We start from the raw sequence: 67500 nt of genomic DNA on the forward strand, positions 1-67500 counted from the left end.
TTCAGACCCTTCAATGTTATCCAGCCTTCTGTTTGCTAAGACAGATGCTAGCAGAGACCAAAGTTTCTCATCCCAATGGATTATCAGTCATATTAGATCCCTCAGAAAGGCCAGAATTGAGAGGTGAATGGTCACTATTTAGAAATAAATAGCAAATGAAAACAAAAATGAGGAAAGGCAGGCAGGCAGGCAGGAAGGAAATGGAGACAAAAGGCTGGGATGTAATGCTGTTGGTAAAGTGCTTGCATAGCATGTGTCTTAGTCAGGGTTTCTATTCCTGCACAAACATCATGACCAAGAAGCAAGTTGGGGAGGAAAGGGTTTAATCAGCTTACATTTCCACATTGCAGTTCATCACTAAAGGAAGTCAGGACTGGAGGTCAAGCAGGGCAGGAAGCAGGAGCTGATGCAGAGGCCATGGAGGGATGTTCCTTACTGGCTTGCTTCCCCTGGCTTGCTCAGCCTGCTCTCTTACAGAACCCAAGACTACCAGCCCAGAGATGGCACCACCCACAAGGGGAGCTCCCTCCTTGATCACTAATTGAGAAAATTTCCCACAGCTGGATCTCATGGAGGCACTTCCCCAACTGAAGTTCCTTTCTCTGTGATAACTACAGCCTGTGTCAAGTTGACACACAAAACCAGCCAGTACAGCACGCATGAGTCTGGGTGTTCCAGCCTCAGCACCAAATGCCCTGCACTCAAGGAGGTGGATATAGGAAGATCAAAGTCGTCCTCAAATTCAAAGCCATCCTAAGAAGGATGAGGCATTATCTCTTTTTTAAAAAATGTAAAAAGAAAATAGGAAATGATCTATATAGGGTGGTACTTGAAAGGTAGAGGCAGGAGTACCACGAGACCAACCAGAGCTACACATAATCTTGTCTCACAAACAAAATGAAATAACAACTGGCACCGATGGTAGACCTAGAAAAAGAAAAGAAATGGCAAAAGAATAAAATCACACTGTAAAACAATAAGAGAAGTAAGGATATAGGTTGATGTAGCCCTTGCCTAGCATAGCCAACAGTGAAAAACAAAGTTAAACATAGACTTATTGTATAGGCTAACAACTTTATCCCTAGGTAAACAGTCTCCTGAAAATGGAGTGGGGGCAGGGCAGCCTACTGTACTAAGCATATATAGTGACCTACTTCTTCATGGCCCTCCTGACTATCTGCCCACAGACTACCAGAGTGGTAGTCACTTCACACCACTGCAGCTTCTGTTTCAAACTGATCTTTCAGTGACCCCTGGCCAGTCATTGTGTTCTTGGAAGCCCTGGTCCCTCAGTCAGCATGAAGATGGAACACAGTGGTGCTTTTCATGATTTCTGCTCCAGCTGAAGGGGGCAGAAAAGGTCATTTGTGCACAAGGAAATAAGTTTGAAATTTCTCAGAATAATGCGCCCTTTAGTTTTTATGCCTGATTAGTAGTGCTTCAATAACTCTACCGAAAGGCCACTTCTGTCCCACATCTGTATTTCAAAGTTTTAAAGTTTTACATACACATACTCATGTTTCTTCCCTGTGTGGCCTGTGTCTGCCTTTGCACCACAATCAAGAACTGAATGTTTGATGCAGAGACAACCCAAAACTGTTAATTTTCTGATGTTTTACAGGAAAAGTAGTCTGCTGGCCCCAAGGTTAAATGACAGTCATGGTTGTGTTTTTGTCATGACAGACAATGTTTTTCACAATTCTTGGGGCCAGTGAGATGACTTGGCAGGCAAACACTTACTGCACAACCCTGGCCATGTGAGTTCCATTCCCAGAAGCCACTTAAAGGTAGAAGGAGAAAACTGACTGTGAAAAATTGTCTTCTGTCCCCCATATGCATGTTGTGGTATATGTGTGCCCGACCACACATCTCTCTCTCTCTCTCTCTCTCTCTCTCTCTCTCTCTCTGTCACACACACACACACACACACACACACACACACACACACACGAACCTAATGATGATGACAACGGTAAGTGAAAGAATTTTTAAAATCTTATTGGTTATTATTCCAAATTGATCTGTAGCCAAGTAAAAAGGTAGCTTGTATAAGATTTGCTTTATACTCAATAAAAAACATTGCCGTGTTTTATAAATAGATGCTGGGATTATAGTAAAAACTTAAGAATGAAAGTTATAACTTAAAAAAAAGGACTTGCAGTATTTTCTAGAGAAAAACCTCTGCAAATAAATAAGAAAACTAAGTTTTAAACAACCAGAGTCCCAAGAAGGGACCATCTGTGAGTAGCAGCACCCTTGAGTGTCCACACTGAAAATCTTCCCAAGAACTGATAGTTGGCTCAGCTGGCTGTGATGTCTTTGAAGCTAAAACCCACAGTTTTTGGTCTTTCCCCAAAGAAATGGCTGAAGGAGGTTTGACCAAAACATACTATATACATTTGCAAGCCTTCTGGCTTTTCAGATTTTAAATAAATAGAACTCATGCCCTATCTTTTGTGTTTTTCCCTTGTTATTCAGGTGATTGACATTTCAATGATCCTGGCTGAGGCCATCCGAAGAACCCACAATGGGGAATCTGTGTCCTATCTGTTCAGCCACGTCCCACTGTAGTCTGGATCGGAATATTGAAGGTGGAGCAAGCCTCCTCCAACTTCTTACTGTCTTTGTCTGCCTGCTGTCTTAGCATTAGGACTCTGCAATTCTAGGATGATCACTGGCAAAAGCATCTGATCTATGTACACTCTGAGAGTCCTCTGTCTCTCCTTCTAAAGCTCAAGACTACTACTTTCCGTTTCTGGGGGAGGGCAGAGGAAGGTGGTGGTTATTTGGTCGTTAAATGAACTGGTGTCAATGAGAAATAATCTTTTCCCTCATTCTTTTTTAGTACTTTGAGGCAACAACTTTTAAGCCTAAAATCCCACTGTGGAAATTTGTCATACATATATTTTGAGGTTGCCAAACGTGATTTCAAATGAAAACCTTCTGTGTAAATATATAATAATGCCTGTGGATACTTGGGGAAAGTTCTAAATAGCATTTACTTCAGAGAGAGCTTTGGAAAATTTATACTATCATGAATTTTGAAATTTTGTTGTTTTTTAAATGATAACTGGGTTTATTTTATTGTCCTTTATTGGGGCTGAATTTTATTGAGCCTAAAGTAGTCACTGACATACTGACTTTTCTTAGTAAGATATTAGACATATTAAAGACAATATAAGGCTGTATCATTTTTAAATTGCCACTTAGAAGATATGTTGAAACTATCAACTTACCTGAAACTCCCAAATTATGATCAGTGACCACTGTGATTTGAATACCATTTCAGGATGGAGTCAATGAGTTTGCGGCCACATTGATGTGAAACTTTGTCTATCCCAGGGGAATTTCTCTTTAGGATGCAACTCATGTTCTGCCACCTTATTCTCAGACTTTAGCCATAGCCTTTATTTTCCACTTTCCCCAATGGTTTCTTGTTGTAGATGTCCACCAAAAGAAAGACTCATTGAAATTCCCTCACATGTTTTAGGTTGATTATTATTTTATTTGTTTCACATACATAAAATCGGGAGGTTTTAAGAATGACACCAAATATATGTATTCAAACAGTGCTTAGTGAGCTTGAGTTAAATGTTCTTTGGCCCTATATCATCAGAGGTGGTGAATCTCTAATGAGTTGTCATCTCTAAAGCTGCTAAAATGTCAATAGGAGGGGATTGCAAAACAGTGGGTACAAAAGTAAATAGCTGTTCCATTAAAGTAAACTTCAAGGAAATGGTTCAAAAAGCATTGTGACGAAGAATCTCATTGTGGATGGCATTCTTGATAAAAATGATCTTTTAGTGAAGTGTGGAGGCCCATGCCCATAATCCTAGCACTTTTAAACTAAAGCAGGAAGAGTACCACAAGTTGAAGGCCAGCCTAGGCTACACCTTGAGTTCTAGCTCAGCTTTGGCTGCTGAGTTGCGACTGTATGTCATAAAACCAAAACAAACAACAAAAAAGGAAGTTCTCTATGGCATCATTAAAAGTGGACAACCTATCATTTTTTTCTCACAAAGAAGAGGATTTGTCTGTGTATCTAAAGCTTAGGAATGCTAAAAATATACTTTTCCCCCTTGCTAAGTACTGTAGATAAATTCTCAGCCCTAAATTCTGCAGATAGAAAATCCTATCCAACTGAGTAACACACTCAACCAGCACTCTTGAACATCAGAGGAGCAGAAGTCAAATTGATGTTACAAAATATAATTTATGTTATTCCAGAAACTGGCATTTTGACAATACCTTATTTGTAACTGTTCTAAAGAAAGTGGGCCCCATCACCGGGGATGCTCTGTGGTACAGTCTGTACAGTCGTGGCTAGACATGTGTCAAAACTTGTTTGATATGATGCAGTTGTTACAAATGTGTGATGTCTGTATTTCTTGGATTTTATGGCTGTGCTGAAGACATCCTTGTGCACACCCACATGGAGATAGCTGTGTGTGTGTGTGTGTGTGTGTGTGTGTGTGTATGTGTGTGTGTACATGTCCCAAAGCATTGGCATGACAAAAGCCAGTTGGTAATTATTTTATCTAGTATATTTAAAGCTTATTGTGTCTAGTGGATCTTAATCTTCACATTTAAAACCCTGCCAGAAAAATCTACCTGGCTGTCCTCTGAATTTGAGAACTGATGGTTTCTGTCCTTACTTGACGTGAGTTAGTATTTTAAAGTACCTCTGAATACATTTGTGAACTAATTGGACTGGACTGAGTCTTATACAGTGGAAATACGGTTTTAAATATTGATGGTTTCAGTTTGGCTGAGATGACGAAGGCTGCCTCATGAGCAGCCTTAATTCAGAACTTTCTTGTTCCTTGCTTCTTGTGGTAAAGAAACATAACAGAAATCACCAAATAGATCACCTCTGTCCAACTATATGAAAGGAGAGGATGTTAGGCATATCTAGCCAAAAAGGGGAGCCAAGAAAATGTGAATATACCAAAGTTGTTTAGCCTCCACCTAAATTGTATTAGTCAACTGGTAGATGTTCATATGCTAACTTTCCTTTGTTAGATACAATGTCAACTAAATTGAGGAATATATTCCTTGCAGTGCTTGCCCTGGTTTTAGAGACCAGAGACTGTTTACTAAGACATTTCAATAAAATCATGCTGACTACTTTGTTTCATAGTTCATATCATCATTTGGGAATTCTGTTTTTGATTAAATGATCTGATGAAGTGCCTGAGAATGTTCATTAACAAGCCAGTTTGCAAGAGGAAAGCTGGAAGTAATGAAAATGTCCTCTTTACCATTTTGAAGCCTTTCCTTTGTGAAGCACTTATTCTCTATCTTCTCTCACAAGGCATGATGGCTGCTCCACCGAACACATCCAAATTCATCATTCTAAAGATTATCTTTCAAATTAAAGAGCAGGAGTGGGGAGATTGTACCTGCCATCAAGCTGATCTGAGTTCAGTCCCTGGAATCCACATGGTGGAACGAGGGAGTTTTCCTCTGACCACCATATGGAAATGTGGCATGCAAAGGCCCACTCCTCACCACACAAAGATCCACACATCGCTACAGTATATATCTGTACATCAAAGTAGAGAAATTCACTATCCATCTATTGGAGCAGTCCAAACTTCAGTAGAGACTACATAGAAGTTGTCCATGTGCTTTGTCTTAAAGGATGCCCAAAAGGGTTCCTGTTCTTTTAGTACATGCCCCCTCACCCCCTATTCTGTGATGCTTTAAATTTTGCTTGCGGGAACAAAATAATTACATGTCTCTGTTGTGCAAATGTGTGTGTCTGCTCATCTGCATGTGTATGTTCATGTGTGTGAGTGTGGATGTGAATGCCAGACGTTGTGTTGGGATTGGGTTTCTTCCTCAATTCTCTGCGTTGTTTGTTTGTTTGTTTGTTTGTTCGTCAGCATCTCTCCCACTAGTTTGGCTCTATTAGCTGGCCAGTGAGTTCTAGAAATCTGTCTCCAGTGCTGGGATTGACAGGCCAACTACTGCCATGACGTTTTTTACATGGGTTCTGGGTTTTTTACATGGGTTCTGACACAAACTCAGGTCCTCATGCTTCTGTGTAGCATGTACCTTATAGACTGCACCAGCTCTCTAGCCCTAGGACAAGATGGATACACAATTATTTTCTGGATGTATGGGAAATGCTTGAGTGGAAGTGACACCTAAAGGCCTTAAAAAATAACCAGACAGCCAGGCATGGGTCAAAAGCCTTTACTCCCAGCACTCAACAGGCAAAGGCAGATGGAGCTCTATAAGTTCAAGATCAGATTGGTCTACATAGTGAGTGAGCTCCAGGACAGCCACGGTTACAAGCATGGGTTGCTGTCTCAAAAAGCAAGCAAACAAACAAAACCACTACGCAATATAAAGAACTGCCACCAGGAATATAAGGAAAGAACACCATAGGGTTACTTAAAAGGAGAAGTACTGCAAAGGATAGGAAGAAAAAACACACCAGCTTTACAGTGGTAACCAAGAATGTTGCTACATCTTGGACATATTTCATTCCTTATAGAAGTCCCCTCTAATCCACCCATGAACTCCAGGCATCAGGCCAAATGGGGTAGAGATAGTTGAAGGCTGAGTATTAGGAGCATTGAATCTAGTCAGGAGCTCAGTAAGGGCTTAGTGAAAGGTACCACTGCTAGAGGTGGTAATTTGCCATAGAATTGTCCGGAATGCAATAGCCATTTTCCAACAGAGACTGTGGTTCATGGTGTGTTTAAAGGAGGGTGGCCAATGTAGATGGGTGCTTGTAGTAGAAACATGACCGTATTCTTCATCTAAATTGTGTATTTAAGTCAACAGACTACTTAGAACTGATCAGCTTGTAGACTTTGTGGGGCTAGGGACATGACTCAGCACTTAAGACTGCTTGCTATGCAAGTATGAGGGCCCAAGGTCAAACTCCTAGCTTGTTTATAAGAATCCTGATGTGGCCACTCACATGCTAGTAACTCTAGCGCTCTGAGGATTCTTATTCTGGGACAATTGATTGCCATAGTTCCCTATAAGTTATGAACTCCCAGGACTATTGTTCAGATGTGGAAGTACATGTAGCTGATGCAGATGGAAGGTGGAGGTTATTCTAAAGTTGCTAGGTATATTTGGAGGAGGATATGTATGCATTGAACATGCAAGTGAAGGAACCAGCCTGTCGAGTGCAAAATTACAAGGTGTGTGTGTGTGTGTGTGTGTGTGTGTGTGTGTGTGTGCATGTGCCTAAAAGCATACTGGGAATTTGTACTAAACTGACTCCTATGATTGCATGGCTCAGCAGTAGGCAATGGTGGTGGTTTTAATGAGGATGGGTCCCATAGGCTTGCTCCCCAGTTGGGAAGGAAAAAGAGGTATGGCTTAATTAGAGGAAGTGTATCACTGGTAGTAAGCTTTGAGGTTTGAAAAGCTCCTGCCTTTCTCTCTCTCTCTCTCTCTCTCTCTCTCTCTCTCTCTCTCTCTCCCTCCCTCCCTCCCTCCCTCCCTCCCTCCCTCCCTTCCTCCCTCCCTCCTCTGTCTCCCTCCTCTGTCTCCCCCTCCTTTCCTCCCTCCCTCCCTCCTTCTCTCTCCCCTCCCTCTTCTTCCCTTCCGTCTCCCTCCCTTCTCCCCCCTCCCTCCCTCCTCTGCCTCCATGCTGATCATGGACTCACCCTCTGGAACTATAGGCCCCCATTAAATGCTTTCTTCTACAAGTTGCCTGGGTCATGATATCTTTTCACAGCAACAAAAAAGTAACTATGACAGCTTTCACAAATTCAAGGAGAAGAAATATTAAAAATGATCACTGTTATCAATGGCTAAAGAGTGATTTATATCCAAATGAATATTTGTTTTAGAACTTTTTCTTAGCATATTATACTTTCTCTTATTTAATCTTTTAAAAGTATGAACTGGGGTGGGGTTCAGCTGATAGGTGCTTCCCTAGCATGCAGAAAGTTTTGGGTACAAGCTCTGTAAATCCACAATCAGGTATGATGAAACAAGAGACATGCTTGTAATTGCAGGATATAGGAGGCTAATAAAGAGGATAAGAAGTTCAAGGCCATTTTTGGTTACATAGTAAATTTCAGGTAAGCCTGGGCTACATGAAACCCTCTCTCAAAAAATCTAATCACACAACATTTATAAATTGTGAAGCATTATTAAAAAGAAAACAAAAATGTTTTTATATAGCATGTTCCAGGACAGCCAGGTCTACATAAAAAGACCCTGTCCCCAAACAACAACAACAACAATAATAGTAAGTTTATAGGTATGTGTGAGTGCTTTCATGTATGTATTGCATCAACTTCCTGCCTAGTGGCCTTAGAGGACAGAAGAATGCATCGGATCTCCCTTGAACTGGATTTATGAACAGTTGTGAGCTGCCTGATGTGGGTGCTAGGAACTACACCTGGGTCTTCAGCAAAAGCAGCAATTGCTCTTAACCATTGACCAATTTATCTAGCGCCTGTATAGTGTTCTTTTGCTTTGTTTTTGTTTACTAAGCAAAGTTCTCAGTATTTTGTGGAGGCTGGGTGGGAGCTAGTAAACTTCCTGTCTCTGCCTCCGGAATACTGACATTGCATGGTGCACTGCAATGTCCAGCTGAGGCTTCGTGGTCATGGATGTTTATATTCCATCATCCTTCAAAGAATCAGAAACAACAGATTTTGACATACTGATTCCTTGGCAGGGATATTTTAGAAATCCCAAGGGGTGGGTTATTAGCTTCATGGCTTCTAATGGACTATGCTTCTCAGTATTCGTATCATTATGGACTCCCTTTCCATATTGAGTTTGGCCTTGGGTAACAAATAAAATACTATCAAGAATGAGGTAAGCAAATATTTAGTATATGCTGGTGGTACACCAGAGCTGGTTTCTCTTAAAATGCTTGCTATTAAGATCTAGCCACCATAACAAGAAGTCCCAGTTATACACATTGGGGGGAAAAAAAAAAAAGAGAGAAGTGGTCATGTAGCCAAAGCAGCTAGAATACAGGACTGGCCCCAACAGGCCCATCTCCTTATTTCCCAAACTCCTACACCGGAGCAATAGATAGAAGCAAAGCCATTTAATTGATAGCCTTTTGGGAGAGGGTCTCCTGAAAGACCACAACTCTGACAAACTGAAAAGCTCACAGCACAGATGTATCCAACACTGTGGCATTAGGAACAAACTGGTGCTGTGTTAAAATCCTAAGATTTGTGTTGGTTTTTACCCATCGGCAGATAAAATATAACCTTATGTAATATAAGTAGGAACATCAAGTATGAGAAAGAGATCCTTAAACTCATACAGCAGAACTTGACAATTTGCTACAGTCCTGGCTGATACCATAACTTGAGTGAAGACTTGAGGACCTGGAGAGAGCACTTGGCAGTTAAGAGCACACATGGTCTTGCAGAGGACCTTGGTTCAGGTTGTAGCACCAGTGCTGGGTACTTTACAACCACATGTGACTCCACTCGTAGGGGCTCCTATTGCTAGCTCCTGGCCTTATAAGCACTGCACTCACATGCACAAACCTGACATATACACATAATGAAAAAAGTTTAACAGGACAGGAGTCTGGCTTATCTATTTTTCTCTAAGGAATGGCTTCTTTCTGGGCAAATTAGGATTAACAATTGCTGCCTCCCTGCTCTTCTGTTTTTACATTTACATGGGTGATTGTACCTCTAATTCCATGGAGTTGTCAACAGGAAGAAGACATTGCTTGGAAGGCAAACTGAAGCATGACAGTGTTCAAAGGGTTGAGTCCAATAAACAAGATTTTATACCTCAGAAGCTCCGAGCCAGAGTGACTCAGGAACTCTACTGAAGGAACACAAAGAGAAGACAAAAGGTCTGTAGGATAACCACCAAAATACAGGAATGTAAGTGTTTGGTTAGACATTAGCAAACCCCTTGGCTCAATTGGAAATGTATTGACTGCTTCTGATTGAATGGGCTTACGTTTTCACTTTTAAGATGGTAGCCCGATGGATCAAGTCCACATTCATGGTCCTGTTAGGCAATTAATTGCCTAGTCACTGTATGTGGCCCTAAGCCCTGATTTTCTTTAATATGTGCATTTTCAAGAAATAGTTTCACCTATTGCTGTCATTTCATCCCAAAATAGTCTTTTCATTCTTTGAACCCAAGTCAGCTAGCTACTCTATGATTTGTATCAGGGGCCTTCTTTCTAAACATCTGTGCCTTCAGACTCATTTAGTGAACTCCCGTTTGTATTTAGGACCAGCCTTCAGCCCTAAATAAGATGTGTGTCACATTAATTTGCATGTCCTGCCACAGTTGTCTTCACAGCACTTTCATTTCTTAGTAAAATGAAACTTAACAGAATAAGCATCAGCGTGCTTCATATTGCAGTTTAAAGGAGGCATAGCAAACAAAAGACAAAATTAATTATGAAAGTGGAGCTTTTACAAAACAAAAATACACCATATGTGAAGAATAAGGTAGTTTGTGTTCCTCTTTCATATCCCATTTGCAAAGAGTATGCTCAAGGTATCTACAAATATCTCACATAGAAGATTATTGTGTTTTAAATGTCCTAAGGTATATCTAACTAATGAGGTTTATTCTCTGGAACTCTTATGAAAACAATGTGGCATGTGTGTTTGCCTGCATGTTGTTGACTAAGAGCCTCATATTGTGGCTCGGGATGGCGTGAAGCACACTATGTTGGTATTAGAGGAGAGAGTCACTATGCTCAGGTCTAATGTTTGTCATCAAACATCTTCTGGCTAATATCACCAGAGAGCAGAAGGAATAGGAGTCATTAGGAATGGTACCTTTTTCTCACAGGTTCTTGCAAACCAGGCAAGGTGTGTGTGTGTGTGTGTGTGTGTGTGTGTGTGTGTGTGTGTGTGTGTGTGTGTGTGTGACAGAGAGAAAGAGGTCTTCTATTCATTGTATTCACTTGAGTGATTCAATTATCAGGTTTATGTAGTTGGCCATCAGTAAAGAATTTCTTCAGCTTTAAGAAAGCATGTATCATGGTAGCTCTTTTCTCTCTAAATAATTTTTAATTGCACTATGTATTATTTCCTCCTTTCCTCCATTCAGCTCCTCTGATAAATCCTCTCTTGTTTTATCTCAGATGCATAGCTCCTTTATTTAAAATTGCTACATATATACCTAAATACATAGATACAACCTGCCCATAGTTCTTTATCTAGGATAGAGGCTCCACAAGTTTTTCCCTTTCATATTTATGTCATCATGGTTGTTTAGATCTTGACTCTCTCTCTCTCTCTCTCTCTCTCTCTCTCTCTCTCTCTCTCTCTCTCTCTCTCCTCTCCTCTCCTCTCCTCTCCTCTCCTCTCCTCTCCTCTCCTCTCCTCTTCTCTTCTCCCTCCCTGTCTCCTCCATCCCTTCCTTATCTTTCTTTTTTTATTTCCTTCCTATCCCCCCCCCCCCCCCCGCCACCCGACACACTTTTGAATTATCTTACAATGTAGGCCAGGCTAGACTTGTACTCACAATGCTCCTGCCTTGGCCTCCTCCATTCAGAGATGATAGTCATACATTACTATAACAGGCTTCAGTTATGTTTTTCTGAACCACATTGGTATTCATTTCTGGACCAAGTACAAAAAATGGGAGTCAGTCAAACCTAGGGCTTTGTCCCTAGACATAACTTTGTTCACTTACCACTCTAGGTATGGTTCAATTATGACTTTCCTCATTTTAAACAGCTCAGTCTGAGTCCATCAAGGTTTTAATTTCTAGATTAAAATATAACCCTTAAATAGCACAGACAGACAAAATGTAGGATATCCAATTAAATGGGAATTTCAGATAAGCAACAGATACTTTTTATATAGAAATATGTCTCAGTTTGCTTAATTTAGGAAATTCGGCACTAAATGTTTCCTATCTGGGGGCTGTTTTGTAACTGTGTTGTGTCTACATATACACGGAAAGAGACTTAGAAGAGAAAACATGAAGCCTTCTAAAGAGCAAGAAGCCTATGGTCACAAAAATAGTTCTCTCCCTTCTCCATCCAATGACTTCTCTTGAGTTAGCTCCACTGCAGAATGGAAATAATTGGCCAATGATATAGAACTCATCACTCAAACTAGGAGCACCGACTCATGCTACAGAAGGCTTTCCCCATGCCTAGAATTTTTGTGGTGTTGTGAACTCTGTCTTCCAGGCATGACATGTCTGCTGCTGTATTGAAATCAGAGCAGATGTGAGAGCCCACAGGACATTCTCACAAAATAGCCCACCCATTCTCATTCGCTCATCAGGGAGGGCGTTCATGGGCTACAGAAGGTCCTCCCCTTCTCAATGATCTAGAAATTATTAGCAATTGGAGAAAGAGGGACACTTTTTCAGTGGTGTAGCTATTCATAAGTTGCTTGTGCTCCAATAAGAAACCCTTCACCCATGTTCCTATAAACAACCCCAGTTACACTAGTTCATTCACCCGGGTAGCCTTGAGCTCGGTGGTTGCTTTGGTCTGTCATCAGTGCCCTGTATGGTGTGGCTATATTTTAATGCGTAGCTCCCCAGGAAAAGTTATGTGAGAATTGTACTAAGTGGTTTGTCATGGTCATGCCAACAATAAGAAACTATGCTCTAGTTCCTTTTCTGTTGCTGTGATTCAATGTTATGACCAATATCAGGTTGTGGGAGGAAAAGGTTTATTTGGCTTAAATTTCCAGGTCACAATCTATTATCGAAGGTGGACAGAGCAAGAACTCGAGCATCAATTTGAAGCAGAAACCATGAAAGAATGCTGCTCGCTGCTCTGAGGCTCATGCTTTGCTTTCTTATATAGTCCAGGAACACCCACCTAGGGAAGGGCGCTGCTTACAGGGTTCTGATGCACATCAACTAACACTGAAGGCAATCCCCCACAGACATACTCACAAGGCAATCTTATCTAAGAAATACTCAATTAAAACTCCCTTCTCGGATAACTCTAAGCCATGTCAAGTTGTCAAACTTAACTAGAACACTATCCATATGTCCATAATAAAGGAAAGATGAATTATACTGTAGAGTGTTCAGGCCAAGGGATATTCTGTGGCTGTGCTGAAAGGCTAAAGAATTTATAGTATAGATGCTCTCCAGATTGAAATATAAAAGGAATTTCAACTAAAAGCCAAGAATGAAACAAAGTTTATGCTATTTTATAAGGGAAATGGGAATGAAACTATGTCTGAGATGCTGGAGAACTAGCTCAGTGGGTAAGAGTGCTGGCTTTGCAAACATGAGGACCTGAGTTTGAATCTCCAGCACCTATGTAAAACTTTAGGCATGGCTGTGCATGCTTGTAACTGCTGAGACAGATGCAGGCAGGTTCCAAGAGCTTCCTAGCCAGCCAGATAAGCTGGAATGGCATGCTTCAAGTTCAGTGCCTTATCTCAAGACAATAAGGCAAAGAAACTGAAGCTAACAACAAATGCCCCACTCTGGCCTCTGTGAAATGTGAAAGGTGTCATTGCTTTGTATTTACCCAAGAGATCCATTCGATCCACCGTTCTGTCTCTCTGTCTCCCTTCTCTTTTCATTTTTAATCATTTAAGTACTTAATTGATTTATTCACTCTAAAATTGTTTTATGATTATTTTCTGCTAAAACAGACACAGTCCAATAGAATAAAATGGGGAACTCAGAAATAAAGTCACATAGCTATGATCACCTGATTGTGGACAAATATATAAAAAATATACTTGAGAGGTTAAAAAAAACACTTCTACACAGATGGTGCTGGGAAAGCTAGATATCAACTTGCAGCAGAAGGCAACTAGATCTCCATTTCGCACATTGTGCAAAGATCGACTCCAAATGGGCCAAAGACCTTATTAGTAAGAGATGAATTTAAGGCTGGTAGACTCATTTTAAGGCATCTTTGTAGTCAAGAGCTTTCTGGTCTGGAGAGTGTGCAGAGTTGTTCAAAGGACTGGTTGCTCTTTCAGAGGACCTGGGTTTGATTCCCAGCACCCACATGGCCCCTTACAATCATCTGTAATTCCAATTTTGATACTTTCTTCTGGCTTCCATGGCCATTAGGCAAGCAGGTACTATAAAGATATATAGGCAGCTTATATACATGCAAAAAGAACTAAACCATTTTTTAAACATTTATTTATTTATTACATGTGAGTACACTGTAGCTGTCCTCAGACACACCAGAAGAGAGCATCAGATCTCATTACGGATGATTGTGAGCCACCATGTGGGTGCTGGAATTTGAACTCAGGACCTTCAGAAGAGCAGCTGGTGCTCTTAACCGCTGAGCTATCACTCCAGCCCAAACTAAACCACTTTTAGAAGAAGTTTCTGAGTAGAGTTCCAGTTGGTTAAGAAATAGAGCCAACAATTGATAAACAGGAACTTGTGAAATAATAATAATAATAAAAAAGAATCAGCTCTGCACAGCAAAGGAAACAAAGACAATTCACAGAGCAGGCAGAAATCTTTGTTAGCTAAACACTTGACAACACTTGATTAACATCCAGAGGATACAAAGAACAAGAAGTCAAGCAACTTAGTCAATAAGTGGGATAATTGAATGAGCATACAGCTATCAAAAAATTAAATGCAAATAAGCAGTCAAAATATGAAAGGTGCTCAACTTTGTTAGCCACCAAGAAACAAAAATAAAAACTACATGGGATCCCAACTGACCCCTGCCAGGATGACAAGTCTCAAGAAAACATGCAGCAAAGAATATAGAGGATAACAGCAAAAGACAGCCATTATCAATGGCTGACAGAAATGCAGACTAGCATAGTCACTATGATAATCAATATGGAGATGCCCTCCTCCTCAAGAAAACAAAAAAAACAAAAATAACAAAACTAGAACTATCATATGTCCCACCTACACCATTTCTGGATATTTATCCAAAAGACTTCAAGTCCACATATTGCTGAGACACTTGAATATCAGCACTTATTGCTGTACTGTCCATAATAGCCAAGTTGTAGAATCAACCAAGATGTCTATCACCAGAGGAGTGGCTAAAGGAAATGTGGGTATATATGCACAGCGAGATTGTTTTTTTTTTTTTCAGTTATAAAAGAGAATTGAGTTGTGTCAATTGCAGGAAAAGGCATGCAAGTGGAGATGACCATATTAAGGGAATTATATCAGTCTCAAAAAGACAAATGTTGCATGTTTTCTTTCCTTTATGCATCCCAGACTTTATGGACACATAGAATCACATGTACAGCTGACTTGTATGTAGAAGTGAAACTATCTGAGCAACAAGAAGAGTAATGGGAGGGGAAGGAAGGAGAAAAGGGATTGTAATGGAGGGTGAGGATGAGTTATGTACCTTATACACTTGTACCAGAAGTGAAGAAAACAGATGCTTTACTGATTCTGAATGACACAGAAGGCTACACTTAATTAAAGTAGTTAATTCAACCAGGTAGTGGCCTCAATCAGATTACTGGCCACTTCAATCAATGAATCTGCCTGATATTCTTTCTCTCAAAATTCATACTTGTTTTGATATGCATGATCGCTTTCATTATCAATAAAGAGCAGTTTCTTAGGCACCTATTATGAACAAGATTTGTGGGACTGTAATGCCATTGGGTAACTAAGAAATGTGAATCAAAGATAAATAGCAATACAAAAGGGGGCAGAATATAAAAAAAAAAAATCATAGTCTCTCAGGACCTTGACAAGGAAGTCCTAAATGCATTGTTTCTGATTGCATAGCATTATCCTTCTCTTTGTGGGTAAGTAATTAGATTTATTTTTTAGTCATTTATGGACTCAATTTTCCTTCCTTCTCTGCTTCCTTCCTCCATCCCTTCCCATCCTCCTTCCTTTCCTCCCTCCTTCCTTCCACCATCCTTTTCTCTTTTGACAAAGCTGTTTGTTATGTAGCCCAAGTTGTCCTACAACTACCCTGCCACTTAAGTACCAAGATTACAGGCAAGTGGCGGCGCCAATGCCTGGGTGCTCCATCTTTTCAAGACACTGGATGTTGCTGTTTGTCATTGTCTATATACCTAGAAGGACTTTTCACACTTCAAAATTATAATTTCTCTATGGTTTCATTTTTTAAATGTTATTATGTTATGTGCATGAGTGTTTTGTCCATATACACGTATTCATACCACATGCATGCCCAGTGCCCACCCGAATAAGTCAGAGGAAAGTACTCGGATACTCTGGGAATGGAGTTCCAGATGATTATGAGCTGCCATGATGGTCCTGGAGATCACACCCAGTTCTTCTGAAACTGCAGCCAGTGCTTTGAGCTGCTATACCAACTCTCCAGCCCTCCCTTGATTTCTTTCAGCACTCCCAGTAGGCTGTGTCTTGTGTTTAAAGACATTTTGGATCCTAAGAAAATAATTGAGTGAAATAAAAATCTTTACTGTTTTCTAAACTCCGGGCCAGCTGACTGAGTAATCTCTTTTGCCATTGAAGTGACGTTAATACCTCAATGTGAGCTGTTAGTTAATTCTGACTTTTCTGTTTCCTGGCTAAGTTGGAATTCTGCTACTTTAACATTGCAGCATTATGGAAATGGCTTCATAGATCTAGGGGAGAAGCCTTCAACTTAGCACTTTTTTCATTCATAATTACCTGGCTGTTCACAAATGGGATTTTACCCTATCAGACTCAAAGGCAGAACACTTGGTAATGGGCCCTTTATTATTCAAAAGAAGATGACATTCATGGATAATGTTGCCTCATATTATTGAATAAAAATGCCTGACTCCCCCAAATGCTCCCATTTGAAGTCAATCTGGAAAGTTTCTCATGAAATCCTGTTGGTATTTGACTGAGATTGCACAGTAACAACAAATCAATTTAAACAAAACTTGCATTTCTTTCACAGAACTGTGGCCATTCTCTCCAGTACCAACATATTTCATGTCACTTATGTGTTTACAGCTTCCACAGCCCTGACAGGAAACTAATACCATGTTCGTTTTTAGAAACTGATGACTTCAGTACAGTGGATATATCATTGGGCTGGATTTAAGGAAATAAGAAGCATTTCAGAGAGGAGCATTCCCAATTTGAACTCCAAGCAGCAAAAGCAAGGAGCACTTGCTAGCATTTAGTGGGAGCAACACCGTAGAAGGGACAAGAATATCAGTAGCTAAGTGTTACAACCAATCCCAGACAAATAGAGGGAAGAAGCTATGGAGAGAGACTCTATGCTCCTATGTACAGCTTCTCTTTGCAGAAACCCAATCAGAAGGCATCACTAGCAAGGCGTTGATTGCATAGCCCAGGCTCCAAGCTCCCTTATCACTCACACCACCCAAATTCCTTGCATGCTTTTCCTATCATTTCATTTTCCCACACACACACTTTAGATTCTCCTGCTTCAATAGCCCCTCCCCTTCCAGAACTAGTTCAAATCAGTTGTTGTTTCTATGTGAGAAAGCTGTTAATTTTCATATAGATTCCCAGTTTTCCCTTGTTAGGGGCCATAGTCACCTAAAGAAAACTTTAATTCCCTTAAAATCTATTACTTTCCATCATTGCTCATGAAAAGCAGAAGCAGAGGGTACCATCTGGGTTGTTTCAGTGGTAAGTTTATTTCTGGGGCTACTGGCATGCTACAACAGATGAAGAAGAAAGTAGCTGCTTTACTAGAAATCAGGATTTGTATTAAACTCTCAGTCTCAAGATATTGGCTTCTGGTCCCTATAACTGAACAATGGCTCCTCCTCACTGCCTATGAGGATCTCTTCAGTTCTGAGGACTCCAATGCCCTCTTCTGACCTCCTCAGGTACCAGGCACACACAGGACGCACAAACATCATGCATTTATGCAAAGCAATAATACACATAAAGTAAAATAAATAAATCTAAAACAAATTTTAAAACATTTACACAATTACTTTCACTGTTTAATGACATGAATATAAACCAATTACAGATGCATGTTTTAACATTACAAGCCCTTAGCAAATGTGGTCTACCTGTAGTCAATATTTTCTCAGCTAACTTGAGGTACTAATTCAGGCCAGTATATTAACCCTGGGCAATTTTAGGTGCTCTCTAGATGCTAATCTCCTTTCTTGGTGAAATTGGTATATTAAATAAGTTTAAACAAAGCTACAGTAATTTAAGTTTGTCCACAAAAGGCTTCTACAATTACTACAGGAGGGAATACTTCTCTTAGGGACATTTTGAGAAGCAAATCTTTCTTTATATTGTTCCAGACTGCAAGTATTGCTGACTTTTGGAAACTAAAGTGAGGGACCCAACTGGTAGCTTTTCTGCCACTCAAAATCAGTGTCCCTTCAAACTGGACCCAAAACTATGCAAAATAAATTTTGACTTGTTTCAAAGATATTTATAAAGCCGTGTCTCACAACCTAAACCACACAGCCCTCTCGCAGCACACTCTCAAATCTGTGGAGACACCTGTGGTTATCACAAGTAGAAGAAGGCAGTACTGTTGATTTCTAGAGAGATAGGGCATGAATACCGACAAACATCCTACAATATAACAAAGAATAATGCAGTCAGAAATGTCAATAGTGAGCTGGCGAGAGGCTCAGAGGAGAAGAGCACTTGCAGCACACGTAGAAAGCTTGAATCCCCAGAACCCTAGTAATGTGGTGATTATGGCATAATGTCTCTAATCTCAGGACTGTGAAGGGTGGAAATAGAAGGATTTCTAGGATTAGCTGACCACAGTCTAACTAATCCTAGATCCAGTAAGAGACTCTGTCTCAAAACTGTAAAATAGAGACTGATAAGAGTGTGTACTTGAAGTCCTGTCCTAGCTTCTTCACACACATGCACCTTCGCACATGCCACATTCACACACACACACACACACACACACACACACACACACACACACACACTAGTGGTAAAGTTATAAATCCCTGCTTTTAAACAAAAAGAGAGGTTGGTTTATCAGGTTGCTTGAATTTAGAGATGTTGCCTCACAACTGGTGATAAAAATAAGAGGAACCTGGTGTTTCTGCAAACCTCATGTGGGGTGGCTTAAGTAGTCATGCTCCTTCCTGCCCGCCTCCTGCTACCCAGCCTCAATTTCGCATTTGGAAACCCCAAAGCATGAAGTTCAAAGGCTCTGCGAGTCTGAGTTTTCTGTTGCCTTCTCTCTGTCTCAGAGGACTCCACATATAGAATCACTCACTCTATGCCTTCAAGAAAGGTATTTTAAGCATTGGAACACATTGGGATAATTTCAGTAAGTAGATGTATGTGCTATTGCAAAGGAACGGGGATGGAAAGCGAAAGAATCCAAACCATATGCCAAAAAATGTTTTAGAATGTAAAGAAACTAATGTTGTAGTCTTAAATGTCAGTTCCTCTGAGACAGATTTTCAGTCAGATTGGAAACAGTTTCTGGATTCTTTCTTGTATCTAACTTTAATGAAATAAATACTATATGTATTCTCCACAGCACATTTATAAAGCAGTGTTGCCAGTGTGTTTTTGCTGACTTTTAAATGTTACCTTGGATGTCTCTGTTTCTCATTGCAGATGCCATTGGATCCCTTCTCAGGATGATCCTGATCTATCTCTGACTCTGTTCTCCTCCACCAGACCTCTTGATTCCACCTTGAAAGAAAACTGAAAATGGTAAGAACAGTTTATGGAGCATTATTTTGTCATTGGCAATCTTTGTGTTAATGACTGCAATCAATTGACAAGAAAAATATTTAGGAATTGTTCAGAGATGGAGATGTAGCTTGGCAGTACAACACTTGCCTGGAGTCCCTGGGTCCCATCGCCAGAGTGTTGTTTCCTAGGAGAAACTGCTTAGCGATGTTTCATAATCAAAATGAATCAATGTAGTATTTCATAATTTGAGATTAGTCATTGTCTGCTCTGTCCAACTTCCTACAAGCTCAATACATACTGTAGTGAGCAAAAGTAGATGTTTGAATTGAGAATTTCATTATTTTTTAAATTCTCCAGTTTGATCTTTAAGGCAATGCAGGTCCCTGACATGACTTAATGTGTTTCCTAGCAAATGTTCCTATCTGAGTGACTGTACAGAAAAGATGAATTCAGGAGACATGTAGAGCAGGGATTTGAGGGACTCCCCTTTCTACTGCTGTCAAAGATGCTCAGAGTTTACAATTAGATTAAATGGGGTTTCAGGATGAGCATTTCCAGGGTAGAGGCCTCAGGATGCATTTGAACTCAATTCCCAACACAAACAGAACAAATAGGATTCAAAACAAAGGGTGGGCAGCAGTCAGTGGATGGAAAAGTACTAAGAGGAAACTTCAGGCATGTGGTAGGGTGGGGTTCTAGCTAAAGTGGCCTGACAGAATTCTTGGAGGCTGGCCAGGATGCTGCAGCACTTCCTAGGGGAAGAAGGGAGTGAGAATGCTCAGATCCAGTGGAGGCTGGGGCATGGGAGATGTAGGGAGGTTGGAGGTGGGGTGGTCATAAACCAAGGGAGGGATTTTAATAAAATGACTTAGCAAGATCGCTTCTTAAGCTAGGCAAAACCAAGAAGGCACAAAGCCCCCATACCAAGGTTTAGGGTTCCCACAAGCCTGACTGAAATTCAGTCAAGCTGGGTCTGATCATGCTGAGCTGGGAGACAATGTACATTTCAGCTCAGTCTTCTAGAATTCATTTTTGTTGAGCATATGAGCATTATGTTTTCTTGGTCATCTTTCAGAGACACAGTGAAGCCCTATACATTGTTCAGAACCTTTGCACATGATCATTAGGCAGACCAAAACCAAATCAGAAAAGGCTTCTGCTGAAATGATTTTTTCACCTATGCCAGACTCAACAAAAGGGTATTCATTAGCAGCACACTATGATTTCCTGATCATCACGTTGGCCCCAAGCTCAATGTCTAAGGCCTAATGATGCATTACCCATGAGACCACACTACTACAAAGGAAGCAACTGCTTTGAGTTTCATTTCCTAGAAACTCAGATGTCTATTTTAATTTGTGCCCATGACCACATCTGTCTTTGCCCCTCTACGGGTGGCATGCTAGAAGGACAGTGAAAAAGAGAGTTTAATTCATTGGTCACTTTCGGTAAGTCAAGGCTTCTGTTGTGGCCTCAAAGCTGGTCTGAGGCACAGATAAAGAAACTGAGGCTTGAGAGTTTAAAGAGAAGACATGGTCCTTGTAACCCACACCTTGAACCCACATCTAAGATTTCTCTGTTCTTCCAAGACCAAGCTTGACATGCACTTTCACCCAATGATACTCAACATATGTGAGCTTCATTGTGATATCATTCTACAAACTAAGGGAAAATTGGTGTACTTTTACAGGAAGAATCACAAAAACAATTTTCAAAAAGAAGTACTACCAGCCCACACTAAGGGAAAATCTGTGCACTTGGACATGAAAACCCCTTGAAGCAATTTCAAAAGAAGTACAAATGATCCAAAAGGAAAGAGAAAACATCCAGTTTTGGCAATAGTCACATCATACAGTTTAATCTGGAAAGTCCATTTCTAGAAACTCTAGTTAGAGTTTCCTGTAGGTGGTGAGCTATTTACCAAAATAGTATAGGCAACAAGACAATGAAAACATGTCTCACCAGAGGAAAAGGTTTCACCACTGTGAGACACTTACTAAATGAAATTTTATAGAGCTGTCAAGTCATGTTTTGAAAAATTTTGATTTAAAAACAAAGCAAAGTTAGGGGGCAGTACAGACAGTTTATTTTCTGATGTTTTTAATGCAAACACTAGACAAGTATTGGATGCCTACTTAACACTGGATAAAATTTATGGTAATGGTTTATACAAATAATGTTATATACCTTTATTTTTCAAAACAACCATAAATTATAAAAAATTATAAATTATATATAAAGTTGTATTTATATATATGTATTATAAATTATATATAAAGTTGTATTTAAGCATTATTAATTTATATGAATGACTTTGTGTATGGTTGTATGTGGTTGTGTGTGTGTGTGCCTATGTGTGAATGTGTGTTTTTGCTGTGTAAGTCTATGTGTACTATGTACATGCAGTTACCTGCTCAAGCAAACACCTCCTATGGGACCCACAGGGCCTGAAGTTGTAGTAGTTGTGAGGCCTCTGGTATGGGTGCTGAGAAGGGAACTCTGCAATAAGTTGTCTTAAAAGCTGAGCCATTTCTCCAGCTACCATTATAACTGATTTAACTGCCCAGTTATAGGTAAAGTGATATCTGAAAGCCAGAGTTCTTACATGGCAGACTAAAAATTTAGAACCAAATCTCCATTCTGGCAAAGCGCTCGATATTACTAATCTGTTCCTCTCTATGTGGAATAGATGGGAAATGGATCAACATTAGAAGAAAGAAATACCAAACTGCTTGCAGTGGCCGAGTAGTTAGTTTTAAAAGTGAAATAAATGTTTTAAGTACAGAGACTGCTTTTCATGGCTAAATAAAGGGTGCAATAAGGCATTTACTACATTAATTAAATATAATTGTTTTTAAAAGTTGGAAGTTATCGGAATTAAAAGTTATCGTTCCAGATTAATCAGGTAGCCTCTTTAAAACCCAAGAATACACTATTTCTTTTTTTAAAAAATATTTTTATTTTCTATATTCTTTGTTTATATTCCAAATGATTTCCCCTTTCACGGATCCCCCCTCCCCATATGTCCCATAAACCTTCTTCTCTCCATCCATTCTCCAAACACCTCCCTCCTTTTTCTGTCCTTATATTCTCTTCCAATACTAGATCAATCCTTTCCAGGATCAGGACCCTCTCCATACTTCTTCATGGGAGTCATTTGTTATGCAATTTGTGCCTTGGGTATTCAGGGCTTCTGGGCTAATTAATATCCACTTATCAGAGTTTACATTCCATGTGTATTCTTTTGTGATTGGGTTACCTCACTTAGGATGATATTTTCCAGATCAAACCATTTGCCTAAAAATTTTGTGAATTCATTGTTTCTGATTGCTGAGTAGTATTCCATTGTGTAAATATACCACATTTTCTGTATCCATTCCTCCTTTGAGGGGCATCTGGGTTCTTTCCAGCTTCTGGCTATTATAAATAAGGCTGCTATGAACATAATGGAGCATGTGTCTTTATTGCATGCCGGGGAATCCTTTGGGTATATGCCCAGGAGAGGTATAGCAGGGTCCTCTGGAAGTCTCATGTCCAGTTTTCTGAGGAACCTCCAGACTGATTTCCACAGTGGTTGTACCATCTTACAGCCCCACCAGCAGTGGAGGAGTGTTCCTCTTTCTCCACATCCTCGCCAACACCTGCTGTCTCCTGAGCTTTTGACCTTAGCCATTCTGACTGGTATAAGGTGAAATCTCAGGGTTGTTTTGATCTGCATTTCCCTAATGACTAATGATGTTGAGCACTTCTTAAGGTGCCTCTCGGCCATCCAAATTTCTTCAGGTGAAAATTCTTTGTTAAGATCTGTACCCCATTTTTAAATAGGGTTATTTGGTTCCCTGGGGGTCTAACTTCTTGAGTTCTTTGTATATATTGGATATTAGCCCTCTATCAGATGTGGGGTTGGTGAATATCCTTTCCCAATTTGATGGTTGCCATTTTGTCCTTTTAACAGTGTCCTTTGCCTTACAGAAACTTTGTAATTTTATGAGGTCTCATTTGTCAATTCTTGATCTTAAAGCATAAGCTATTGGTGATCTGTTCAGGAACTTTTCCCCTGTGCCCATGTCCTCAAGGGTCTTCCACAGTTTCTTTTCTATTCGTTTCAGTGTGTCTGGTTTTACATGGAGGTCCTTGATCCACTTGGAGTGAAGTTTAGTACATGGAGATAAGAATGGATCAATGCGCATTCTTCTGCATGCTGACCTCCAATTGATCCAGCACCATTTGTTAAAAAGGCTATCTTTTTTCCACTGGATGTTTTTGGCTCCTTTGTCGAAGATCAAGTGACCATAGGTGTGTGGATTCATTTCTGGATCTTCAATTCTATTCCATTGGTCCACTTGTCTGTCACTGTGCCAATACCATGCAGTTTTTAACACTATTGCTCTGTAGTATTGCTTGAAGTCAGGGATACTGATTCCCCCAGAATTTCTTTTGTTGTTGAGAATAGTTTTACCTATCCTGGGTTTCTTGTTATTCCAGATGAATTTGAGAATTGCTTTTTCTAACTCTGTGAAGAACTGAGTTGGGATTTTCATGGGAATTGCATTGATTCTGTAGATCGCTTTTGGCAAGATGGCCATTTTAACTATATTAATCCTGCCAATCCACAAGCATGGCAGATTTTTCCATTTTCTGAGGTCTTCTTCGATTTCCTTCTTCAGAGACCTGAAGTTCTTTTCATATAGATCTTTCACTTGTTTGGTTAGAGTCACACCAAGATACTTTATATTGTTTGTGGCTATTTTGAAGGGTGTCGTTTCCCTAACTTCTTTCTCAGCCTGCTTATCCTTTGAGTATAGGAAGGCAACTGATTTGCTTGAGTTGATTTTATAACCAGCCATTTTGCTGAAGTTGTTTATCAGCTGTAGGAGTTCTCTGGTGGAGGTTTTCGGGTCACTTAAGTAGACTATCATGTCATCTGCAAATAGTGATAATTTGACTTCTTCCTTTCCAATTTGTATCCCCTTGATCTCCTTATGTTGGGGGCACAGAGACAGTATCCAGATTAACAAACTTAGAAATGAAAAGGGAGGTATAACAACAGAAACTGAGGAAATTCAAAAAATCATTAGATCCTACTACAAAAACCTATACTCAACACAACTGGAGAATCTGGAGGAAATGGACAGTTTCCTAGACAGATATCCGACACCAAAACTAAATCAGGATCAAATAGATCAACTAAACAGTCCCATAACACCTGAAGAAATAAAAAGGGTCATAGAAAGTCTCCCAACCATAAAAAGCACGGGACCATATGGCTTCAGTGCAGAGTTCTATCAGACCTTCATAGAAGACCTAACACCAATACTCTTCAAATTATTCCACAAAATAGAAACAGAAGGAACTCTACCCAGCTCGTTCTATGAAGCCACAATTATGCTGATACCAAATCCACACAAAGATCCAACAAAGAAAGAGAACTTCAGGCCAATTTCTCTTATGAATATTGATGCAAAAATACTTAATAAAATTCTTGCCAACCGAATCCAAGAACACATCAAAACGATCATCCACCATGATCAAGTAGGCTTCATCCCAGGGATGCAGGGATGGTTCAATATAAGGAAATCCATCAATGCAATCCACTACATAAACAAACTCAAAGAAAAAAATCATATGATCATCTCATTAGATGCAGAAAAAGCATTTGACAAGATCCAGCATCCTTTCATGCTAAAAGTATTGGAAAGTACAGGAATTCAAGGCCCATACCTAAACATCGTTAAAGCAATATACAGCAAACCGGTAGCCAATATCAAACTAAATGGAGAGAAACTTGAAGCAATCCCACTAAAATCAGGGACTAGACAAGGCTGTCCTCTCTCTCCATATCTTTTCAATATAGTACTTGAAGTTCTAGCTAGAGCAATTAGACAACATAAGGAGATCAAGGGAATAGATTATTTCTATCACATAATTTCACAAAAGTTTACGGATGAGTTTGGTTTGTTCATGTGAAGGCAGAGGGAGGGTTATTCACTAAAAATGAATACAGTTCAATGGTGGCATATGCAAGGCATCAGGTCCAACTCTCAGTGCTGCTAAGCAAAGAAAGAAATAACTAATTGAAACTTATCAATGGGGAAATTACTAAACCATTGTACCGGAATGTTAAATTCAAACTTCCATCAAGCCCACCAAATAGTGCCCTTGCTTGTGTCTGCAGCTGCTTTTGGACTCTGATTGTCAGCTAGTCCATGAAGCTGCGTGACTTACAGAATCTAAAATGCTCTTTGTAGAAGCAGTTTTCCAGTCTGGGGTTTATGGAAATCAAGGAGATGCAAAGCTAAAGGTCACAAACAGTTTAATGTCTTGTGGTCCTTGATGACTATAATATATATACATACATATATATATATATATATATATATATACACATATGTACATGTATACACAAATGTGTATATATATACAATTGAGGAAGACCTATTTTCTTAAGAAGAATGTATATTATTTTATTTTTAATTTCAAAACTGAAGCTGAAATGGTAGAAAGTCTGGTTTTTTTTTCTTTTAATAATTTGCTTTTTAAAAAGTGGGTTACATCCTTGGCCTTGCACTTCCCCTTTTGTAATGTAGCAGGAGTTTGGTACCCAGGGACTCTACATGTTGCCACAATAGCATATGATCATAAATATTTCGCAATTTGTGAAACGAAGTTCTTTTGTCATAAATCTATTAAGGAAATTTGTAGTAAAGAGCAACTTCCATATTCACAGCCCTTGGGCTATCCCTAGAGTGATGCACTTATGACAGGCCACATTAACATACCGTTCAGTGTTATCAGTTTAGCAAAGGTCCAGTTGAAGTTCAAGGGCTTCCAGTAAGGTCTACTCACTCCTCCCATCTCCCATGTGCCTCTAGGCTCCTCTCCATCCAGGCTGATCACCTCTGGATCGCCCAGGCCCATCTAGCCCCATGTTCCCCAGCAAGATATAATTTCCCTGGAAATTCCTTCACTGAACTCCCTCCCTCCTTCACTCCTTCCATCTCTTTCCTTGCTTTCTCCATGCTTCCCTGAATGAGAATTCCAACACCTGCTTTGGACACAGGCAGTTTGGATTTGTTCCACGCTGGGAATTTGAAAGAAGGTTCGAGAAGTATCTGAGGGAGCCCCATATTCTGAAGGCTGGGACTTGGAGGATAGCCATTGTGCTGGCTTTTCATAAGTTGATTGAGTGGGTGGGTAAAAAAGTGAAAGGGGAGACCAAGAAAGAAAGGAGGGAGGGTGGGAAAGAAGGGGAAAGACAAAAAGAGAAGACTCATGAGCCTCAACATGGATCCTACTCTGTGATAGTTTCTGAAAATAATCACACCATCTAATCTATAAAGCTGGAGAGAGAGAGAGAGAGAGAGAGAGAGAGAGAGAATACATGTATGTGTAATAAAGACTGGAATGAGGTTTATACAACACTAAGATGTCAGTTTGGGGCTGAGGTCCTTGGTGCTTCAAGTTGTTACAATATACCTCCTCCTCTGTTCAACACAGGGTCTGTTGGACAACTCTATGCTCTCTCCTTTTCTCCTCTCTCTCCAACTCCTGAGCATCTCATCTCCTATCATATCACTCTTAGCTAATTACCTTGCCTCTCATTTCACTAATAGACCAAAGCAATTAGAAGAGCATTTCCCTACATATCCCTTCTGTGTACCTATATAAAGCATCCTCACCCATAGGTCCTGTCTGACTCTGGTCTATCACCTATCACTGAGCCATAGAATACCTCCAAATGTAAAGGCTTCAAGCAATGACAATTCTATACTACTTCCTGCCATAGGTCAGGAGTTGACTGGAAATGGTTGGGCAATTCTCACACTGACTTTCTTCAACAGTGATAGTCAGAGACTATGGATCAAGTCACTTGGGAGTCTTTACAGTTTTGGTTCCAAAGCACTTGGGGCTCCTCAGGTGTCTCTCACCTTTTGATCTCTGTAATATGGCAGTTGTAGAAGAGAAGGGCTTTTTACTAGACTCCAGAGTGGGAATAAAAGGAGGGTAAGAAAGGGTGTGGGAAACAGAAAAAAAAAAAAACCTACGTCCATGACTTTGTTCTTCTTAACAGGAAACCCCTCTAAATGAGCTGCTATCTATGAGCTGCTCAATCCCTTTCCTTACATTCCTCTAGGAACGTTGAAGTCATTATACCTTCAAAGTACTCCTGGTAGCCAGTTCTCATTACTCCCATCACTGCCATCTTGGTCTTTTGCTTTCCCTTAACAGCCTCTCACTGGTCTCCATATTTGCCCATTTTCTCTTTATCTTCTGTTCTCCACACCACTCTACAAGATAAAGATCTGCTTGCAGTCATCTGGAAAGCATGCAGTGGCTCTGTATCACACTCACAAGAGCGACCAGCGTTCCAAGAATGGTGGGCACATAGCTGCATGCTTGGGCTTCCTCACTGACTTCATCTTCTATATTCCTTGTACTCCTCCTTTGGGCAGTGTGTGACTATTCTACAATGTCTCTCATTGGATGCTTTCAGAAGGTGCTTCCCTCTGTCTGGAATGCTTTTCCTTTGAATACCCACATGGACACCCTCTTCTTTTTACAAATATTTATTTAAACGTTAAATTTCAATGTTACTTGTCTCGGTCACTATATTTATGGTCAAATCTCTACCACTACATTCCTGATCTCCTTTACTACAGCCCGTAACCATAAAACTTACCATTTAACTTCCAGTATAACCTGGAACAGGTGTATTTTTTTTGTGTGTGTCTAGCAAAACTCATCTCCAGAAGAGTAAAACTTTCTTGTCTTGACCACCATTACATCCCAAGCACCAAAAAGAGCTCTTGGAGAGAATCAGTAAATGCTTGTTGCTTCAGGAGTCTGAGGCATGATGACCTCCAAAAGTCTGAGATCAGTCTGGACTATATAGTTATTTCCAAGCAAGTCTACACTACAGAGTGAGACCCTATCTCAAACAGTGACATGCAAAAAATATTGTCTATTTTTAAATTTCCTACAGTTATTGTTGGGTTTTAATTGTTCCTCTGTAATAAAAACAACAACAACAACAACAACAAAAACCAATAACAACACATTCTGGTAAAGAAAATCCCAAAGTGTATGACATGAAATTATAAGTCTTCTTGACCCAGTTTCCATGGCTCAGCAGACCTAAAGGTTCTTGTTGAGCAAGCAGGACAACCTGAGTTCTACCCTGAGGATCCTTGTCAAGGGAGAAGGAGAGAGCTGACTCGAAAAAGCTGTTTTCTGACCACCACACATATACCACAGCATAGTATAAATACATGCACAGAGAGAAAGGGAGGAGAGGGCTGGAGAGGGAGAGAAAGAAAGAGGGGTGGGGGAGAAAAATATCTTCATAGTAAAGGATACTTTTATACCACTGCTCAGAAAAATTGATGTGACCTTTGATGTCTTCCACATTTTTCTCTGAAAATAAAATACATGTTCACCTATTTGTCACAAACTAAGCAAATGTCAGAGTCATTCTGATCCTACCTTTAAAATCTACTTAAAAAAAAAAAAAAGACAAGATCTCTGTAACTCTATCACAAGCTGCCTCCTCTGGCCTCAGGGTACTGAGGGCTGGAGTATTTTTCTTACTTAATTTCAGATTTTTCAATAGCAATATCTGTACCTCTCCCACATGTTATTAAAAGAATATTTCGTACTCCATTACTAGTGGTTTCCTATTTTTAACAATTCTAACAAATAGATAGCTATTTATATTGTTCTTATAATATCAGAGCGGTCAATCAAACTAAGAAAAAAGTTTCCTATGTGGACATAGACTGCTTGATAAATTTTTTGAGGTTGCATTATTTCATAGACCCATGTAATCATTTAAGAAATTATTATGGTAGTTTAAAGTTTTCTTCCTTCCTTTCTTTTTTTCCTTCCTTCCTTCCTTCCTTCCTTCCTTCCTTCCTTCCTTCCTTCCCTCCCTCCCTCCCTCCCTCCCTCCCTCCCTCCCTCCCTCCCTCCCTCCTTTCTTTCTTTCTTTCTTTCTTTCTTTCTTTCTTTCTTTCTTTCTTTCTTTCTTTCTTTCTTTCTTTCTTTCTTTCTTTCTTTCTTTCTTTCTTTCTGCCTTCCTGCCTTCTTTCTTTCTTTTTTTCTTTCCTTTATAGTGTTGCAAAGTAAACTAACTCAGGCCCTTAAATATAACTAGGCATGTGCTCTACCACTGAGTGACATCTACAGTCCCTGATTAGACTAGATAATCTTGAAATAGCAATTGCCTAAAGTTGCCCGAAGTCCTGGAGGGATGCAAACGCCACCCCCCTCCCCCAGCTGAGGATACTTACTGGCAAATAGGTTTCAATGAGCTCAAAAGTCCCAGAATAAGTACAATGGAGAATGATTGGTTGACTTCACATTCACAAGGTGTTAACTCCTGGGACAAATAAACATGAGTAGAAGTCTCACAGATCTGGAACTTGTCAGGAGACACAAACCATTTAACTTCTTCGAGATCCACCAGTTCCCAGTGACAAGTATCTCTTCCTCACACCTCAGACTACAGCCATGCCTGCTCAGGAGCAATGTTTGGAAGATAAAAATTTGTAAAGCATGAAGTTGGGTACAGTTTGGTAACTGTGGCTTCCAGTCATATATCTATGCGCATGAACACTGAGTGGGAATATAATGGTGATCCGTAATAACGAGGATTTAGGTCTGAGTTCGAGGTTGAGTCCTACCACTGAAGCTATGCATCTGTTTTCTGTTCTCACCACTTTGACTAATTACTGCACCTCTGAACTGAATGCTTCCCACTGTAAACAAGCGTCTCGGACCTAAGTTGAGAGCAACAACTGTCTAAGAGTAGAAACAAAAACATTCATAAGGCAATTTGGAAGCATGACCATTTAGGAAAATAAAAATAGCATCTTCTACACTAAGGATTACCCATTGAAGCCATGGGCTTTAGATCATGATTACAGTACCAGGCATGAAATTACCTCACATGGAGCTGGTCTCAATCCAATCAGAAAACAGTTATTGCATAACAGTTGTACTTGTGTATCTTACCTGGATGGTTGGTGTTGTGTCATATAGAATACAGTGCCAGGTCAAATCCTTGAGGTTTTTCTCCTACAGCAACTGCGCACATTTAGGCAGCACTAAGTAGACAGTGGATTGTAAAAAATAAAAAAAAAAACCTCATAATGAAACCCATTATTATGGATCATTAATGTATGCTTTAAGAAAAAAAGGAAGGAAAGAAAGAAAATGGTTAGGCTTTGGGCAAGATAGCAATGAAGTCCTTTGCTTCCTACTTGGGTAGAGATGAGGACCTGAGTCCTATTCTCCCTTCCAATGGTGTCTAGCAATGACTAGTTTACTAGTAGTGTTTGTTGGGTGATGACCTCATTAGAGATTCCTTCTAAGAAAGTGATTTTGAATTTACAAATTCGTAAAATGGCTAAGGCAGCATTTGTAGGCAGAGGATGAAATTCTTAAGAAGGCATTTAAAATTTGTAATCTTTCCCTCGTCAACCCAGCCTCATCCAAAGCACAAGAATATGTTCTATATTTTTTTTGTTTTAATTTCTTTATGGTACCAAGGATTAAACCCAGGACCTCACCCATGCTAGGCAAGCTCTCCTCTAGATGCAGATCCACAGCTTTCTGCTTTATATTCTGTTTTGAGACAGGGCCTTGCTAAGTGTGGTTGGCTGGACTTGAACTTGCCATCTTCCTACCTCTTCCTCCCAAGCAGTGGGCTTACAGCCCTGCACTACCTGACTTGAATATTTTTCTAGTACTTAGAAATTGTACTTATGGAAATGTTTCACCCTCTTCTACCCCTAAACAATATTAAATAGAACAAGCCCAAGACATTAGAATACCAGGAAGTCATTGAATCCAAAAGGAAATTAACCAAAATTGCAAACATAAGCTGTACTGTTTGTTTACTGTGACTCCATGAGGCAACGTACAGGTGATGATTCATAACTGAATTTGCATCTTAGGTTGCAATGGCCTCTCAGTTCTGCACTTCTTCCTCAGGAAAACAAACACAGTTATGTGCTATTTCAACTTCAGTGTGAAGAGTTAGTGATGTTATCCAAATGGTATGTCTGCTTTAACAACTGGCACACGCTAAGAATAAAAGGCAGCCATTAGACAGAGCATGTGCATACACACACCAATGATTCATGGCTGCTCCACATGAATTCTGCATTTTCCATTTTAGCAAATGAGGTGATTTACTGAGAGAATAGAAACACCTGTGCAGAGAAAATTGCACATTTCCATTTTGACCATAATTACTTCAGTAATTAAGCATCCAAATTTACCCAGCACATTTGCATGTGTAATTAGCTTTGATTCATTATCAAAGCCAGGCCTTTGTCATGGGGTACTACACCATTTTATAAATCAAATTACTGAAAGAAGCATATCTTTAGGCCCTCTCGGTTTCCCCCTCCCCATAACAAGGAAAACAAAATAATGTGAATGATTTGTACCATACACACACACACACACACACACACACACACACATACATACACAGACACACATGCACACACACACAGGGAGGGAGGAAGGAGGAGGGAGAGAGAGTTGGATTTACATTTTAAAATTGTGTTAATTGAAATTAGCATATTTTTAAACTTTAAATAAGAACCTTCCAGTGTTTTTTAAAGAAGAAAGTTTTTAATAGGATAAAGGAATATTTTTCTATTTTCTAAACCATGCTTTCCAGACAATCTTTTGAATTCGGCAGCCTCGGGAAGGCATGTTTTCCCTTTACTAACAAATTTAGAAAGGCTCTGTCCAGACAGTGCATTTCTGGCCCTCAGCTGCTCGTTCAGAGCCCAACTTTCACACTGCGGTTCAAGTTCCTACTGGCAGGAGTCTCAGTGCAAACTTTGCAGGTATCTCCAAGTATGAGGTTTGCAATGCAGCCTGCATGGGAAGGCAAGAGAAGTTTCAGATGCTTCATAATCTTCTAAGAGTCAGTTCTGCCTGAGCTCACCCACTGATCATAGGACATGGGAGCTGGAAACCTTCTTTTGGCTGTATCTGTTCCCAGATGGCACGGATGAACTCTGTGCTCTCACTGGAGACACAGCTAGAAGCAAGGATAATAACAGAGTCTTAATGGAGATTCACTCTGTGACCTTCCCATGACACTTCTGAGCTACACATCAACTCCTTCACTTAGAGGCCCAACTCCTTCTTAGTCTCTCCTTGTACCCTTGATAGAATCTGATCTTCAATCTGTACAAACACAGACCAATAAATATTCCCTCCTGGAGAGAGAATGGGTTCATGACCCCTACCTCCTACCCTGGGGATTGATAGGCACTTCGTAGACACTGGGGGAAGGAGAGATCTTTTCCTCAATGGTGAAGAGACTCTTTTTTCTGATATATTTTTTATTTACATTTCAAATGATTTCCCCTTTTCTGGCCATCTACTCCCCGAAAGTCACATAAGCCCCCTTCTCTCCCCCTGTTCTCCCACCCACTCCTTCCCACTTCCCTGGTCTGGTTTGCCCTATAATGCTACACTGAATCTTTCCAGAACCAGGGGCCACTCCTCTGTTCTTCTTGTACCTCATTTGAAGTGTGGATTATGTTTTGCATATTCCAGTTTTCTAGGTTAATATCCACTTATTAGTGAGTGCATACCATGATTGATCTTTTGAGACTGGGTTACCTCACATAGTATGATGTTCTCCAGCTCCATACATTTGTCTAAGAATTTCATGAATTCATTGTTTCTAATGGCTAAATAATATTCCATTGTGTATATATACCACATTTTTTTTGCATCCATTCTTCTGTTGAGGGACACCTGGGTTCTTTCCAGATTCTGGCTACTACAAATAGCGCTGCTATGAACATAGTGGAGCACGTATCCTTATTACCTGCTGGGGAATCCTCTGGATATATGCCGAGGTGTGGTATAGCAGGATCCTCCGGAAGTGACATGCCCAGTTTTCTGAGGAACCTCCAGACTGATTTCCAGAGTGGTTGTACCAATTTGCAACCCCACCAGCAGTAGAGGAGTGTTCCTCTTTCTCCACATCCTGGCCAACACCTGCTGTCTCCTGAGTTTTTAATCTTAGCCATTCTGACTGGTGTAAGGTGAAATCTCAGGGTTGTTTTGATTTGCACTTCCCTAATGACTAATGAAGTTGAGCATTTTTTAAGATGATTCTCAGCCACCCGAATTTCTTCGGGTGAAAATTCTTTGTTTAGCTCTGTACCCCATTTTTAATAGGGTTATTTGGCTTTCTGGGGTCTAACTTCTTGAGTTCTTGGTATATATTGGATATTAGTCCTCTATCTGATGTAGGGTTGGTGAAGATCTTTTCCCAATTTGTAGCTTGCCTATTGCCAACTCTCTTGCTAATAACCCCTTACCCAAGCTTTGTATGCAACCCCAATGAAATGCATTGGGTCACCACCCCACACACAAAAAATCTGATGTTGAGGGCAAAAACTTTACTAGCTATGATAATAGAATATGGGGCTTCTGGAGGATTTTTTTTTTAGAAAGTTTAAGGCTTTGATTCCCTTAGCACATCTTTCCCTGTACTCAAATATGCAGCTGGGGATGGCATTGTAAAAATGGATTATAGGTAAAGGCAAACAGAGTTTGGGGGCTTAAATATGTTTGTTCCCTGCCAATATAGTGAGAGAGGAATAGGAGAATAAGTAGCTAGGAGAGCGAGAGCTGGGCCTTGGTTACCCTGGGTCCCACCTTCTTTACCTTACAGCATGTTTGCTTTTTCACTTTCTTTCTCAAAAATGAATCCATTCCTTAGAATTGAGAGGTATACATCATTTTGAAATCAGCCACATGATTAAATTTACAGGTTGTGCCAGAGATATGATTTCTTTTTATCCTTGCTGAACTTGAATTTAAATGTGCTTAGAGTTAATGCCATGCACAACTGAAGATTTTGTCTAGATTTAGTCTAGAGGTCTGCAGGTTATGACCCATAGGTTCAGCCAGTTTTTGTTATCACTGGACCTTGTAATTCTGATCTGTTATGTGCTACATGTTTCTTTGAGTACCTACATAGTTATAAGAATATTGTCAAGTATTTATTTTTGCATGTGTTCCTTTGAGACAAGGTCTTACACTATATACCCTAGGCTGATTCACAAGTCACAAAAAATTTGCTTTTATGTAAAAAATTTGCCAACTCCTGATCTATATCAATGTCTCATAGAACCTTCTGCAATGATGAAGATATCTTGAATCTATGTCCTTGAATACAGTAGCCATAAGCCCGGTAGGGTTTTGGAGGCACTTCAATTACAGTTAGTGTGACTGTGCAACTGAATTTTAATCAACTTAAAATGGCATAGCCACAAAGTGACTCGTGGCTATCACATTAGAGCAGTTTCAGACCATTTGCAGCCTAAGGACTCCATGTCCTTTCTTTTCTGTATTTTCTGTTCTTCTTTCAAATGGATCATCAGTCCTGAGGCTGTGTGAGTCAAAGGAAGACAAAATTCTTAATCAGATTTCTGTCCTGAACTGCCTTTCATTGTCTCCTAGCAAATGTTTAATGGAAAGCACTTGAAAACAATGCAGGTGGGCAGAAGGTTATTTCCTCTAAGGCACTACTTTCTCTACCTATTATGTCTGCTTTTGTTTGTGGATTTTTCAAATTAAAGAAAGTCTTAATCAACTTTGCACTTTAGGCTGCAAACAGACAAAATCTTTCTGCCCAAAGCTCTGTTTCTTTCCAGCTCTCTTGAAGACTAGCAGACTTCTCTTTTAGTTCATTTCACTCACAAGACTGCTAAACCACAGGAAGGAGTGTCCAGCACACCCGTCTTTGTGAATACTGCTGAACCATTTCCCATAAAAGTAAACTTGCTCTGTACATAGTCTTCCTTTCAACACAGCACAGACTGCTCTTCTATTAAGTATCCACGCATGGCAGCAAAAAGCTAGCCAGCAGCTTTTCAGCCTCCCATATCTGAGTCTTTCTTGTGGGTAGCCTGACAAAATCAACATCATACAATTTAAGCTTTCTCATGTTTGGCAACCCATTTACAGGTTCTATAGTTTAAAATTAGGTTTTCATGTGTGCAAAGAAAACTCAGTGAACAGATTTAGCATAACAGTGTTTTAAGTTCTCATAAATAACTAGAAACCAGTAACTCAGGGCAGTTTTATCAGCTCTACTCAATGAGGTCACAGACAGATGGATTTAGATGTTCTGGATCATCCAGTCTGTTGCCGTACAACCCAAACACATTTTCCTCATTTGTGCCATCAAAGAAGGCTGCGAGCGACACTCTCCATATTAAAAGAAGCCCCGTGGACATCCATGGAAAGGAAGGGAAATATATTCACTGCTTAAGAAGAGATTTCACAAGTTGAGTGTCTGCCTTCCTCTTACATCCTGTTTGCAAGAGTTTGGTCACATGATCATATTTATCTGCAAGAGAGCATAGGAATGCAAGCATTTTTCAAAGTGGTATTTGTTCAGTGAAAAAATAGAGATTTTTGTCACTGTCAGATGAGGAAAAGTAGGGAAAGGTGTCTTCAGACTCTAGAGTAATTGAATTGACAGTATGAAAAAAAATCTACAGAACAGGAACAGTATATAATTAAACTAGATCTAATAAAAGAGTGAGCGTTTTGTTTGGAAAAACTATTGGAGTTTTATATTGTGTTTTAGATTTATATAGTTTTCCACGGCCATTATACTTTGAGCTCCTTAAGTGCACAAACTATGTATTTTTTATGTAACAATTTATAACCACCAGTGAAAGAATGCATGTGAATAAATGGATATTGTATTTTGGGTATGAATTGCTCATACCAAGTTCATGGGTTTGAACACTTGGTCTCCAGTTACTGATGCTATTTTGGAGGTTGTACAGCCTGGAAGAGGTAGAGTCTTACTGAAGGAAGGAAGTCACATAGGAGGTGAGCTTTGAGATTTTGTAGAGCCCACCTCCACTTCTTGTCCCCTCTATTTGCTTCCTGCAGATGCAGTGTGACAAATGGCCTCATGCTCCAACCAATTTGGACAGAGATGGTTTCAGTGCTGTGATAAACTGACATCTGCTGGCACAAAATAAACCCATCCTTCCTTCAGTTGCCTCAGTTGGGTCTTTTTGTCACTGATTTTTTTAAGTAATTAATAAAGCAGAATTCTGTATTTACTCATATTTTTTTCTCTCACTAAGTACTTGGTGCAATCACTACCTACGGAAGAGTTGGAGCACAGCATAATCTATGTCTGTTGTCATGGACCATGTCATGTCTACCAGTCAAGGGATATAGACTGGGTACATATGTGCACTGCATTGTTTCTGCATCTGTCATTTTCCTGAGAGAGGTCTCCAAAGCAAAGAGTTAGGTAGTGAACATCCAAATCAGTACTGGGAGCCAGCCAGTTCTTCTTGTTCATAATCCAGCAATCCCTCTACAACTCCACATAGAATCCTCCTGTCCAGTACTGTAGAACATGAGAGGATGGATTTGAATTGGGCATTTTGAAAGCAGAACCTCTTTTTTTTTTTTTTTTTTTTGGCTGAGTTTTTTTTTTATTATTCGATATAATTTATTTACATTTCATATGATTTCCCCTTTTCTAGCCCCCCCACTCCCCGAAAGTCCCGCAAACCCCCTTCTCTTCCCCTGTCCTCCCACCCACCCCTTCCCACTTCCCCGTTCTGGTTTTGCTGATTACTGTTTCACTGAGTCTTTCCAGAACCAGGGGCCACTCCTCCTTTCTTCTTGTACCTCATTTGATGTGTGGATTATGTTTTGGGTATTCCAGTTTTCTAGGTTAATATCCACTTATTAGTGAGTGCATACCATGATTCACCTTTTGAGTCTGGGTTATCTCACTTAGTATGATATTCTCTAGCTCCATCCATTTGCCTAAGAATTTCATAAATTCATTGTTTCTAATGGCTGAATAGTACTCCATTGTGTAGATATACCACATTTTTTGCATCCACTCTTCTGTTGACGGATACCTGGGTTCTTTCCAGCATCTGGCAATTACAAATAGGGCTGCTATGAACATAGTAGAACATGTATCCTTATTACATGGTGGGGAGTCTTCTGGGTATATGCCCAGGAGTGGTATAGCAGGATCTTCTGGAAGTAAGGTACCCAGTTTTCGGAGGAACCGCCAGACTGAATTCCAGAGTGGTTGTACCAATTTGCAACCCCACCAGCAGTGGAGGAGTGTTCCTCTTTCTCCACACCCTCTCCAACACCTGCTGTCTCCTGAATTTTTAATCTTAGCCATTCTGACTGGTGTAAGATGAAATCTTAGGGTTGTTTTGATTTGCATTTCCCTAATGACTAATGAAGTTGAGCATTTTTTAAGATGTTTCTCCGCCATCCGAAGTTCTTCAGGTGAGAATTCTTTGTTTAACTCTGTACCCCATTTTTTAATAGGGTTGTTTGGTTTTCTGGAGTCTAACTTCTTGAGTTCTTTATATATATTGGATATTAGCCCTCTATCTGATGTAGGATTGGTGAAGATCTTTTCCCAATTTGTTGGTTCCCGATTTGTCCTCTTGATGGTGTCCTTTGCCTTACAGAAACTTTGTAATTTTATGAGGTCCCATTTGTCAATTCTTGCTCTTAGAGCATACGCTATTGGTGTTCTGTTCAGAAACTTTCTCCCTGTACCGATGTCCTCAAGGGTCTTCCCCAATTTCTTCTCTATTAGCTTCAGAGTGTCTGGCTTTATGTGGAGGGAACGCAGAACCTCTTAACCCTGATCCACAAAGAAGCTTTGAGCAGATAGAAGAGATAAAAGGAGATGTATGTATATAGATGTATATAGCCTAAAGAACTTCCCTAAGGAGATACCCTTTTCTATATTTTTATTTCATTTGCAAAGATGTTTTGTCTGCATGTATGCCTGTGCAGCATGTGTGTGCAGTACCCACCCAGTTCAGAGGAGCCTGTAGCAATTCCTGGAATGAGAGTTACAGATAACTGAGACTTGCCATGTTCCCAGCCTTTGAACACCAGGAAGTATGATTTGTAAAGCATTTTTGTTTACTTTGAGATTCATTCATTTATTTAATCATGTGTTCGTTGTTTCACTTGTGTATTTAGCAACCCAATGGCGTACTAGTTAAGTGCAAGAAAATCTCATTATGCTAAGTGCTATTAAGTCTAATACAGAACAGACTCCTCTCTGTCTCAGTTGATTTATCCATAAAATAGTTCGAAATGTCAAATTGTTTCCTCCTAATCTAGTTGATAGCAATTCGACACAACTGAATGTGTGTGAAGGAGAATCTTGACCTAAACTAGAAAGCTACTTGTTCTTTGTTTAAATCCCACCCAGAGTAGAAAACCCTGTGTACAGTTGCAGAAATGTGTGTGTGTTAAATTAGAAATTACTGCTCCTGGGACCCAAAGGGTATCATGTAATACCGGGTGTATTCATGTTACTTTCTGAAGTCTTAAAGATTCCAAAATCTTTCTACTCTCAGTGACTTTTAATAAAAGACTGAAAACTTGTAGATCTCCATCTTTAGCTGACACTGAAAAAATTGAAATGCTTACATGCTGTGTGACCTATGCTAAGTACTGTCTAACCTTACTTGCACTATATGTATCACTATTACAAAGTGGGGGGTTTAAAGATGGTTGGTCAGGGAAGCCCTCCCTCTCTCAAAATGTATCACTTGAGCTGATACTGAGCAGTCGAAATGACCTCCCCACAGGAAGAGGAGAAAGACAATGTCAAGAAGAGGAAACATCAGGTGGCAAGAGTGACATGGTCATTAGCTTGGTTTGAATGCGGAACAGAAAGCAGGCCAGATGGCTGGTATGTGGGGAGAGGGGACAGATGATTTAAGTTCAGACAAGGCAATTAGAGTCAGGCTGTGCACAACGGAAACAATGAAAAAACTTGGTATTTTAGTCAATGGGTAGGTAGAAACTACTCTAATTGATCAGGTTCATGTTGAATGCTCTGATGCTGCTTGTTAAATGAATCCTAGAGAATAGCGGAAGCAGGAAGATGAGTTTGGCAGCATTGCCGAGTCCACATGAAAGCAAATGACTAATTAGAAAAGAGAAGATAGTAGTAGACTAGGAGAAAAATGTGCAGCTGCTAGAGAGAATTGAGAAACGGGGGGTGGGGGAGGTGCTTTCTGATTGAATTTGCCTTTGAATTTGTAGTATGTCAGTGAGCAAAATGCTACATTTCACAGTCATCATCTGGGTGAGCTAAGCCCAGTGACATGTTAGACTCAACAATACTGGGTCACAGTGGAAATTCTATGCATCTATCACCAATTAATCACCCATGACTTCACCCTTGCATCTCATAATTGGCCAAGTGGCAACATTTACACAATTAAAATTTAGAAATACTTGGCTGGAGAAATGACTCAGCAGTTAAGAGTCTTCCAGAGGACCAGGGTTCAGATCAGAGCACCCATATGGCAGTTCTCAACTGTCTGTAATGCCACTTCCAGGGCTTCAACATCATCTGCTGACTTCTATAGACATTGCACACATGTGCTACCTTTGGGATAAATGCTTATACATAAAAATAAATGAATAAATAAATAAATAAATAAATAAATAAATAAATACTTTAAAAGAAATTGAAAGTGCTAATAACTCAAGACAACAAAAGAGGGAGGTTGTTTGGGGCAAGTGGTTATTAAACATTCTGACTTCATTTGTCTATGATTAAGTTTCCATAGAGTCTTCATTTTCTGTTTTCAAAATCTATTTAATTGAACTAGGCCTATAGCACTTCTTCCTCCTTTCCTCACCTCAGCCCCTTCCCTTAAACCCTTCCCATGCTCCTCCACTCTCAAGTTGGCAACTACTTTTTCTTTTATTATATATGTTGTGTACACACACACACACACACATACACACACACATATATGCATACATAGCCTGTTGAGTCCATTTTTGTTCTTTGAGTATATCTGGTTTGAAGGCTGATGTCTTTGCTTTAAACAATCAATAAGAGGGCTCATCCCTTGGACAGGATAATTCTCATTCTCCCAGTGATCAATAGCTGCCTGTAGATTTTTTTTCTAGGCAAAGCCTGTGAGAGGGTCCCCTTTCCACATTAACCTTGATATTGATATTGCCATTGTTCTGCTCTTTTTGTATGTAGCCATTTTTAGGGGAGAGTAATTTTCTTATTTATTAGATGTAAGTACACTCTAGCTTTCTTTTTGCTGGAAATTGAACTCAGGACCTTTGGAAGTGCTCTTAACTACTGAGCCATCTCTCCAGCTCAGGGGAGACTATTTCATAGCAAACTTCCCAGTATTCTGACTTTCACATTCTTTCTTCTCTCTCTTCTGAAGTGTTCCTTGAACTGTAGATGCTAGAGCTGGCATATTGATGTATCAGTTTGGGCTGGGCTCCTTGGGATCAGTTGGTCTCTGCATTGTGTCCAGTTTTGGTTTTCTGTAATGGTCTCAAGTTGATGTAAAGAGAGGTGATAGTTAAAATCATCTGATATTTGAGGATATAAGAATAAGATTTAGCGGCAACCAACAAATTGGGAAAAGATCTTCACCAACCCTACATCAGATAGAGGCCTAATATCCAATATATACAAAGAACTCAAGAAGTTAGACCCCAGAAAACCAAATAACCCTATTAAGAAATGGGGTACAGACTTAAACAAAGAATTCTCACCTGAAGAACTTCGGATGGTGGAGAAACAACTTAAAAAATGCTCAACTTCATTAGTCATCAGGGAAATGCAAATCAAAACAACCCTGAGATTTCACCGCACACCAGTCAGAATGGCTAAGATTAAAAACTCAGGAGACAGCAGGTGTTGGCCAGGATGTGGAGAAAGAGGAACACTCCTCCATTGCTGGTGGGGTTGCAAATTGGTGCAACCACTCTGGCAATCAGTCTGGGGGTTCCTCAGAAAACTGGGCATGTCACTTCCGAAAGATCCTGCTATACCACTCCTGGGCATATACCCAGAGGATTCCCCAGAATGTAATAAGGATACATGTTCTACTATGTTCATAGCAGCCCTACTTATAATAGCCAGAAGCTGGAAAGAACCCAGGTATCCCTCAACAGAAGAATGGATGCAAAAAAATGTGCTACATTTACACAATGGAGTACTATTCAGCCATTAGAAACAATGAATTCATGAAATTCTTAGGCAAATGGATGGAGCTGGAGAACATCATACTAAGTGAGGTAACCCAGTCTCAAAAGATCAATCATGGTATGCACTCGCTAATAAGTGGATATTAGCCTGGAAAACTGGAATACCCAAAATATAATCCACACATCAAATGAGGTACAAGAAGAATGGAGGAGTGGCCCCTTGTTCTGGAAAGACTCAGTGTAGCAGTATAAGGCAAAACCAGACCAGGGAAGTGGGAAGGGGTGGGTGGGAGGACAGGAGGAGAGAAGGGGGCTTATGTGACTTTTGGGGAGTGGGGGGCCAGAAAAGAGGAAATCATTTGAAATGTAAATAAAAAATATATCGAATAAAAAAAAAAAGAAAATAAAGAGCTCCAAACCAAGACTTGGCACCAAGGCGAGGGCCGGCCACAGAAACAGAATTTATATGGACACGCTTGTGTCATATTAAGCTGAAAACTTAGTATTTATACTAATATGTTCACCTGCTATTTTGTCATGCTTTACAGCTAAAATGAAGAGAACCCTGTATTTCTTAACCTGGCCAAACTTTTTGTACCACAGTCAAAATGTTAAAAAAAAAAAAAAAGAAAGAAAAAAAAGAAAAAGATTTAGAATATAGTAAGAAATTGTGCTGGTCTAGGAAAAGTGGTAGTAGTAGTAGATTCTTTTCTAAGATCCATGACTTCACTATCCCTGGGATGTGGGCTAGGTTTCTAGCACCAGGCATGATTTCCCTCCTGTTGAGTGGGCAATAAGTCTAATTGGATGACTGTTGGTTGCCAGTAAGAGGTGATTGCCATTTATTGCACCTTTATGCATATCTTGCCATGCTGGTCACTGTCACAGTTCATAGGCATCACAGCTGGATAGGGATGTTTGTCCTCCCTTCTTGGCAGTTTGCATAGTATTTCCTGGTGCTTTGCAAGTTAGGCTGCAGACAGGAGACTTTCCTGTCAGATCCAGTTGCAGTCACCTAAGATATGTACACAAAGTATGTGATGTCTTCAGCAATAGAGCTCCCTAAAGACCCTAAGAGGTAACTTAGGGTGACATCAATAACTTATTGGATTATCCTGAGCAACATTAGGAAAGAGGTTTCTTGTATGTGGTACTGGGAATTTTTTTTTACTTATGGGAGCATTGTCAACCAAAGTGACTTAACATTTTAAAAAATGTGTGTCTGTGTCTGTATATATTTATATATGTATACATACATACATATTACATATACACATAATATAAATAATTATATGCAATATATTCTGTACTGGCCTTCCTCTTTGCATGTTGGAGTCTCCTCCTCATTATTTCATTTGTCACTTTATATCACCTGTATCTTGTTATTTTTCTCCCACTCACTCCCAGCTATATCCCTTTATAATTTCTAGTTTCTGTTCTGTATTCACATCTGAAGGTTTGGAGCTATGAACTTCAGATGAGAGAGGACATGTGGCCTTTGTCATTCTGGGTCTGGATTATGTCACTCAGTGTAATCTTTCTAGGTTTACCCATGTACCTACAAAGTTCCTTATTTACCTTTTCTTTGCAGCCAAATATTATTTCATTTCATACTATACATATGTTCATTTCCTGGCCATTGTGACTAAGATGACAATGAACACAGCTGAGTTCTGTGCAGTAAGAAATGTTGAGTCCATATGCCAGTGGTGGAGGATGACTTCAAGGAAACAGCTTCTCAAACATAACAGGGATGGTGGGCATACAAACTCACAATGGTTGTAACAGCATATACAAGACCTAAGGTAGCTCATGACAGACAAAATTCTGCCACAGAAAGGGGAGGGAGGCATGGAATCCACCACTCACTGAGGAGTGATTGGCATTTGATAGTTGCTGGGAAATCACATTCCTGGGCAGGCTCCACTACCAGGAATAGTCAGGCAACACCAACCAGTCTCAGTAGAAGAGAAAAAGAAGAAATAAACTCAAAGCAGCATGGGGAGAGAAGTGAGGGTAGAGGATGGATAAGGGAGAGATGGAGAGAGGTAAATATGATTGAAGTACACTACATAAAATTCTCAAAGTATGCAGTAAGATATTTATTTAAAGAATCAGTAAAATTCTGGTTGGTGACTATAATAGGGGAAAGTACTTTATGTAGAAGCTGGAAAATGTCTCAGCTTTCTGTTCATTCAAGGGCCAGGGGGTCATTACCCAGCATTCATGTCAAGAGGTTCGCCCCTGCTTGCCACAGCTCCAAGGAATCTGATGCCTTCTTCTGGCCTCTGACGCCACTTGAACAGACATGGAATTCACACAGAGAGACACACAGACCTCTCTCTCCCTTCCTCCCTCCCTCCTTTCTTCCTTCAGCCTCCCTCTAGAAATCTTAAAAAAAAAATCTATTCAGGCTTCAAAATAAAATCTTAAATTCATAGTATAGAAAAGAAAACCATTCAAAGCACTCTGTAGTAGGACAATGACTGAAGGTTAAAAAGCTTCTTGGATAATGTGTGATAGAAGCATGAGATCCAAGGGACAAAGTTTTGGCATGGTTTCAGCTCATATTGTGTCAACAAACAATGGGAAAGCATGGGCTAGACAGATGGCTTAGTGGATAAGAACACTAGCTGTTATTCTAGAGGACCAAGGTTAAATTCCCAGCACCTATATGATGATTCACAATTGTGGTGTCTCTCCAGTTTTTTCAGACACCATAGTGTTACAGACACATATGTAGATAAAACACCCACATGCATATAATTATAAAAAACTTTAAAGGTAGAAAATCAAAAAGAATGTTGAAAAAGACAATGAAGTCCTTCAGAATCACTAAGTGTGTGTGTGTGTGTGTGTGTGTGTGTGTGTGTGTGTGTGTGTTTATACACTTGTCCATGAACAGGCACGCATGTGTTTCTGTGCATGTCAAGGCCAGAGGTCAATATTGTCTTCCTCTATCACTTTCCATATTACTTATTGAGAGGCAGTCTCTTGTTAAATCCAGAACTCACTGACTGACTAGACTGAATGTCTGGTCAGTGAGCTCCAAGGACCAGCATTTCTCCTGAGCTCTGGTCCTCATGATGGTATAGCAAGCACATTATCAATGGAGCCATCTCCCAAGACTTTCAACTAATGGTTGAAAACTAATGGGGAAGAAAATAGAGGGCAGAAAAAGAGAATGGGGAAAACATCTTTTGGCATAAACTTTAGCTATGTAAAGATCAAAAAAAAAATGAAAAAAACCTGTCACCACCACCGTGACAACTAAAAAGCCCTATGAAGTCATTAAGAGCTATGTAGTAATGAGGTCCTCAACTTACCTAATGCTGAGATCCTTTCATATAGTTCTTCATGTTGTCGTGACTCCCAACCATAAAGTTATTTTGTTGCTACTTTAAAACTGTAAGTTTGCTACTGCTATGAATGGTAATATAAATATCTGCTTTGCAGGATATCCAATATGTGAACCCACAAAAGGGCTGTGGCCCATAGGCTGACAATCTCTGATGTTGTGTTAGGGAAAAGAAAGCTGGAGAAAATTTTGTGGTTTGCTTATCCCTTATTAGAAGAATTAATGGATGTAAACATTTGGTTTATTAGACAACACTAATAATAGACTGTCTCTCAGACTTAGTCAATGGCAGGAAAAAAATCAGTAGTTGGACTAGAAGTCTGCCATGAAAAATGGGTTGCTATGTGCTCCCAGGGCCTAAACCACCAAGCAAAGAGTCCACATGGAGGGACCCATGGCTCCAGATGCATGTGTAGCAGAGGATGGCCTTGTTGGACATCAAAGGGAGGAGAGGCCCTTGGTCCTGAGAAGGCTCATGCCCCAGTGTAGGGGAGTGCCAGGAGATGGAAGCAGGAATGGGTGGGTGGGTGAGGGAACACCCTCATAGAAGCAGGGGAAGAGGGGAAGAGTTTATATATATATAAACTTAGTATAAAATTTAATAATTTTTTTCAGTATAAAATTTAATATTTAACCATACTAATATTATCAATTCATATTAATCATATTAATTCATATTAATCATTTAATCCAGGTGCATTCTCTTTCTGAATCAACCCAGCCACTGTAGAAAAGCTGGCAGGCCACACCTAGCTACATCCTTTCTCCTGACACAGTTCTCTCCTCTGCAGCTTCCTGGAGATGGGAGCTTCCTGGGAATGGGCTCTTCCAGATAGAAAGCCCTAAACAGAGTCTGGCTAATAGACAGGAAAGGGAAAAGTGACTTCCAGATGCATCACCTACTAACTAGACCCATTGTTCTTCCAGAAGCTTTTTTTTTTTTTTTTAGATTTATTTATTTTATTCATGAGTACACTGTTGCTGTCTTCAGACACACCAGAAGAGGGCATCGACTCCCATTATAGATGGTTGTGAGCCACCATGTGGTTGCTGGTAATTGAACTCAGGACCTCTGGAAGAGCAGTCAGTGCTCTTAACCTCTGAGCCATCTCTCCAGCCACCTTCCAGAATCTTTTTATCCAAGAATGTCCTTGAGAATTTTCAAACATTCTCCTCAGAAACATCCTCTTTTTTTCAAAAGAAAGAAAAAAGAGGGTGTTTCTAATCTAATATGGTGATATCAGTCAGCTTTGCACTTATTTTCCAATAGTATAACATCTTCCTGTCTCCTTGCTGTCTCACCAAGAACCTTCAAAAACAGGCTTCTCTCTCCCCAAGCAGAATAATACTTTCCTTCAAATCTCTGTGCCTTGTCAATTCTAAGAAACCCTTTGTCTGAAGGTTGATCTGACTCTGTGTCTCTCCCTCTAACTAGGTGTCTCAGATCCTGAAACCAAACAAAACCCAGTGTGCAGGGAAAGTACAACAAATCATCTTAGAAGTGACTTCTGCAGTGACTTCCAATTACAATCAAACAAGAAACCCAGATTACAGAATGGCAGAAGCAGATGTTTAAGAATCAAATGCCATTTAGAAAACCGGTTACTATTGCTGAGCCGTGGTTTAATTCAAGATGGAGGGGGAATGGATCTTTTTTAAAAATTTTTATCCTTACAATATTATAGGACTCAAAAATCATGAAAGATTTTTACATGTGTTCCAAAGAAGGCTTAGCAAGAAAACATTAATTATACTGAAGTCTTAATGCATTATTCATCTCAAGTGTCTATATTTTTTAGCATTCCTTACCCCCACCCCCAAATTTCACAGTTTGATGCCTCTCTGTTACAGCATTTATGCAGCAACTAATATGCAATGCTGCTTCTTAAAAACTGTTTGGGGCAGCAAGGGAGATAGCTCAGTGGGTAAGTATGGTGATGTAAATGAAAATGACCCCATCAACTCATGTTTGAATACTTGGTTCCCAGTTAGAGGAACTTTTAGGAAGGATTAGGAGTGTGGTTTTGTTGGAAGAGGTGTGCCACTAGGGGTAGGTTGTGAGGTTTCAAAAGTCCATGCCCATCCCAGTCTCATTCCTTCCCTGCCTGTAATTTGCAGATTCTATGTGAGCTCTCAGCAACTGCTCCAGTGTCATGCCTACCTGTCATGTTCTCAAACCCTCTAAAACTATAGGCAAGAACTAGACCAAATGCTTTGTTTTCTAAGGTGTTGTGGTCATAATGTTTCATCACAGCAATAGAAACACTGACTGAGACAGTAAGTGTACTTGTGGACAAGACTGATGACCTGAGTTTGATCTGCAGGATCCACAAGGTGGAAGGAGATAACAGACTCTCACAAGTTGTCCTCTGACCTCCACAATTACGTCATGGTATGTGCTCACTCACAGACATATTCATATGCATACTCACACAAGATAGATAAATAATGTAAAAAAAAATTCTTTGTCAGTTTGTTAGAAACCTAAGATGATACAAACAAAACATAAAACCATTTTCAAAAACTTCACTGGTTGATAATATAGTCACAGGGCCAGAGGTGCTGTTTATACTTTACAGAAAAAGGACCCGTGTTGTTTAGGTTGTTTGTTTGTTTGTTTGTTTTTTTGTTTGTTGGTTGGTTTTTTATTTTTCAAGACAGGGTTACTCTGTGTAGCCCTGGCTGTCCTAGAACTCACTCTGTAGACCAGGCTGGCCTCGAACTCAGAAATCCTCCTGCCTCTGCCTCCCAAGTGCTGGGATTAAAGGCGTGCACCACCACTGTGTGGCCTGTGTTGTTTAGTTTTAATAATGTACCAAAAGAGAGGAAATAAATGGGACTTCTGAATTGTTCCTTGGTATATTTTATAACAATAATTTGTTCTGTCTTTTATTTTCAGGTATTTCCAATGTGGACACTGAAGAGACAAATTTTTATCTTTTTAAATATGATCTTAGTTTCTAGAGTCCTTGGGTTTCGGTGGTTTCCTAAAACTCTACCTTGTGATGTTAAACTGGATTTCCCAAAGACCCATGTGATTGTGGACTGCACAGACAAGCATTTGACAGAAATCCCTGAGGGTATTCCCACTAATACCACCAACCTCACCCTTACCATCAACCACATACCAAGCATCTCTCCAGATTCCTTTCGTAGGCTGAACCATCTGGAAGAAATCGATTTAAGATGCAACTGTGTACCTATTCTACTGGGGTCCAAAACCAATGTGTGTACCAAAAGGCTGCAGATTAGACCTGGAAGCTTTAGTGGACTCTCTGACTTAAAATCCCTTTACCTGGATGGAAATCAGCTTCTAGAAATTCCGCAGGATCTCCCACCCAGCTTACAGCTTCTGAGTCTTGAGGCTAACAATATCTTCTCCATCACGAAGGAGAATCTAACACAACTGGTCAACATTGAAACACTCTACCTGGGTCAAAACTGTTATTATAGAAATCCTTGCAATGTTTCCTATTCTATTGAAAAAGATGCTTTTCTAGTTATGAGAAATTTGAAGGTTCTCTCACTAAAAGATAACAATGTCACAGCTGTTCCCACCATTTTGCCTCCTAATTTACAAGAACTCTATCTTTATAACAACATCATTAAGAAAATCCAAGAAGATGATTTTAATAACCTCAAACAGTTGCAAGTTCTTGACCTAAGTGGAAATTGTCCTCGATGTTACAATGTTCCATATCCATGTATACCATGTGAAAATAATTCCCCCTTACAGATCCATGAGAATGCTTTTGCTTCATTGACAGAATTAAAAGTTTTACGTTTGCACAGTAACTCTCTTCAGCATGTGCCCTCAAAATGGTTTAAAAACACGATAAATCTCCAGGAACTAGACCTCTCCCAAAACTACTTAGCCAGAGAAATTGAGGAGGCCAAATTTTTGAATCATCTTTCCAACCTTGTCCAGTTGGATCTGTCTTTCAATTATGAGCTGCAGGTCTACCATGCATCTATAACTTTACCACATTCATTCTCTTCATTGAAAAAGTTGAAAATTCTTCGTATCAAGGGGTATGTCTTTAAAGAGCTGAAAAACTCCAGCCTTTCTGTATTGCACAAGCTTCCCAGTCTGGAAGTTCTTGACCTTGGCACTAACTTCATAAAAATTGCTGACCTCAACATATTCAAACAGTTTGAAAACCTCAAACTCATAGACCTTTCAGTGAATAAGATATCCCCCTCAGAAGAGTCAAGAGAAGTTGGCTTCTGTCCTAATGCTCAAACTTCTATAGATCGGCATGGGCCCCAGGTCCTTGAAACCTTACACTATTTCCGATATGATGAATATGCAAGGAGCTGCAGGTTCAAAAACAAAGAGCCACCTTCTTTCTTGCCTTTGAATGCAGACTGCCACATATATGGGAAGACCTTAGACTTAAGTAGAAATAACATATTTTTTATTAAACCCTCTGATTTTCAATATCTTTCATTCCTCAAATGCCTCAACTTGTCAGGAAACACCATTGGCCAAACTCTTAATGGCAGTGAACTCGAGCCTTTGAGAGAGCTGAGGTACTTAGACTTCTCCAACAACCGACTTGATTTACTCTACTCAACAGCCTTTGAAGAGCTCCAGAGTCTGGAAGTTCTTGATTTAAGTAGTAACAGCCACTATTTTCAAGCAGAAGGAATTACTCACATGCTAAACTTTACCAAGAAATTACGGTTTCTGGAAAAACTCATGATGAATGATAATGACATCTCTACCTCAGCCAGCAGGACCATGGAAAGTGACTCTCTTCGAATTCTGGAATTCAGAGGCAACCATTTAGATGTTCTATGGAGAGACGGTGATAACAGATACTTGGACTTCTTCAAGAATCTGTTCAAGTTAGAGGAATTAGACATCTCCAGAAATTCCCTGAATTCCTTGCCTCCTGGAGTTTTTGAGGGCATGCCACCAAATCTAAAGAATCTCTCCTTGGCCAGAAATGGTCTTAGATCTTTCTCTTGGGACAGACTCCAGTTACTGAAGCATTTGGAAATTTTGGACCTCAGCCACAACCAGCTGACAAAGGTCCCTGAGAGATTGGCCAACTGTTCCAAAAGTCTCATAAAACTGATTCTTACGCATAATCAAATCAGGCAGTTGACAAAATATTTTCTAGAAGATGCTTTGCAATTGCGCTATCTAGATATCAGTTCAAATAAGATCCAGGTCATTCAGAAGACTAGCTTCCCAGAAAATGTCCTGAACAATCTGAAGATATTGCTTTTACATCACAATCGCTTTTTTTGCAACTGTGATGCTGTGTGGTTTGTCTGGTGGGTTAATCATACAGATGTTACTATTCCATACCTGGCCACTGATGTGACTTGTGCAGGTCCAGGAGCACACAAAGGTCAAAGTGTCGTATCCCTGGATCTGTATACATGTGAGTTAGATCTCACAAACCTGATTCTGTTCTCAGTTTCCATATCATCAGTCCTCTTTCTCATGGTAGTTATGACAACAAGTCACCTCTTTTTCTGGGATATGTGGTACATTTATTATTTCTGGAAAGCCAAGATAAAAGGGTATCAACATTTGCAATCCATGGAGTCTTGTTATGATGCTTTTATTGTGTATGACACTAAAAACTCAGCCGTGACAGAATGGGTTTTACAGGAGCTGGTGGCAAAATTGGAAGATCCAAAGGAGAAACACTTCAATTTGTGTTTAGAAGAAAGAGACTGGCTACCAGGCCAGCCAGTTCTAGAAAACCTTTCCCAGAGCATCCAACTCAGCAGGAAGACAGTGTTTGTGATGACACAAAAATATGCAAAAACTGAGAGTTTTAAGATGGCGTTTTATTTGTCTCATCAGAGGCTCCTGGATGAAAAAGTAGATGTGATTATCTTGATATTCTTGGAAAAGCCTCTTCAGAAGTCTAAGTTTCTTCAGCTTCGGAAGAGGCTCTGCAGGAGCTCTGTCCTTGAGTGGCCTGCAAATCCACAGGCTCACCCATACTTCTGGCAGTGCCTGAAAAATGCCCTGACCACAGACAATCATGTGGCTTATAGTCAAATGTTCAAGGAAACAGTCTAGCTCTCTGAAGAATGTCACCATCTAGGACATGCCTGGGTACCTGAAGTTTTCATAAAGGTTTCCGTAAACAAAGGTCTGAATTTTTCCTAACAGCTGTCAGGGCTCATATTGGTGAGAAATCATCAGTATGTGGCTAAGAAATTAAGAAGGGGAGACTGATAGAAGATAAGTTCTTTCTTCGATCTTCATGCCGCCATGCTCTTTTAAATATCTTCTCCAGCTCAACTGTGAAATACCGGTGCCTAGGAGGAAACACAAGGCTTTGTTTTATCTGAATACAATTGAGAAGAGCCACATGTCTGCCCTTAAGAAGTACTAGTATTTTCAGTAGTAGGGTAAAAATTATGCAAGCTCTATCTCTCTGATACTGAACTGAACCAGAGTTCAATGAAATAAAAGCCCAGAGAGCTTCTCAGCAAATTGTGTAACTGTCATGTATCCACCTTGCAGTACACCACAAAGCAGTTACTGGTACAGGACAATTGGTAGCTGCTTCAATGCCTCTTACTCATTTTCTTGGGGCCCAATGATGGGTTCTCTGGAGAAATAGGGAAACAGTTTTTTTGTAACCCATGAACATGGTCAACTTATAAGTGGATAAAATGGAAATATTGTCTTTTCAAGCAAAGTGATTTCTTTGCATTTGATGATAATTTACCTGCTGAAATATTCTATGTGCATGGCCAGAGTACTGTTTCCAAAGTAAAATGATATTTAAAATAATTTCATTAATTGATGTTAGTTTGTGAACTAATGCCAATATTTTTATGTATCTGTAACCATGGTGCATCAATATTAGGTGGTTTTCAATAATAAGCCCAAAAGGGCATGGAAAGAATATGTATTTAGGGTTATTGGGGACAAGAAAATAGGTGGATGGTAATTGTGTATATTTCAGTTTTGAAAAGATGGAGGAAGACATGAAGGTTGAAGGAGTTTAACATTGGGAACTCATGGGATTTTGTTTGTTTTTGTTTTTGTTTTGACTTTGGTATGTGCAGGTGTGTGCATGCGTGTGTGTGCATGCATGTGCATGCATGTGCGCATGCCTGTGTGTGTGTGTCTCTAGAAGACAATATTGGGAATGATACAGACTTCCTTTAAGAAAACTCCTATTGACCTGGAACTCAACAATTAACCTGACTAGCTGACTGGCAATTCCTGGGGATATGCCTGTCATTGCCTCTTTAGAATTTAGAGTATCTGCCACCAAATCTGGGATTTTTACATAGGTTGTGAGAATACAACTCTTGCAAATAAAATGCTTTACTTACTATTTATCCAACCTGAAAGCATCAATTTTTGGAGTCCTATTCAGCTATTTAAAACAATGAATTCCTGAAATTCTTAGGCAAGTGGATGGAACTAGAAAGTGTCATCCTGAGTAAGGTAACACAATCACAAAAGAACACACATGGTATGCACTCACTAATAAGTGGATGTTATCCCAAAAGCTCAAAATAAACATGTTACAATTCACAGACCACAGGAAGCTTTGTTCCCCTTTATAAGAAGGACTGAAGCACCCACTCTTTGGTCTTCCTCCTTCTTGAGCTTCTTGTGGTCTGTGAATTGTATCTTGGGTATTCTGAACTTTTGGGCTAACATCCACTTATCAGTGAGTGCATACCATGTGTGTTCTTTTGTGATTATGTTTCCTCACTCATGATGGTATTTTCTAGTTCTACCCATTTGCCTAACAATTTCATGAATTTATCGTTTTTGAAAAGCTGAGTAGTACTCCATTGTTTAAATGTACCATGTTTTCTATATCCATTCTTCTGTTGAAGGACATCTGGGTTCTTTCCAGCTTCTGGCTATTATAAATAAGGCTGCTATGAACATAGTGGAGCATGTGTCATTGTTAGGCATTGGAGCATCTTCTGGGTATATGCCCAGGAGTGGTATAGCTTGGTCCTCAGGAGTACTATGTCCAATTTTTTCTGAGGAACCATCAGACTGATTGCCAGAGTGGTTGTACCAGCTTGCAATCCCACCAGCAGTGGAAGAATGTTCCTCTTTCTCCACATCCTTGCCAGCATCTGCTGTCACCAGAATTTTTGATCTTAGCCATTCTGACTGGTGTGAGGTGGAATCTCAGGGTTGTTTTGGTTTGCATTTCCCTAATGATTAATGATGTTGAACATTTCTTAAGGTGCTTCTCAGCCCTGAGGTGTTTCCTCAGTTGAGAATTTTCTGTTTAGCTTAGTTCCCCATTTTAAATAGGGTTATTTGGTTCTCTGGAGTCTAACTTCTTGAGTTCTTTGTATATATTTAGCCCTCTATAGGCTGTAGGATTGGTAAAGATCTTTCCCTAGTATGTTGGTTGCCGTTTTGTCCTATTGACAACATCAATTTTAATTTCAGCTTTCATAATCAAAGGTAACAAAAAGAAATCAGATATTATTGAGATAAATTGGGCATAAATTTACATGAGTTCAAAGTTTGAAATATGACCAACTTGCCATTTGGAGAATGATATGTATAGGTTTCAAGACCTGAAAAGTTAGTTTAAGGGAAATGTATTTCCCTCATATGTGAAAATATCAAAAGTTTTACTTCAAGTGTATCTTGGAAGAAATAGTATAGAAATTGTTTTCAAATGACACAACTAAGAAAATTTGCAAATTTCCAAACTAACCTCTGGAACAGCAAAGAAGTAAAGTTACCAGAGTCATTTATTTCACAATTTCTCTGAGCCTCATTGTGTTTAATAGATTCTTTGCCTCTTCAGTGAAAATACAGATAATGTCACCAAAAAAAAAAAAATCAGCTCTTGGCCACTACATATTTTCTCTTACCAACACACATAAGTTCATAAGATTTAAACTATCTTGATTTATAAAGCATAAATTACTTTGAGACAACTTAGGTCTATTCTGAAATGCATTAAGAGGAAAAGAAACAAAAGAATGCCCAGCAATTTCCTTGTATTTCCTCCTGAAGTTAAATACAGAGGTTTGATGTCAGGGTTGGGGTGTTGGGGGTGGGGGGGTGGGGGGTTGGGGGGGTGGAGGGGGTGGGGGATGGGGGGTGGGAGGGTGGGGTAGGGGGTGGGGGGTGGGGGGATGGAAAGTGGGGGGGTGGGGGGTGGGGGCTAGGGGGTGGGGGGTGGGGAGCAGGGGGGGAAACATCTCAGAATGCACCAAAAGATGTTTATGGTTGAATACCTTTACTATCATGATTAGTCACTCTTTTAGTGAACTTAGGCCTCTTCACAGAGGTCCATAGTAGAGGAGTTGTCTATTGAGTGTGCTGATCAAATCTATCACCTCAGACTACCAGGAGAAATTTACTCCCTGGTTCCATAGAAAATTCTGATCTGGTGGCTCCATCTCAGGAGGAACTTGAAGATCTTCATAAATCTCACTCCACCATCAATTTTTGGCTTCTTGCTTTTTACAACCCTGCCCCTGGTAAGGGTATGGTTTATGACCTAGGATAGATATTGTACCTTGGTACGATCTGAAGTTTTATGATCCAAGCTACTGGACATTTGCAGATCACATAATAATGGCCGAGAAAAAGGACATAATGAACCTCTTTAGTTTGTAGAGGAGAGAAAATATGAATGTGATGTGGCACACTATCCATGACTCAGGTTCTCTGGGTGCAGAACACTTTCAGCTATATTTATCTGAACCTTTGTAGGTCTCCTTAAGGTAGTCAAGGAATAGGGAATATAAAAACTAATGCAGTGGCCTGAGAATGTGGGCAACTTGAATCATTTTCAAAGATAACAACCATGATGAGAAAGATGAGGGCAAACACTTCTTTGGGGTAAAACCTGTTCCTCTATCTTAAGATAACCCTTGAGATGACCCTCAACTGGAGAAAGGGTTAAAAGTCATTGAAAGTACTGGCTTCTTTTCCAGAGAACCATGGTTCAATTCCAGAGAATCGCCCACAAGCGATTCACAGCCATTCTTTATTACATACAGTTCTAAGGGATCTGATGCTCTCTTCTGGCCACACTGGTACTGCACCAACTTGAAACACAGATGTATATCCAGACAAAGCACCCATACACATAAAACAAAATGAAAAAGCAAAACAAACCCTTTTCAAAGATTAAAAATACAATTACATTATTGTCCTCTTTCCTTTCCTCCATCTAAATCCAGTGACTCTCAACCTATGGGTCATGATACTTTTAGGGACTGTATATCATATATCCTGCATGACAGATATTTGCATTATGATTCAAAACAGTAGCAAATTGATAATTATGAAGTAACAACAAAAATAATTTTGTGGTTGTGTGTCATCACAACATAAAGAACTATACTAAAGAGTCACATCATTAAAAAATTTACATGCATTGCTCTAATCCCTTCTGTGTATTCCTCCTTCCTCCCTCTAGAATTCATAGCTTCTTTTTCTTTAATTATTGTTTACACATATATACACACACACAAACATACATACCTGCTCAGTCCATTTAGTTATAATTGTGCATATATGATTTCAAATTTCAGAGATGATCACTTGGACAACCAATTAAGGGGCTCATTCCAGGGGAAAACAACTATTTCTCCAATTTTCAGGATTTCCTTAGTTGACTGTAGATCCTTGCCTAAGGGTGGAGTTCTGTGAGATATTCCACTTCTGTGTCACCAGGTCTATTGCTGTTGTACTCTGTTTGGGTCCTCTTTAGGCAGCCATATCGTGGAGGTATCATGGGTAAAGCTTCATTTCTGTCATTTCTAGGAAACAAAATCTCAGAACATATTCCATGGTTCTCTGACTTTTTACAATATTTTTACCTCCTCTTCCCTGAGGCTTAGATGCAAGAGTAGTCTTATAAATGTATCAATTAGTGTCTGGCATCCCACAATCACGTGTTCTCTCCATTGTGACTAGTTGTACTTTTCTGTAATTGTCTGTTGTCTGTTGCAAAGAGAAACGACTTTAATGAAGAGGTGAGAGATATACTCATCTGTGGGTGCGAGAATAAATAATTAGATTGCAGTCAGTAGTTTTGCTGGTTTAGTAGTAAACTTTCTTCTAAGATCTATGATCTCATTAGTTCTGGGTAGTGGACTATGTTTCTAGTACCAGGTGTGATTTCCCTCATGGTAAGTAGGCTATTGGTCCAATGGAGAACAAGTTTACCACCAGGATATGAATGCCACTATCTCATCGTTAAGGGAGCTGCACCATGCTGGTCAGTGTTGTCATTCATAGGCACTACAGCTAAGGAAGATTATTCTTTGTTTCTTCCCCTTGAACCTTTACATACCACCTTCTTTTTTCAAATGTTTAAAAACAAGACATTTTTCATCTAACCAAGACAAGTGAGAGAACTGGATTACTGTAATTCGTGGTCCTACTTTAACAATTTCAGTGAAGCCTAAGCTGGGGTTTTCCTCTTGCCTCTTCTATATATGTTCAACAAGGAACACTGTTTATAAAAAAGACTGGTTAGCAAAGCTGTGGAAACTCATCTCTTCTTAGAGCTTTGAGTTGTCAAACTCTAGGGTGTTCCTTCTGTTTCTACTATGTTCATAGCAGCCCTATTTATAATTGCCAGATGCTGGAAAGAACCCAGGTATCCCTCAACAGAAGAGTGGATGCAAAAAATGTGGTATATATACACAATGGAGTACTATTCAGCCATTAGAAACAATGAATTCATGAAATTCTTAGGCAAATGGATGGAGCTGGAGAACGTCATACTAAGTGAGGTAACCCAGACTCAAAAGGTGACTCATGGTATGCCCTCACTAATAAGTGGATATTAACCTAGAAAACTGGAATACCCAAAACATAATCCACACATCAAATGAGGTACAAGAAGAAAGGAGGAGTGGCCCCTTGTTCTAGAAAGACTCAGTGAAGAAGTATAGGGCAAAACCAGAACGGGGAAGTGGGAAGTGGTGGGTGGGAGGACAGGGGGAGAAAAGGGGGCTTATGGGACTTTCGGGGAGTGGGAGGCTAGAAAAGGGGAAATCATTTGAAATGTAAATAAAAAATATATCGAATAAAAAAAAAGACAAAAAAAAAATGGCTGAGGAGGTTTGAGTCGCAGTATGTCAAAATAAATGCTCTCCAGAAATCCTCTGATAGGCTCTTTGAAGTTGTAGAGGGCCATCCCTCAAACCTAACGGCTGGCAGTGGGAATCAGGTGTTTACTTCCACAGATGGAAAATAACTCTGGATGTTATTCCAGTTGGATGTAACTCCCAGAACTGAGGCTAAGCGGGGATGTATAGCAAGGACACTGTCTTGCTTTTGTCAGACAAGCATAAGTGCTGATACTACTATCAGAGGCAATGCAGTGGAATGAACATTCCAGAGACTTACGTAGCAGCAAACTGTAAAAGTTGATATCTCCTGGGGGGATAAAAGAAGAAAAAAAGAAATAAAGAAGGTATTGACTGCTACAAGTCCATATCTGTGGCTCATCAGACCACTGGTATGAAACTTCCCTGAGTTCTGTGACTAATTGAGGCATAGTTGCTCTCCTGAAGTCACAGTGAACAACATCCTTGGTTAAGGTCCAGATGGAGATATGCCATACAGAGCTTAGGTACAGTGGTGGTTTGAATGAACATGTCACCATGAAGACTCACATATGTGAATGTTTGGTTCCCACTTTGTGGACTGTTTGGGAAGGACTAGAAGTCATAGCCTTGTTGGAGGAGGTGTGTCCCTAGGAATGAGCTTTGAGGATTCAAAAGCCCATCCCAGGCCCAAACTCTTGTTCTTGGCCTCGAACTTTCTGACCACCTACTGCTTCAGTGCAATGCCTAACTGCCAGCTGCCATGCTCCCAACCACAGTGGTCATGGCTTAACACTTCTGAAACCGTAAGCAAACCCTCAATTAAATGCTTTGTTTTCAAAATTGCCTTGGTCATTGGGTTTCTTCACTACAATAGAACAGTAACGGAGATAGTTACCCAGCATGATACTTATTAAATAAGACAGATTAAAACCCGTGTCACTTATTCTTTTTTTAATTTTTTCTTTTTTCTTTTCTTTTATTAGATGTATTATTTATTTATATTTCAAATGATTTCCCCTTTTCTGGTCCCCCACTTCCTGAAAGTCACATAAGCCTCCTTTCCTCCCCCTGTTCTCCCATCCACCCCTTCCCACTTCCCTGTTCTGGTTTTGCCTTATACTGCTGCACTGAGTCTTTCCAGAACCAGGGGCCACTCCTCAGTTCTTGTACCTCATTTGATGTGTGGATTATGTTTTGGGTATTCCAGTTTTCCAGGCTAATATCCACTTATTAGTGAGTGCATACCATGATTGATCTTTTGAGACTGGGTTACCTCACTTAGTACGATTTTCTCCAGCTCCATCCATTTGCCTAAGAATTTCATGAATTCATTGTTTCTAATGGCTGAATGGTACTCCATTGTATATATACCACATTTTTTGCATCCATTCTTCTGTTGAGGGATACCTGGGTTCTTTCCAGCTTCTGACTATTATAAATAGGACTGCTATGAACATAGTGAAGCATATATCCTTATTACATTCTGGGGAATCCTCTGGGTATATGCCCAGGAGTGGTATAGCAGGATCTTTTGGAAGTGACATGCCCAGTTTTCTGAGGAACCGCCAGACTGATTTCCAGAGTGGTTGTACCATTTTGCAACCCCACCGGCACTGGAGGAGTGTTCTTCTTTCTCCACATCCTCGCCAACACCTGCTGTCTCCTGAGTTTTTAATCTTAGCCATTCTGACTGGTGTAAGGTGAAATCTCAGGGTTGTTTTGATTTGCATTTCCCTAATGGCTAATGATGTTGAGCATTTTTGCAGATGTTTCTCCACCATCCGAAGTTCTTCAGTTGAGAATTCTTTGTTTAACTCTGTATCCCATTTTTTAATAGGGTTATTTGGTTTTCTGGGGTCTAACTTCTTGAGTTCTTTGTATATATTGGATATTAGCCCTCTATCTGATGTGTGGTTGGTGAAGATCTTTTCCCAATTTGTTGGTTGCTGATTTGTCCTTCTGATGGTGTCCTTTGCTTTACAGAAACTTTGTAATTTTATGAGGTCCCATTTGTCAATTCTTGATCTTAGAGCATATGATATTGGTGTTCTGTTCAGGAACTTTCCCCTTGTACCAATGTCCTCAAGGGTCTTCCCCAGTTTCTTTTCTATTAGCTTCAGAGTGTCTGGCTTTATGTGGAGGTCCTTGATCCATTTGGAGTTGAACTTAGTACAAGGAAACAAGGATGGATCAATTCGCATTCTTCTGCATGCTGACCTCCAGTTGAACCAGCACCATTTGTTGAAAAGGCTATCTTTTTTTCATTGAATGTTTTCAGCCCCTTTGTTGAAGATCAAGTGGCCATAGGTGTGTGGGTTCATTTCTGGATCTTCAATCCTGTTCCACTGATCCACCTGCCTGTCACTGTACTAATACCATGCAGTTTTTAACACTATTGCTCTGTAGTATTGCTTAAGGTCAGGGATACTGATTCCCCCAGAATTTCTTTCCTGTCACTTATTCTTAAGCCTTCATTTTCCACAGAGTAGTTGCCCTTTGATTGGGACTGAATATCTGTAATTCCTGGGTAACATAACTTGTAAGTGACTGTTTTAACATGTTACTCCTGTTTGTTGACAGATCATGACAATCTTTGAGAAGTGCAACTATCTAGGTCAGGCTAACTCATGAATGAAGACGATGCATTTTTTTTTTTGGCGACAATGCAAGGTCGCCAAGGTTTTGTTTTTATGAGATAATGTACTGCTATGTAGCCCAGGCTGGCTCGAGTTTGCAGTAATCCTTTTTCCTCTGCTTCCTACACTCTGGAATTACGGGTGTCTGTCATCATGACTGCTCCTTGGAGAATATGTTTTAAAATTCTCTCTTCTTTTGTTCTTGTTTATGAGTGGGGTCATTGGATTGACACACAAAGAGCAAGGGATGAGGATTTGAGGAAGAAGACTATACAAGATGAACTCACTGGTGCCCCAACACTGTTTTCTATTGGCAAGATAGAGAAGGGAGGAAAAAGTTATACTAATTAAGTAGCATATACAAACTAACTGCTTCATTTATTCCATTAAATCATCATAACAAGTCCATGAGACCAATGCTAATAGTTTTGTTATAAAGATGGCAGGAGAAATCAGAAGTGAAGAAGTGATCAGAGGTGTTCTGCAGGCTACTGCCCAGAGTTACAGAGGAAGCAACTGACTCATCTGAAACTGAACTGTCTCTATCGAACACATTCACCCGATTGTCTTCATATTATCTGGGGCTGGATCTTCCAAAAGAGCTTCAAAACAATGTGTATTCCAGGCCATTACCAGATCAGAATTTCAGATCTGTAGAGCCCAGGAATGTTTGCTTTAGCAACTTTGTCAGGAAGCTGGCCCACCGAGAAGTTTGGGAAACACATCTTCTTCTGGGGCACCAGTGGCTGGCTGTTCATATACAGATCACTTTTGCAAATAAAACTTGAGCCCCCAAGGATGCAAAAGCTCCTTCTCTTCTGTGTATGACCCTTGATGCTCTCATTCCACTACCAGGGACTAGAACTCTACTTAAACCCACAAACAGAGCTCCCTGCTTGGTACGATTAGGGGTGCAGATATACTTTATATAGAAGTATCAGTTCTGCTCAGGGTTAGGATATAAAGACAATTGGAACGAGAATATTGGGACAAATTCAAGCTAATAGAATCTCAGCCTTGCAAGGGCTGGTCAATGGAACTGGTATTTAAAGTGTGCGTACAGGTTGGAGTGGAGTGGGGGTTACATATGTTTACTCTAATTTTCCTAATGTCTTCCAGAATACATAAACAGCAACTGCACTTCCATATGTAGGACAGAGAGTGCCATCTAGTGGGGTGTGAGATTCCTCCTGGGTGCTAATGTCCCATTTGTGAGCTCCTTAGCTAGGTCTCCAAAATGGGAAGAAAATATCATATAAAAACAAGTGCAATCATCTCTTAAAAACATGTATTTGTGGCTATTTTATGTGCCCAGGGTATTAATGCATCAATGTGTCTAATGTGTATTAAGCATTGTTTACTGATAGAAGGGCTCCATAACGTAGGGACACGGATTGGCAAATCTGCTCCCACCACTGTATAGGTTACCTTTTCAATTGCTGTCATAAAATACCTAATAGGAAGGGAGGGAGGGAGAAAGGAGGAGAGGGAGGGAAGGAGTGAGTGAGAGAGTGAGGGGGGAAAGTGAGGAAGGAAAGAGGGAAGAAAGGAGAGAGGGAGGGAGAGAAGGAAGGAGGAAGGAGGGAGGGAAGGAAGGAGGGAGGGAAGGAAGAAGAGCGGGAGGGAGGGTGAATTTTGGCCAGCAGAGTCAGAGAACAGTCCATTGTGGTGAAGTCACTGAAGAAGCAGCTCAAAGGTCATATGGCATCTGTAGTCAAGAAGCAGAGCATGATGAATACTGGCGCTCAGATAGCCTTTTTAAAATTAAAGACCCTATATGGTACCCACATTTAGTGTGTGTCATCTCTCTTTACTTAACCAAATTTAAAAATTGCTTCATGGACATGTCCAGAAAAAAAAAGGCAGCTAGATGATTCTGATTGCTGCTAAATTGGCAATCAATATAAACATCACAATCATTTATGCCCATTGTTTTTCATAATAGCTCAAGATGAGGCTAGTTATACATAACCTTCTGGGTAAATCTGTGTAGATGAGTAACTCTGAGGTAGCTAGCTGAGCTTGCTTCTTTCATTGTAATACAGTCTCCTGTTTGCATAGAATGAACCCCCTATTTGAATAGTAATGGAACATAACCTGTTCCTCACCTCTCCCTCTTCATTTACTTTGTATCTCTCATCTTTCTGAACAACCTAATCAATAGCCTTCCTCTCCTACCACTACACTAACCACAGTCTACAAAGGGTACCTTTGAAACTTGCTGAGACTTCGTAGTTTGAGAATTAGTCATCTTTTCCACTTGCTTGGCTGTCAGTTCATAAAACACGTTGCTGAATGGGTTGATGCTTGAATGTTCCATGCCACCTTTCCAAAAAGGTATTTGAGTCAAAGACGATGCTGTGCATACTTAAACACACACACACACACACACACACACACACTGTGTGACTACACATATGTCTTCCTTGTATGCTTGTATACTCTTTAAGTGTTATAAATACTGATAATGCCAACCTACCTTGTACTTATTTTTTAAATGATGATAAAGGTTTATTTTTATTTTTGTTTTTATTTTAAATTAGGGTGCTCACACACCCACCTACCCATTCTTGCCTCACCATTCTAGCCTTCCTCTATGCTGGGGCATCAAGACTTCATAGGACCAAGGGCCTTCCCTCCCATTGATGCCAGATAAGGCCTCTTCAGCTCCTTCAGTCCTTCCCCTAACTCCTCCATTGGGGTCCCTGTGTTCAGTCCAATGGTTGTCTGAGCCTCCACATTTGTATTGGTCAGGATCTGGCAGTCTCTCAGGAGACAGCTGTTTATCAGACTCCTGTCAGCAACCACTTGGTATCTGCAACAGTTTCTGGTTTAGTGTCTGCACATGGGATGGATCCACAGGCGTGGCAGTCTCTGCATGACCTTTCCTTCAGTCTCTACGCTTTCCCCCTGTATTTCCTTTAGACAGGAGCAATTCTGGGTTAAAAATTTGGAGACTGGTGGGTGGACACATCTCTAAACTGGGGGGCTATGTCTAACCTCTGGATATGGTCTCTACAGGATCTACCTCCCCTTTGTGGGGTATTTCATCTAAGGTCATCCCCAGGAGGGCCTGGGAGGCTCTTGCTTTCCAGGCATCTTGGACTTTCTGGTTGCCCCACCTATTTCCTCATACCCATTTGCTATACATTTCTGTTCAGGTTCCTGAACCCCTGTTCATCCCCTCCATCTCCACGCATTCCTGATTCTTCCCTCCTTTTCCCCTTCCCCTCTTCTCTTCCTCACAAGTCCATCCCACAATATGATTATTTTGTTCCCTCTGCTAAGTAGGACTGAAGAATCCACTCTTTAGTATTCTTTCCTCTTGAGCTTCATGTGGTCCATGAGTTGTATCATGGGTATTCCATGTTCTTCGATTAATATCTACTTATCATTGAGTACATACAATGTGTTGTAGTTTGTGTCTGAGATATCTTACTCAGGATAATATTTTCTAGGTCTGTATATTTGCCTATGAATTTCATGAAGTCACTGTTTTTAATTGCTGAGTAGTATTCCATAGTGTAAATGTACCACATTTTCTGTGTCCATTCCTCCATTGAGGGACACCTGGGTTCTTTCCAGCTTCCGGCTATTATAAATAAGGCTTCTATGAACATAATGGAGCATGTGCTGGGGAATCCTCTGGGTATATGCCCAAGAGAGGTATAACAGGGTCCTCCAGTGGTATCATGCCCAGTTTTCTGAGGAACTGCCAGACTGATTTCCAGAGTGGTTGTATCAGCTTGCAACCCCACCATCAGTGGAGGAGTGTTCCTCTTTCTCCACATCCTCATCAGTAACTGCTATCTCCTGCGTTTTTGATCTTAGCCATTCTAACTGGTGTGAGGTGGAATCTCAGATTGTTTTGCTTTGCATTTCCCTGGTGACTAAGAATGTCGAACATTTCTTTAGGTGTTTCTCTGCCATTTGATATTCCTCGGGTGAAAATTCTTTGTTTATATCTGTACCCCATTTTTAATAGACTCTCTAGAGTCTAATTTCTTGAGTTCTTTGTATACATTGGATATTAGCCCTCTGTCGGATGTAGGGTTGGTAAAGATCTTTTCCCAATGTGTTGGTTGCCATTTTATTCTTTTGACAATGTCCTTTCCCTTACAGAAACTCAGTAATTTTATGAGTTCCCATTTTTCAATTCTTGATCTTAGAGCATAAGCTATTGGTGTTCTGTTCAGGAAAATTTCCCATGGGCCCATGTGCTCAAAGCTCTTCCCCAGTTTCTTTTCTATTCGTTTCAGTGTGTCTGGTTTTATGTGGAGGTCCTTGATCCAATTGGAGTTGAGCTTAGTACAAGGAGATAAAAATGGATCAATTTGTATTCATTTGCATGCTGACCTCCAATTGAACCAGCACCATTTGTTGATCAAGTGACCATAGGTGTGTGGGTTCATTTCTGGGTCTTCAATTCTATTCCATTGATCTACTTGCCTGTCACTGTACCATTACCATGCAGTTTTTTCCCCCCCCCCACTCCCCGAAAGTCCCGTAAGCCCCCTTCTCTTCCCCTGTCCTCCCTCCCACCCCTTCCCAGTTCCCCGTTCTGGTTTTGCCAAATACTGTTTCACTGAGTCTTTCCAGAACCAGGGACCACTCCTGCTTTCTTCTTGTATCTCATTTGATGTGTGGATTATGTTTTGGGTATTCCAGTTTTCTAGGTTAATAACCACTTATTAGTGAGTGCATACCATGATTCACCTTTTGAGTCTGGGTTACCTCACTTAGTATGATGTTCTCTAGCTCCATCCATTTGCCTAAGAATTTCATGAATTCATTGTTTCTAATGGCTGAATAGTACTCCATTGTGTAGATATACCACATTTTTTGTATCCACTCTTCTGTTGAGGGATACCTGGGTTCTTTCCAGCATCTGGCAATTATATATAGGGCTGCTATGAACATAGTAGAGCATGTATCCTTATTACATGGTGGGGAATCCTCTGGGTATATGCCCAGGAGTGGTATAGCAGGATCTTCTGGAAGTGAGGTGCCCAGTTTTCGGAGGAACCGCCAGACTGCTTTCCAGAGTGGTTGTACCAATTTGCAACCCCACCAGCAGTGGAGGAGTGTTCCTCTTTCTCCGCACCCTCTCCAACACCTGCTGTCTCCTGAATTTTTAATCTTAGCCATTCTGACTGGTGTAAGATGAAATCTTAGGGTTGTTTTGATTTGCATTTCCCTAATGACTAATGAAGTGGAGCATTTTTTAAGATGCTTCTCCGCCATCCGAAGTTCTTCAGGTGAGAATTCTTTGTTTAACTCTGTACCCCATTTTTTAATAGGGTTGTTCGGTTTTCTGGAGTCTAACTTCTTGAGTTCTTTATAAATATTGGATATTAGCCCTCTATCTGATGTAGGATTGGTGAAGATCTTTTCCCAATTTGTTGGTTGCCGATCTGTCCTCTTGACGGTGTCCTTTGCCTTACAGAAACTCTGTAACCTTATGAGGTCCCATTTGTCAATTCTTGCTCTTAGAGCATACGCTATTGGTGTTCTGTTCAGAAACTTTCTCCCTGTACCGATGTCCTCAAGGGTCTTCCCCAGTTTCTTTTCTATTAGCTTCAGAGTGTCTGGCTTTATGTGGAGGTCCTTGATCCATTTGGATTTGAGCTTAGTACAAGGAGACAAGGATGGATCAATTCGCATTCTTCTGCATGCTGACCTCCAGTTGAACCAGCACCATTTGTTGAAAAGGCTATCTTTTTTCCATTGGATGTTTTCAGCCTCTTTGTCGAGGATCAAGTGGCCATAGGTGTGTGGGTTCATTTCTGGATCTTCAATCCTGTTCCATTGATCCTCCTGCCTGTCACTGTACCAATACCATGCAGTTTTTAACACTATTGCTCTGTAGTATTGCTTGAGGTCAGGGATACTGATTCCCCCAGATTTTCTTTTGTTGCTGAGAATAGTTTTAGCTATCCTGGGTTTTTTGTTGTTCCAGATGAATTTGATAATTGCTCTTTCTAACTCTGTGAAGAATTGAGTTGGGATTTTGATGGGTATTGCATTGAATCTGTATAGTGCTTTAGGCAAAATGGCCATTTTAACTATATTGATTCTACCGATCCATGAGCATGGGAGGTTTTCCCATTTTTTGAGGTCTTCTTCCATTTCCTTCTTCAGAGTCTTGAAGTTCTTGCCATACAGATCTTTCGCATACCATGCAGTTTTTATCACTATTGTTTTGTAGTACTGCTTGAAGTCAGGGATACTGATTCCCCGAGAAGTTCTTTTACTGTTGAGAATAGTTTTAGCTATCCTGGGTTTTTTGTTATTCTACATGAATTTGAGAATTGCTCTTTAAAACTCTATGAAGAATTGAGTTGGGATTTTGATGGGGATTGCATTGAATCTGTATATTGCTTTTGGCAAGATGGCCATTTTTACTATATTAATCCTGCCTATCCAAGAGCATGGTAGATTTTTCCATCTTCTGAAGTCTTCTTGGATTTCTTTCTTCAAAGACTTGAAGTTCCTGTCATACAGATCTTTCACTTGTTTGGTTAGAGTCACACCAAGATACTTTATATTGTTTGTGGCTATTGTGAAGGGTGTCATTTCCCTAATTTCTTTCTCAGCCTGTTTATCCTTAGAGTATAGGAAGGCTACTGATTTGTTTGAGTTAATTTTATATCTGGCCACTTTGTTGAAGTTGTTTATCAGCTGTAGCAGTTCTCTGGTGGAGTTTTTTGTGGCGCTTAAGTATACTATCATATCATCTGCAAATAGGGATAATTTGACTTCTTCCATTCCAATGTATCCCTTTATATCCCTTTGACTTTCTTTTGTTGTCTAATTGTTCTAGCTAGAACTTCAAGTACTATATTGAATAGATAGGGATTGAGTGCGCAGCCTTATCTGGTCCCCAATTTTAGTGGGATATCTTCAAGTTTCTCTCTATTTAGTTTGATGTTGGCTACTGGTTTGCTGTATATATCTTTTACTATGTTTAGTTATGGCCCTGAATTCCTGTTCTTTCCAAGACTTTTAACATGAAGGATGCTGAATTTAATCAAATGATTTTTCAGCATCAAATGAAATGACCATGTGGCTTTTTTTGAGTTTGTTTATGTAGTGGATTACATCGATGGGTTTCCATATATTGAATCATCCCCGCATCCCTGGATGAAGCCTACTTGATCATGGTGAATGATCATTTTGATGTGCTCTTTCTTTAGGTTAGAGAAGTTTTCTTCTATAATTTTGTTGAAGACATTTACTGGCCCTTTTAAGTTGGAAATCTTCACTCTCTTCCTTACCTCTAATCCTTAGCTTTGGTCTTCTCATTTTGTTTTGGATTTCCTGGTTTTGGGTCAGGAGCTTTTTGCATTTTGCATTTTCTTTGCCTATTGTGTCAATGCTTTCTATGGTATCTTCTGCCTCTGAGATTCTTTCTTCTATCTCTTGTATTCTGTTGTTGATGCTTGCACCCATGTCTTCTGACTTCTTTCCTAGGTTTTCTATGTCCAGAATTGTTTTCCTTTGTAACTTCTTTATTGTTTTTACCTCTGTTTTTAGATCCTGGATGGTTTTGTTCAATTCCTTCACCTGTTTGGTTGCACTTTCCTGTAATTCTTTAAGGGCTTCTACCTCTTTACCTGTATCCTGTATTTCTTTAAGGGAGTTATTTATGTCCTTCTTGAAGCCCTCCATCAACATCATGAGCTGTGATTTTAAATCCAAATCTTGCTTTTCCAGTGTGTTGGATTATCCAGGACTTACTGTTGTGAGAGAATTGGGTTCAGATGGTGCCATGCTGCCTTGATTTCTGTTAGTAACATTCCTATGATTGCCTTTTGTTGCTGTTTTGTTTTTAAAGCACAGTGAAACTGTGTAACTCTGGCT

The 67500-nt window shown here is 40.0% G+C and overlaps 2 protein-coding genes across 5 annotated transcripts in view; both read left to right on the forward strand.

Annotated features, from left to right (window-relative positions):
- The window catches only part of Prps2 (phosphoribosyl pyrophosphate synthetase 2), a 37906-nt gene extending 32779 nt beyond the window's left edge, over nucleotides 1-5127 (forward strand). For both annotated transcript variants that reach the window (XM_052170537.1, XM_052170538.1), the window contains exon 7: nucleotides 2479-5127. In XM_052170537.1, the coding sequence (XP_052026497.1) occupies nucleotides 2479-2571 (93 nt within the window). In that variant the 3' untranslated portion in view covers nucleotides 2572-5127. The remainder of the gene's footprint in view (nucleotides 1-2478) is intronic.
- Nucleotides 5128-19440: 14313 nt separating this feature from the next.
- Nucleotides 19441-52273, forward strand: Tlr7 (toll like receptor 7). 3 transcript variants are annotated; one of them, XM_052170532.1, is made up of 3 exons: nucleotides 19442-19539; nucleotides 47269-47336; nucleotides 47844-52273. In XM_052170532.1, exons 2-3 carry the CDS (start codon nucleotides 47334-47336, stop codon nucleotides 50991-50993), a joined length of 3153 nt encoding a protein of 1050 aa, XP_052026492.1. In that variant the 5' UTR covers nucleotides 19442-19539; nucleotides 47269-47333; the 3' UTR covers nucleotides 50994-52273. The 3 variants fall into 3 exon arrangements, with proteins under 3 accessions (XP_052026494.1, XP_052026492.1, XP_052026493.1); XM_052170533.1 differs by having other exon boundaries at nucleotides 19449-19539; nucleotides 47199-47336; XM_052170534.1 differs by lacking the exon at nucleotides 47269-47336 and having other exon boundaries at nucleotides 19441-19539.
- Nucleotides 52274-67500: the final 15227 nt, after the last annotated feature.

This window comes from Apodemus sylvaticus, chromosome X (genome assembly GCF_947179515.1).
Source record: "Apodemus sylvaticus chromosome X, mApoSyl1.1, whole genome shotgun sequence".
Lineage (NCBI taxonomy): Eukaryota > Metazoa > Chordata > Mammalia > Rodentia > Muridae > Apodemus > Apodemus sylvaticus.